Source organism: Moschus berezovskii, chromosome 16, assembly GCF_049115385.1.
Source record: "Moschus berezovskii isolate FMDL1 chromosome 16, NW_MosBer_1.0, whole genome shotgun sequence".
NCBI classification, from domain to species: Eukaryota; Metazoa; Chordata; class Mammalia; order Artiodactyla; family Moschidae; genus Moschus; species Moschus berezovskii.
In genome coordinates, this window is record NC_142475.1 from 34734829 (window position 1) to 34806917 (window position 72089).

Here is a 72089-nt window from a genome sequence, read left to right on the forward strand (position 1 = left end):
CCATCCAGCCATCTCATTCTCTGTCATCCCCTTCTCCTCCCGCCCCCAATCCCTCCTAGCATCAGAGTCTTTTCTAGTGAGTCAACTCGTCACATGAGGTGGCCAAAGTATTGCAGTTTCAGCTTTAGCATCAGTCCTTCCAATGAACACCCAGGACTGATCTCCTTTAGAATGGACTGGTTGGATCTCCTTGCAGTCCAAGGGACTCTCAGAGTCTTCTCCAACACCACAGTTCAAAAGCATCAATTCTTCGGTGATCAACTTTCTTCACAGTCCAACTCTCACATCCATACATGACCACAGGAAAAACCATAGCCTTGACTAGACGGACCTTGGTTGGCAAAGTAACGTCTCTGCTTTTTAATATGCTATCTAGGTTGGTCATAACTTTCCTTCCAAGGAGTAAGCGTCTTTTAATTTCATGGCTGCAATCAGCATCTGCAGTGATTTTGGAGCCCCAAAAAATAAAGTCTGACACTGTTTCCACTGTTTCCCCATCTATTTCCCATGAAGTGATGGGACCTGATGCCATGATCTTTGTTTTCTGAATGTTGAGCTTCAAGCCAAACTTTTCACTCTCCTCTTTCACTTTCATCAAGAGGCTTTTGAGTTCCTCTTCACTTTCTGCCATAAGGGTGGTGTCATCTGCATATCTGAGATTATTGATATTTCTCCCGGCAATCTTGATTCCAGCTTGTGCTTCTTCCAGCCCAGTGTTCCTCAGGATGTACTCTGCATATAAGTTAAATAAGCAGGGTGACAATATACAACCTTGACGTACACCTTTTCCTATTTGGAACCAGTCTGTTGTTCCATGACCAGTTATAACTGTTGCTTCCTGACCTGCATACAGGTTTCTCAAGAGGCAGGTCAGGTGGTCTGGGATTCCCATCTCTTTCAGAATGTTCCACAGTTTATTGTGATCCACACAGTCAAAGGCTTTGGCATAGTCAATGAAGCAGAAATAGATGTTTTTCTGGAACTCTCTTGCTTTTTCCATGATCCAGCGGATATTGGCAATTTGATCTCTGGTTCCTCTGCCTTTTCTAAAACCTGCTTGAACATCTGGAAGTTTACGGTTCACATATTGCTGAAGCCTGGCTTGGAGAATTTTGAACATGAATTTACTAGCGTGTGAGATGAGTGCAATTGTGCGGTAGTTTGAGCATTCTTTGGCACTGCCTTTCTTTGGGATTGGAATGAAGACTGACCTTTTCCAGTCCTGTGGCCACTGCTGAGTTTTCCAAATTTGCTGGCATATTGAGTGCAGCACTTTCACAGCATCATCTTTCAGGATTTGAAATAGCTCCACTGGAATTCCATCACCTCCACTAGCTTTGTTCGTAGTGATGCTTTCTAAGGCCCACTTGACTTCACATTCCAGGATGTCTGGCTCCAGGTGAGTGATCACGCCATCATGATTATCTTCATCGTGAAGATCCTTTTTGTACAGTTCTTCTGTGTATTCTTGCCACCTCTTCTTAATATCTTCTGCTTCTGTTAGGTCCATACCATTTCTGTCCTTTATAGAGCCCATCCTTGCATGAAATGTTCCCTTGGAATCTCTAATTTTCTTGAAGAGATCTCTTGTTTTTCCTATTCTGTTGCTTTCCTCTATTTCTTTGCATTGATCACTGAGGAAGGCTTTCTTATCTCTCCTTGCTATTCTTCGGAACTCTGCATTCAGATGCTTATATCTTTCCTTTTCTCCTTTGTTTTTCGCTTCTCTTCTTTTCACAGCTATCTGTAAGGCCTCCTCAGACAGCCATTTTGCTTTTTTGCATTTCTTTTCCATGGGGATGGTCTTGGTCCCTGTCTCCTGTACAATGTCACGAACCTCCATCCAGAGTTCATCAGGCACTCTATCTATCAGATCTAGTCCCTTAAATCTATTTCTTACTTCCACTGTATAATCATAAGGAATTTGATTTAGGTAATATCTGAATGGTCTAGTGGTTTTCCCTACTTTCTTCAATTTAAGTCTGAATTTGGCAGTAAGGTGTTCATGATCTGAGCCACAGTCAGCTCCTGGTCTTGTTTTTGCTGACTGTATAGAGTTTCTCCATCTTTGGCTGCAAAGAATATAATCAATCTGATTTTGGTGTTGACCATCTGGTGATGTCCAGATGCATTGGCTTACCATACCTTAATAGTTTTACCTCTCAGAATATGTGTTAACATTTTTAAATACAGGTATTTTCACTTTACATCATTACCCTAACTAAACAAAATTGGTTGTAAGATGATTCTCTCTAAAGCAATTGATGAAGGACCATATTTTTCAGATCAGAAGTTTTCCATATGATAAGGTGAGAGGTGGGGAAATAAATTATATCAAAATACAAATGGAATTGAGGGGCTAAGGTAAGAAAGAGAGACAAAAAAGGTGTAATTTTAAAGAGTTTTCCAGGCATCCCCTTAGATACTGAAGCAGTAGATTGGGGCAGGGTGAATGCAGCCAATACTGATATTTTTAAACAAGTATCCAATCATTCTAATATCCTAAGGAATCTGAAGATCACACTTTAGACCATTAATGGTAATGCAGAAGGCTTTCCATCCAGTACTCCATGAAAAAGTTTGAAACAAACAAAGTTTAAAAGAAATCATAGCAGACAAGGGTACTGAAAATTCTGACAAGTGAATTATTCACTTTATTCTATCTCACTTACAACTCACCTTGAAGTTATCAATGATCACAAAGCCCTTGTAATAAGTTTTTGCTAGTTTGTTTGATGGCCATACAACTCAAAAAGAAGGAGTAGAACTTTGACTTCAAGCACAAGAAAAGAATAACCATCAACCATTATCAGCTTAAGTAATTGTGAGACAACCCACCACAAACAATAGGCAAATTCATATCCAGCTTGAGCCTTTCCATCCCAAACCATGTTTGCTTATTTAAATCCTCATGCTCTCATTAATGGTATTTACAAACATCTCTTGATCCCTGCTAAATGTGTCTGAATAGCAGACTTGGATGGCAATATATGTTACACCTAGGGAAAAAAGAGACATTAAGTGCTTAAATACCCAAAACAGTTGACCAGGGCACACAGGTTCTCTAAACTTGGGTGAGGAACCATTCTTCAGTGTGAAGTGGTGATTTAATTCATGTATTTCTTAAGTATGGAATTCTAACTGAGCATTTGTGAAGCAAAGAAAACCTTTACTAATGAATCTTCAGGGACCAGTTAGCATAGTTTGTTAAATTGGAATACTAATTAGGTGTAGGCAATAGTCTAAATCAACCTAAATGCCTGTTAGTTGGACCAATTATAGGTGCCCAATAAGTGTTTGTTTAAATTCAATAATTCTGTATCCAGAGGGAATATTCTTGACATGAGTGGCTGAAGTGAAAAATATAGTCTATTAGTCATGAATAAATTGTGCACAAATGGGCATTTCAACATCACTACTGGCAGGCCAAGGTCATGTCAATGATGGTTTACACCCCATCCTTAGGTTTGCTAGGTCCTATGTGGTAAAATTTCCAAATGTCCCTAGGTTAGTTTGAAGCTTTTCTATGGAATGCGTGAGTTCATGAAAAGTAGAAGAGTTTAGGAGTGAAACAGGTTATAGACCAGCTTGCTGCTGCTGCTGCTAAGTCACTTCAGTCGTGTCCGACTCTGTGCGACCCCATAGATGGCAGCCCACCAGGCTCCCCCGTCCCTGGGATTCTCCAGGCAAGAACATAGGAATGGGTTGCCATTTCCTTCTCCAATGCATGAAAGTGAAAAGTGAAAGTGAAGTTGCTCAGTCGTGTCTGACTCTTAGCGACCCTATGGACTGCAGCCTACCTACCAGACTCCTTCGTCCATGGGATTTTCCAGGCAAGAGTACTGGAGTGGGTTGCCACTGCCTTCTCCGATAGACCAGCTTAAGCCTACTAAACTATGTAAAGACAAAGCAAATCCGGTTTCCATTGTGCTGACTTGAGAGGGGTTTTCCTTTCATTATATCTTTCCATAATCTATATTTCTCTCTTCCCTACCTTGACTGTCCACTGCTTTCCAGTCAGTGTACTCTCAAATATTGGCTTTTAGGTTCAGACTAACAACAGTGACCTGTAACCTTTGATTCAACTAGCACAGTGTCCTAACTCCACAAAACATCCCAGAATTGTTCATCTCCTAGGTGCTAGGTTTCCCAGGTGGCGCAGTGGTAAAGAATTCACCTGCCAATGGAGGAGATGGAGACGGGAGTTCTATCCCTCAGTCAAGAAGATCCCCTGGGGGAGGAAATGGCAACTCATTCCAGGATTCTAGCCTGGAAAATTTCATGGACAGAAGAGCCTGGCAAACTTAGTCCATGGGGTCTCAAAGAGTTGGACATAACTGAACAACTGAGCATGCCCAGGTACTAGAAAATGCAGAGGTGAGCACTTTCTGTGGGAACAGAAGCAAAGCTAACTCCACTCTTGAAATTACACAAGAGCTTGTGGCACCATTGGGGATGGTGGACCAGGTCAAAAGGGGCTCTGGTCTGTTTTTTCGATCATTTAAAGGAGAGGCAGTAAATCATTGTATTAGGAGAAACTACGTTGGAATCAGGAAGAACTAAATGGAACTCAGGTCAAATTCCAAAGTTGCCACTTCAGCAGCTAGAATTAGATTCAGCTGCATGTGACAAAAATGTCCCCAAATAAGAACTCATTTGAGCTGCAGCCACAATGTCTGAATTCCAGTTGGAAGGAGAAACTTGAGGCTCTCTTCTTTTTGTCCACCCCTCAAGCTTTAGTGAAGAGTAACTGGTATACAAAGAACTGCACACAATTAATGTACACAATTTGGTGAGTTTGAACACATGTACATACTCATTTTACCATCATCACAATCAAGGTAATAAATGTATTCATCACCTCCAGCAATGTCCTTGTGTCCCTTTGGGTGTGTGTGTGTGTGTGTGAAGGATACAATATGAGATTAACCCTCCTGATACATTTTTAAGTACACAATATCTTATTAACTATACCAATTATATTGTACATCACATCTCTGGAACTTTCTCATCTTGCATAACTGTAGCCTTTATCCATTAGAACAACTTCCCATAAACCTCTGTCTCTATTCCCTGGTAACCAACATTCTGTTGTCTACTTCTATACATTTGACTATTTTAGACTCCTCACATAAGATAAATCATGGCTGCATTTTATCTTCTGTGACTGGCTTAATTAACTTAGCATAACCTCTTGTAGGTCTATGCTTGTTATCACAGGGATGGAATTTGCTTCTTTTTAAAGGTTGAAATACATGCACGCACCACATTTTCTTTATCCATTCATCTGTTGATGACTATTTGGGTCATTTCTACATCTCTCTGCTATTGTGAATAATGCTGCAATGAACATGGAAATGTAGATATCTCTTTGAAATTCTCATTTCAGTTCTTCTGGATATATACTCAGAAGTGTGATTGCTACATAATATGGTAGTTTTATTTTTAAGTTTTTGAGGAACCTCCATACTCTTTTCCACAGTGGCTGTTCCAATTCACATTCCTACCACCAGTGCACAAAGGTTCCCTTTTCTCCACATTGTAGCCAATTCTTATCTCTTATCTTTGATAATAGCCATTTTAATAGGTGTGAGGTGGTATCTTCTTGTGACTTTGATTTGCATTTCCCTGATGATTTTGATTTGATTTTTCCCATGGACTCTTTGGCCATTTTTACATCTTCTTTAGAAAAATATCTATTGAGAGCCTCTGTCAAATTTTTAAATGAATTATTTGTCCTTTTGCTTTTTACTGGTATAAGTTCCTATATATTCCTTATGTGTTCCTATATATTCCTTATAAGTTCCTATATATTCCTTATGTGAATATTATGGTTTGCAAAATATTTTCTTCCATTCCACAGGTTGCCTGTTTGTTTCATTGGTTATCATGCTATTCAGATGGCTCCCTTCTTTTAGACATACTGCCAATAGCCTCACATGTCACCCATGCTTAACGCACCAGCTATGACCCAGTAAACCAGCCTTGCCAACATGCAATGAAGATTGAGACATATCTTCACCCTGATGTCTATTAAAATCAGATATTCTGTTGCAAAGGTAAGAGGCAGCATAGCTCCTGGATTGAACACATAGTTGCTGTCTCACTTCACCATTTTTTCCACAGGATGTCAGGCAAGACTTTTCCACTTAATATTCCTATTCTTTAAGTTAAGATACCTCCTTTTACAGCAGTATCCGACACTGTTCACCAAGAGTTCCTTTCTGAAATAACCCATGCTTCCTGTGGCTTCCATGATATGATATTATCTTGATTTTCCTTCAATCTCTCAGGCTATTGTCAACTTGGTTATTATGGCCTTCTTTTTCTGTTTCTGTCCTTTAGTATTCCTGTTGCCTCTGTCCTGGGACAACTTTATTCCTTACTTCTCACCTTACCTATTTCTTCTCACTGTTATGCATGTAAACACATTTATTGAATACTTATGCTTTGAACTATAAGTACTTTATATTCAGAATCTCACTTAATACTATCAACAATCCCAAAGGTTTCCCATCATGCAAAATGCTGAGCTGGATGAAGCACAAGCTGGAATCAAGATTGCCAGGAGAAATATCAATAATCTCAGATAAGCAGATAACACCATCCTTATGGCAGAAGGCAAAAAAGAACTAAAAACCTTTCTCAAAAGTGAAAAAGGAGAGTGAAAAAGTTGGCTTAAAACTCAACATCAAAAAAAAACAAAGATCATGGCATCTGGTCCCATCACTTCATGCAAATAGATGGGGAAACAATGGAAACAGTGACAGAGTTTATTTTCTTGGGCTCCAAAATCACTGCAGATGGTGACTGCAGCCATGAAATTAAAAGACGCTTGCTCCTCGGAAGAAAAGCTATGAACAACTTAGACAGCATATTAAAAAGCAGAGACATTACTTTGCCAACAAAGGTTTATCTAGTCAAAGCTATGGTTTGTCCAGTAGTCATGTAGGATGTGAGAGATGGGCTATAAAGAAAGCTGAGCACCGAAGAATTGATGCTTTTGAACTGTGGTGTTGGAGAAGAGTCTTGAAGAGTCTCTTGGACTGCAAGGAGATCCAACCTGTCAGTCCTAAAGGAAATCAGCCCTGAATATTTATTAGAAGGACTGATGCCGAAGCTGAAGCTCCAATACTTTGGCCACCTGACATGAAGAACTGACTCACTGGGAAAGACCCTGACACTGTGAAAGGGTGAAGGCAGGAGGAGAAGGAGACGACAGAGGATGAGATGGTTGGATGGCATCACCGACTGGATGGACATGAGTCTGAACAAGCTCCAGAACTTCGTGATGGACAGGAAAGTCTGGCCACAGTCCATGGGGTCTCAAAGAGTCAGACACGACTGAGAGACAGAACTGAACTGATGGTTACGCCCATGCTTTTCCATGAAAGCTGATGTGATTTGTACAGAGTTGGGCAGTGCTAACTTTGAATTTTAGTCCAGGATATCTGGTGTGTGTGAATAAAGCAAGGAGAAGTCAGAAAGAAAACAGACTGAAAATTATATATAACATAGTGCCAAAGTCAGAAAACGGAAGGAAGTGGAGGAATTGCATGCCATGAGAGACAAAAGTGTTAATTTTATATTTTCCGTGATCAGGAAAGCGTGTCAAATAAACGGACTTTTTAGCAGGAAACAACAACAAATGGGAAATTAGTATCACATCACAGTGAAGCTTGGAATATCAAAAACTCAAATTTCAGGTTTTCAGTTGCAAGTTGTTTGCGATGAAACATGTCGAACTAGCCCCTCTGAGTCTGCCTTCTAGTTGTGAAAGGATAGTAATACTACAAACTTCGTATGCTCATGACAAGGCAATAATCAGCAAGGCAATTAACACGGATTCAGAGTTCTTTTTTATTTATTTTTAATTTATTTTATTGGAGGCAAATTACCTTACATTAATATATTGGTTGGTTTTGCCATACATTGACATGAATCCGCCCTGGGTGTACATGTGTTCTCTTTCTTGAACCCCCCTCCCACCTCCCTCTTCCCCATATCCTCCCTCCATGTCATCCCTGTGCACCAGCCCCAAGCATCCTGTATCATGCGTCGAACCTGGACTGGTCACATATGATATTATACATGCTACAATGCCGTTCTCCCCAATCATCCCACCTTCACCCTCTCCCACAGAGTCCCAAAGACTGTTCTATATGCCTATGTCTCTTTTGCAGTCTCGTATACAGGGTTCAGGTTACCATCTTTCTAAATTCCATATATATGCGTTAGTATGCTGTATTGATGTTTTTCTTTCTGGCTTACTTCACTCTGTATAATTGGTTCCAATTTCATCCACCTCATTAAAACTGATTCAAATGCATTCTTTTTGATGGCTGAAAAATACTCCATTGTGTATATGTACCAAAGCTTTCTTATCCATTCATCTGCAGATGGACATCTAGGTTGCTTCCATGTCCTGGCTATTATAAACAGTGCTGCAATGAACACTGGAATACATGTGTCTCTTTCAATTCTGGTTTCCTCGGTGTGTATGCCCAGGAGTGCGATTGCTGGATCATATGGCAGTTCTATTTCCAGTTTTTTGAGGAATCTCCACACTGTTCTCCAGAGTGGCTGTACTAGTTTGCATTCCCACCAACAGTGTAAGAGGGTTCCCTTTTCTCCACACCCTCTCCAGCATTTATTGCATGTAGACTTTTGGATAGCAGCCATTCTGACTGGTGTGAAATAGTATCTCATTGTGGTTTGATTTGCAAAAAGACAGCCTGCAGAATGGGAGAAAATAATAGCAAATGAAGCAACTGTAAAGGATTAATCTCCAAAATATACAAGCAGCTCCTGCAGCTCAATTCCAGAAAACTAAGTGACCCAATCAAAAAATGGGCCAAAGAACTAAACAGACATTTCTCCAAAGAAGACATAAAGATGGCTAACAAACACATGAAAAAATGCTCAACATCCCTCATAATCGGATTCAGAGTTCTATTAAGAATTTTAACCACTGGCTGAGGCTGGGAAACAACTGTGGGAAAGCCCACCTGCCTTCCACCCTGCGCACCGCCCCCTCTGTCTGGAGTGCACCCTATGATTGGCTGCTCAACACGTCCCACCCGCCCCGCCCGCGCGTCCAGTCCAATCCTGGCCGTCCTTGAACCACAGGTTTCCCGGGACCAGCCCAGTGGGCGGGCCCTGTGACGTCTGACGACGCGCTACGTCACAGTGGCGGAAGTCGCGGCCGCTCTTTTGAAATCAAACCGCCCGAGTCTCACAAGCTTCTGTTTACGCCGCGGCCTGAGGCCGCGCCGCGTCGGGGGACGTCCCCGACACCTATCATCCAGCCCTGCTGACCTGACGCCGCTGCCACGCCATGTCCACCCCTCCGTTGGCGGCGTCGGGAATGGCGCCCGGGCCCTTCGCCGGGCCGCAGGCCCAGCAGGCGGCCCGAGAGGTCAACACGGCATCGCTCTGCCGAATCGGGCAGGAGACGGTCCAAGACATCGTGTACCGCACCATGGAGATCTTCCAGCTCCTGAGGAACATGCAGGTGGGGAGGAGGGCGGGCCCCGCTCCGGGGCGTGCGTGGAGAAAGCGAGGTGCCTCTGCGGGGGAAGGAGCAGCTGGTTTAGTCCTTACCTGGGGTCCCTCGGCGTCGACGCGGTTGCCCTGGGCAATCCACGAGTATGGAGTCGCCCGCATTTACATTCAGAAGCGTTCCCCGATAAAGTGTCTGCCCCCAAGATGTGAAGGTGATGTTTTCCAGGCCGGATTTCTGAAAAGGATGAAGCCGCATTTTCTAGATTCGGCCGGGTTCTCTAGGCTCTAGGCGAATTCGTGTATCCTTCAAGGTAGAGGTGGGCCTCACTCCGCCACGCTCTTTGGGTTATTTCAATCTCATATTTTTCCACAGAATACTCTGTGATGGTTCAAGGAGCTGAATTCAGATTCTGCTAGCCATTTTTGCTAAACAGCTTTATTTTGGTATAACTGACTCCCAATACAGTGCATTTGTTCAAAGTTTTGACACATGTGTACTTGTGAAACCAACGTCCATCACCCCACAGTTCCCTCTGTGGCGAAGTGAGCACATTCTCGTGCCCCTTTTAAATCTTTACTTCTGTCTCTCCATCCACAGGCAATCTCTCTTTTGCTTTCTGGCATCATAGCTGGTTGGCATTTTCTAGAGTTTCATATACATGAAATCATACACTATGATAGGGGGCGGAGCGGGGGCGGATCTGGCTTCTTTCACTCAACAAATATCAATGGGTCATTCCTTTTCATTGCTGAACAGTATTCTATTGTATGAATATATCACAATTAGTGTATCTGTTGATGGCCATTTGGTTTGTAGCCACTTTGGAGCTATTATAAATAATAATTCTGAGTGTTCAGCTACAAATGTTTGTGTGAACATGTGTTTCATTTCTCTTGAGTAGGTAGATGCCTAGGCATGGAATTGCTGGGTTATGAGGGAGATGATTGATTACCATTTTAAGAAACTTTTCCAAAAGTTTCCTCATCCTTGCCAGTACTTGTTGTCTGTCTTTTTCCTTTTTTTTTTTTGGAATTGTATGTCTTTTTGTTTCATCAGTACTTTCCCCCAGTCTGTGGCATGTGTTTTTATTTTCTTCACATTGTCTTTTGAAGAACAGATATTTTAAATTTTGATGGAATCCAATTTATTGATTTGTCCTTTTACAGATTTTCGGTTTTGGTGCCATACCTAAGAAATCTTTGCCTAACCCAAAGATTTCTTGTTTTCTTTTGAAGTTTTATAGTCTTAGGTTTTACATTTAGGTCTATGATCCACATGGAGTTATTTTTAAAATAATGATAGATATGGATCTGTTTGGGGTTTTTTTTGGGTTTGGATATCATGTCATTCCAGCACCATTTTGCTAACCCATTTTTAAGGCTTATCTTACTACTGTGTGATGTGGATATCATTCTTGTTTTACAGATGAGGATTCTATGGCTCTGAGAGATGAAGTGACAGAGGAGATAGTCAGTGTAGGGTAAATTTGAGACCGGGTCCTCAGACTCTTAGAACTTTCAAACTCTTATTAAAGCTGGTGCACTAAAGATTGTTTTATTGCCTTTTTAAATAAAATGGTTGGGGTGTTTTTCTCTTGATTCTAGAAGTACAGCACAACTGTACGGAAATATTTTAAGACCCTGTTAATAAGCCACTGTGAGATAAAAAGGGAATCCAAGAGGAGATAAGAAATCTTTGGCAATTGTTTTAAAAATTTATTGATTAAAATGTAAGATGATTAAAATACAGATTAAATGATCTCTCAGAATTTAGCAAATATTTATTTTTAAGCTGCTGTATTGGACTAGTAGAGCTAATAGCTAACATTTATCAAATACTTTCCTTAGGTACATTGTTATAAGAACAGTTCTAAGAAGTATTTTTATCTCTATTTTACAATTAAGGAAACTGAGACTTAAAGAGAGAATTTACTCAACATCATATATGACTGGTAGCTTTTTCTACTAACCTCTTTATTATACTAACTTGCTATCAACAGTTTGTATTAACAGAGATATAATACACATCCATGACTGACAGTGAAAGAACTGAACTCTTTCATAAGATACAATCAATAACTAGATTACATGTGGACATGTATTTAATTTGTAAGGACTACAATAATTATTTCTTTGTGCTTGTGAATTCTGTGTTTTAACTCACTAAGACCCTTTGGGCCATATCATAATTGGTTGTAAGTTAAGCAACAGTGTGCTCCTTAATTTATAGAAAGCTGGGAGGAGAAGTGGTACAAATAAGACTACATATAAACTATTTGTTAATACATTTTTAAGTTCAAAAATTTTAAATTATCTTCTACATTATTAATCCAGAAGGATAACATGCCATAAATACCAACTTCTGAGGTTATTTCTGAGCATTGGTTTTAGAGAAGTCCTTCTTTATTAGTTGTCCTTTAGCCTCTTGAGAATCTGATGAAAACTACGGACTCTCTTCTGAGAAGACTGCACATATAAAGAAACATTCTGACTAAAATTTCATGGGGCTAACAGATGTCTCCCCCCAAATCACTAGATCCTAGGTTGATTGCCTGCATGAAAAAGTATTGCTTTGGTTCTATTTGTTATGCTTTAAATCTTACCTTTTTTAAAAAATATAAAATATATTCTGAATTCAGAAATAAAAAGGGACATCATAGTGAACATTCTTCCTCCTCTGCTACCTGTCTAACTTCTCTCCAGAGTTCAGTTCAGTTCAGTCACTCAGTCATGTCCGATTCTTTGCGACCCCATGGACTGCAGCACGTCAGGCTTCCCTGTCCATCACCAACTCCTGAAGCTTGCTCAAACTCATGTCCATCGAGTGATGCCATCCATGGTGATGTCATCCAACCATCTCATCCTCTGTCATCCCCTTCTCCTCCCGCCTTCCGTCTTTCCCAGCATCAGGGGAATGAGTGAGTCAGTTCTAGTGAGTCAATTCTTCGCATCACGTGACCAAAATATTGGAGTTTCAGCTTCAGCATCAGTCCTTCCAATGAATATTCAGGACTGATTTCCTTTAGGATGGACTGGTTGGATCTCCTTGCAGATGATCCTTGGATCATGTTTATTATATACATACAAAACATACTCTTACACATGTGCAATATACTAAATAAAGATAGAAATGTGAGTATCTTCTAGTCTTTATTAAATACAAAATATAGGCAAAGTATGTAGTACCTACAATGTAGGTACAAAAAATGTAGTACCATAATAAAGGTATAGCATGCTTCTGTATGTAAAGTGTAATTATTATAATTCTTATTGTCACCCAAACAAGAAAGCAGTGACCCTTTGAAAATTTTTTCTTATTTTTTAATGTTTTGAAAGTTTATAAATTGAAAGATCATGAGAAATCCCACATAGTATTGTGGGGGGTGAACTCTCAATGCTTCTGTCCTTTAAACTGTTTTCACTAATTCAGTCTTTGATACTTTAACCCTTTTCTTTGAGATATTATCTTCAGAATGTTTTAATGCTTGAAAATTTCCAAAAATTCTAATATTATAAAAATAATTTCAAAGAATTTTAAAAGATCAATCTCCTTAACTTATAAACCATAACATTATAGGAAATTTAGAATGAGATAAAAGAAGAAAATCAATTATTAAGCCTATCTTCCTATTACATCTTTTATCAACTATTACACCTTTTAATAACTATATATGTATAACTATGTATATGCCTTTGGTCTTTTTTTTTTCCCCCTCCGTGTTTATGGTTTTACCTACTTGGAACAACAGTGGCTCTTATTTTCTTTCTTCTCTGAACACTGTGTCAGGCTTTTTTTGATTCCTACCTCAGCTGTTTAGAAAGGAAAAAAAGGATGAAGTGAGGTTAAGAAAAGACTGGATTGATCTTCTAGCTATTAGACATTAGTTGGAGTTTTGATTTTAAGTCATTTTATAATCCCTAAGATAAGTGTATGAATTAGTGAGTTTAATGAAATTACTATATATACTAGAAACCATGGTACAAATTTTGTTAATTCTAGTTTTAGGATAATTTCACAGATCAAATTGTGGGAATAAAATATTGTAAAGATGTACACAGAGAGGAAGATTTTGTAAGTTTCAGCACTGCACAAAATGTGCATTTAGTTGTAAGTAAGTAGTAGTCAGTTTTTCCATTTATCTGTGATTTTTGTCATTTCAGTATGTATTTTGGCTTCTTTTGGTAAAATTCCTGAATTAAAAATATATAAGCATCCAAGACAGAGTTATGATCATAGCAGTTACTTGCAATAATTTATTAATAATGTTCAATTACAGATTGATTTGCTACTATATATCGCCTGCTATTGATTTCTTTTTAAAGTAAAACTTTTGGTGACAGCTTTATGTTTTAATGCATGCCTAGAGCGTCTTAATTATAATAGTTAAGGTACCTTGAGATTATTTTTGCAACAATGGCAGCATACTCTACTTTTTCTTCTACTGAAAAGTCCTGATCTTCATTATTTTCCTTTTCTTCTTCTTTTTCTTTAAATTGTATTTTGAGTTGTTTGAATTCAACTCCTGGTTGAGTTCAGCACCTTGCTGCTTTTACATTATCATAAGTGATATTAAAATTGTGTATTCTTTTTAGTTATAATACAAAGCTGTGGTATAAATATAATCAGAAGTTAGAGGCAGAAAGCATTTCAACTGATCAGAAAGGCTTAACGCAAAGTCTTGCAGAACTGCTTGACAGTATGCTGCTGCTGCTAAGTCACTTCAGTCGTGTCCGACTCTGTGTGACCCCATAGACGGAAGCCCACCAGGCTCCCCCGTCCCTGGGATTCTCCAGGCAAGAACACTGGAGTGGGTTGCCATTTCCTTCTCCAATGTGAAAGTGAAAAGTGAAAGTGAAGTCGCTCAGTCGTGTCCGACCCTTAGCGACCCCACGGACTGCAGCCTACCAGGCTCCTCCATCCATGGGATTTTCTAGGCAATAGTACTGGAGTGGCTTGCCATTGCCTTCTCTGGTGACAGCACGCTAAGGAGCTAATTAATAAGTAAGCATGTATTACTGTTAAATTCTTAAAGTTGCACTTGATTCATTGTGAGGAACAGCTTGCTTTTATGCATTGCTCAAAGATTGTTTCTGTTCATTAGCTTTGCTTAAAGAAAACCTTGATTTTCATTACTTTATGCTTTTGGTTTTTTGTCCGAGAAGCTGCCAAATGGTGTCACTTACCATACTGGAACATACCAAGACCGGTTAGCAAAACTACAGGATCATCTTCGCCAACTTTCTATTCTCTTCAGGAAGCTGAGATTGGTCTATGATAAATGCAATGAAAACTGCGGAGGGATGGATCCCATTCCAGTAGAGGCAAGTTTTAATGGTTGAGGGAGGGTAAATGTAAGAGTCTTAGGACATTTGTAATTTTTTCCCTTTTTCTTTTCTATTTTCACAGTATTTGCAGATTTTGATCATACGGTGTCACTTTTGACTAGAAAAGATGAAATTGTGAGATATATTGTGTGTGTGTATATCTATAGTACTGTCTTTTCATTTTGATAATTTCTTGCAGACTTTAGCATCCAGGATGATAGTGAATTTTAACTTTTGTTGTTGGGGGAGATTATTGGAGATTATCTGTGGCAAATTTTATTATTGCTGTCAGTGTCTCAATTAAATCAGTGCATGATGTCTGAGACATTTTAATAGTATTGTAAAATACTTTTACAGTGGTTTTCATGTAAGTTCTTTACAGATAAAAGGTTATAACCATTTTCATCATTATTAGATTATCTTAGTAGAATCAATCTAGTTTTTAAATACATTTCTTTAAGTTTAATCTTGGATCATAGGTATATTTTAGTTAATCAGGTATATGGTTATTTTTATAAGTGGTCCTTTCCTGTTGACAAGTGATAATCTCTGCCACCAGAAGTAGCTGGTGGCAGGGAGTGGGGTTAGATGTTCTCTCACTATATATAAAGACAGTTTCATGTCATCAGTTCAGTTCAGTTCAGTTCAGTCGCTCAGTCGTGTCCGACTCTCCGCGACCCCATGAATCACAGCACACCAGGCCTCCCTGTCCATCACCAACTCCCGGAGCTCACTCAGACTCAAGTCCACAGAGTCGGTGATGCCATCCAGCTGTCTCATCCTCGGTCGTCCCCTTCTCCTCCCGCCCCCAACCCTTCCCAGCATCAGAGTCTTTTCCAGTGAGTCAGCTCGTCACATGAGGTGGCCAAAGTATTGCAGTCTCAGCTTTAGCATCAGTCCTTCCAATGAACACCCAGGATCGATTTCCCTTAGAATGGACTGGTTGGATCTCCTTGCGGTACAAGGAACTCTCAAGAGTCTTCTCCAACACCACAGTTCAAAAGCATCAATTCTTTGGCGATCAGCTTTCTTCACAGTCCAACTCTCACATCCATACATGACCACGGGAAAAACCATAGCCTTGACTAGACGGACCTGGGTTGGCAAAGTAATGTCTTTGCTTTTTAATATATTATCAAGGTTGGTCATAACTTTCCTTCCAAGGAGCAAGCGTCTTTTAATTTCATGGCTGCAATCACCATCTGCAATGATTTTGGAGCCCAAAAAAATAAAGTCTGACACTGTTTCCACTGTTTTTCCATCTATTTGCCATGAAGTGATGGGACCCGATGCCATGATCTTTGTTTTCTGAATGTTGAGCTTCAAGCCAACCTTTTCACTCTCCTCTTTCACTTTGATCAAGAGGCTTTTGAGTTCCTCTTCACTTTCTGCCATAAGGGTGGTGTCATCTGCATATCTGAGGTTATTGATATTTCTCCCAGCAATCTTGATTCCAGCTTGTGCTTCTTCCAGCGCAGCGTTCCTCATGATGTACTCTGCAAATAAGTTAAATAAGCAAGGTGACAATATACAGCCTTGACACACTCCTTTTCCTATTTGGAACCAGTCTGTTGTTCCATGTACAGTTCTGACTGTTGCTTCCTGACCTGCATACAGGTTTCTCAAGAGGCAGGTCAGGTGGTCTGGTATTCCTATCTCTTTCAGAATTCTCCACAGTTTACTGTGATCCACACAGTCAAAGGCTTTGGCATAGTCAGTGAAGCAGAAATAGATGCTCTTCTGGAACTCTCTTGCTTTCTCCATGATCCAGCGGATGTTGGCAATTTGATCTCTGGTGCCTCTGCCTTTGGGGACTGGAATGCAAAAGTAGGAAGTCAAGAAACACCTGGAGTAACAGGCATATTTGGCCTTGGAGCACAGAATGAAGCAGGGCAAAGGCTAATAGAGTTTTGTCAAGAGAACGCACTGGTCATAGCAAACACCCTCTTCCAACAACACAAGAGAAGACTCTACACATGGACATCACCAGATGGTCAACACCGAAATCAGATTGATTATATTCTTTGCAGCCAAAGATGGAGAAGCTGTAGACAGTTAGCAAAAACAAGACCAGGAGCTGACTGTGGCTCAGATCATGAACTCCTTATTGCCAAATTCAGACTTAAATTGAAGAAAGTAGGGAAAACCACTAGAGCATTCAGATATGACCTAAATCAAATTCCTTATGATTATACAGTGGAAGTGAGGAATAGATTTAAGGGACTAGATCTGATAGATATAGAGTGCCTGATGAACTGTGGACGGAGGTTCGTGACATTGTACAGGAGACAGGGACCAAGACCATCCCCATGGAAAAGAAATGCAAAAAAGCGAAATGGCTGTCTGAGGAGGCCTTACAAATAGCTGTGAAAAGAAGAGAGGTGAAAGGCAAAGGAGAAAAGGAAAGATATAAGCATCTGAATGCAGAGTTCCAAAGAATAGCAAGGAGAGAGAAGAAAGCCTTCCTCAGTGATCAGTGCAAAGAAATAGAGGAAAACAACAGAATAGGAAAAACAAGAGATCTCTTCAAGAAAATTAGAGATTCCAAGGGAACTTTTCATGCAAAGATGGGCTCGATAAAGAACAGAAATGGTATGGACCTAACAGAAGCAGAAGATATTAAGAAGAGGTGGCAAGAATACACAGAAGAACTGTACAAAAAAGATCTTCATGACCCAGATAATCACGATAACGTGATCACTGACCTAGAGCCAGACATCTTGGAATGTGAAGTCAAGTGGGCCTTAGAAAGCATCACTACGAACAAAGCTAGTGGAGGTGATGGAATTCCAGTTGAGCTATTTCAAATCTTGAAAGATGATGCTGTGAAAGTGCTGCACTCAATATGCCAGCAAATTTGGAAAACTCAACAGTGGCCACAGGACTGGAAAAGGTCAGTTTTCATGTCATCAGTGCTTTCTTATTTGAGTGATCAGCATGTATGGGGTGAACAGAGAAAGAGTAAACTGCAATACAGCCTGAAAAAAAGTGGTCAGAGATGTGGAGGGTCAGAAATATGGTGGACTCTGACAGAGGCTGCAGAAGTGTCAAGGAAAATAAGAAATGAAAACTGTCCAGCAAATTTTGCTAGAGGAAAACTGTTGGTATATTTGGTTGGAGCTTTGGTGGAAAGATAGCGACAGAAGTCAGATCACAGCGAGCTGAAGATTAAACAGGAAGTAAGGAACTGAAGCCAATACATAGATATCCATCTTTCAAGAAGCTTAGACTAAAAACAAAAGAAGAAAGCAGTACGTGGTAGGAGAGATAGAGTTGAGAGTTTGGGTTTTTCTCCCCCCGCCCCCCTTCCAAATGGGAGAACTTGTTAAGATGAAAATGGAAGAAAACAGTCAGATGAGGTCAGGGGAAATAAATAATAAGTCAGGAGGGCAGAGGAATCAGTGTACAGGAATGAAGACTAAATGTATTTGAGATGAAGGACCACTGTCTGCATTTGGAGAGAGGAAAGGAAGAAAGTAGTTGTGGATGTAGGCAAATTTATATTTGTCCCAAGAATTACAGAAGTTTGGCCAGATTGATTACTGGTTATACTAGTTACTTAGCTCTGTCCTGTTCCTGCATTGGTAATATAAGATGGAAGAGACAAGTTTCTGGTGACTCTACAAGGAGTTTCATCAAACAAATGTCATCACAAATCCATACATACTTAATTATAATTCTGCTGGAAGTTTCATTGCTATATAAACTTTTTCTCTTACAAAAAAACTTTCTCCCAAATATAAGACATCTAGAAATCTATATAGACACTTCGATACAAGTAAATCACAATTATATAATATATGTCCATGAAGTTCCTTTCTTTCTAGTACAGATGAAGGAAAGCCTATTCTAGCTGAAAAAAGTTCTTAAGGGTAGGACTTGTATCCTATTTGGCATTATTTTTGCAGTGTCTCCTCACCCAGCGTCTGCCATGTAAATATTTGCTGATTGAGTAGGATATTACTTAATCACATGTGACAACTAATTTTGCTAAAAGGACTGTTTTACAAAAGAAACCCAAAAAGCAAATGTACAGAACTCATTGAAATGATACATACTTCTAATGCTTTTATTTTAGGCCATCACTTGAATTAAAATGTAGTTTTGTACTGTTAAGATAAAAGTATAAAAATTGATCTTAATTGGATGTATTATCTATGCCAGTATAATTGGAAATTGTGTGTCATATGTTTGACTTTTAACTTGTGTCTGTCACTCTCAGCAACTTATTCCATATGTGGAAGAAGATGGCTCAAAAGATGACCGGGCTGGCCCACCTCGTTTTGCTAGTGAAGAGAGGCGAGAAATTGCTGAAGTCAATAAAGTGAGTTGCTAGTCTGTATGTCTTACATTTCTGAATTATTGATAAAAATTACAAGGGAGTCTATGTAACTCAAAAACATAATTTGAATGACAGAATTACCTGAAATTGTTTCTGTGGCAAATTTAACCTACTTAGAGTACAACCCAAAACTCAGAGGTAAACAGAAATGCTATCTGGTAAGTCAGAAGATCACAGAATTCAGGCAATAAAGCTCTTAGGAAGGCATCATAGGCGCTCTGTCACAACCCATTTACATTTTCTTTTCTAGGCAGAACTGTAGCTCTCTAGGTTACAGCATCTTTGGAGCAGCAAATGATAATACTTTACAAGTAGGAGATGGGAATGTCTCACCAGCAGAGTAAGAAACTGAGAGTTATCAAAGCACTACGCCATCCCACCCTTCACCCCACAAAAGTTCCTAACTTGAGTTTATTGCTGAGTACTTTCAGAAGTTCAGAAGATAATGTTAAGATCATTCTCTATTGAAACGTAGGGAAATAAGGGATGTTGTCAGTCCATTCTGGGATAGAGGCATGGCTAATAAATAGCACACACAAAATAAAACTACCAGGCTTGGTGCTTTACTTACAAATAAGTGCCCCCACCTCCTGCCTCACTCCTGAAATTCTTAATGCTAGTTAATAGAATTCATCAGGACATTAATTAATCTACCACAGCCAAAGAGGGTTTTCTGAGGTAGAGGAGGATGACTTAGTTTACTTATATAAGGTCTGTAGGCTAAATTGAAAATTTTTTTTCTCCCTCAGATCTAAAAGACATTTGATAGACTTCAAATGTTTCTGACTCAAAGAGTGCTTAAAATTAGTAATGTGATAAGTCTTTAAAAAAAAAAAACTTTTTATTTCAGATATGTAGCCAACATTTTTAATAGAAATGAAATATAGAACTAGTCATATTGCTACTGCTGCTGCTAAGTCACTTCAGTTGTGTCCGACTCTGTGTGACTCCATAGACGGTAGCCCATCAGGCTCCTCCATCCCTGGGATTCTCCAGGCAAGAACACTGGAGTGGGTTGCCATTTCCTTCTCCAATGCATGTATTCATGCTAAGTCGCTTCAGCTGTGTCCGACTCTGTGTGACCCCATGGACAGCAGCCCACCAGGCTTCTCTGTCCACGGGATTCTCCAGGCAAGAATACTGGAGTGGGTTGCCATTTCCTTGTCCAGTCATAATAAAAATAGGCAGAAATTAAGATGCCTTATACAACTGTGTGTGTATGATGCTATTTTAGAAATTATAGCCAGTGAAACAAACTTTATGAAACAGAAGTTATTATATACAAATTTGTTGTTGGTTGAGGTAGTACATAACATTATAGCTTAAGCTTATTAAGCTCAAAGTAGCTCACTGATTAACAAGTAGAGGCAATAAGTATTTGATGAAAGAGCTTAAAGATCTATACCATTTTCCTATAATGTCATAAACCAGTTAGATTATAAGATCCTATTGACAATTACAACAACAAATATTAAGTAGTTAGGATTTCCATAATACATGAGACTAAAGTTAATATATATAAAAGGATTGTTTTTTGGTAAAACTTTTTATGTTATATTGGAGTATAGCTGATTAACAATGTTATGATAGTTTCAGGTGAATAGCAAAGGGACTCAGCCATACTTACACGTGTATCCATTGTCCTCCAAACTGCCCTCCCATTCTGGCTGCCACATACCATTAAGCAGAATTCCATGTGCTGTACAGTAGGTCCTTTTTGTTATCCATTTTAAATATAGAAGTGTATACATGTCCAACCCAAACTCCCTAACTATCCCTTCCCAAGAAAAATCCCAAATAAAGAAACTAACCTTACACCTAAAACGACGAGAGAAAGATCAGATAAAACCTAAAGTAAGTAGAAGGAAAGAAATCATAAAGATCAGAGCAGAAATAAATAGAGACAAAGAAAACAATTGCAAAGATGAATGAAACTAAAAGTTGGTTCTTTGAAAAGGTAAACAGAATTCATAAACCCTTAGCCAGACTCATAAAGAAATTTTGAACGGTTGAAAAAACATATAACATTCTTACATGGGCAAAAACTACTCTAAAAATGCCAGTGTTGATTATTTCATAGTTTTTTATTTATTTTTTAATTGAAGGATAATTGCTTTAAAGAATAGTGTTAGTAACACTCCAAGTACAAATGTGAATTCTCTTGAAATTGCACAAAATAGTAAGATTTTAGTGTGATACCAATCAAAAAACAAATAAAAAATTGGAACTTTTTTCTTTGAGAGTATACCCAAATACACATAATAAAAAAAAATTCCAGTAAGAGTAATAAAACAAACAGACTCTTTGTTTCAAAAATTAAAATGTTAGATGAAACATATTATAAAAACAATAATTAAGTGTGAAATACTGACATAAGAACAGACAGATTCAGTTCAGTTCAGTCGCTTAGTCGTGTCTGACTCTTTGTGACCCTGTGGACTCCAGCATGGCAGGCCTCCCTGTCCATCACTCAAACCCATGTCCATTGAGTCGGTGATGCCATCCAACCCTCTTATCCTCTGTCGTCCCCTTCTCCTCCTGCCTTCAATCTTTCCCAGCATCAGAGTCTTTTCCAGTGATTCAGGTTCTGCATCAGGTGGCCAAAGTATTGGGAGTTTCAGCTTCAACATCAGTCCTTCCAGTGAACACCCAGGACTAATCTCCTTTAGGATGGACTGGTTGGATCTCTTTGCAGTCCAAGGGACTCTTCAAGAATCTTCTCCAGCACCACAGTTCAAAAGCATCAATTCTTCGGTGCTCAGCTTTCTTTATAGTCCAACTCTCACATCCGTACATGACCACTGGAAAAACCATAGCCTTGACTAGATGGACCTTTGTTGGCAAAGTAACGTCTCTGCTTTTTAATATGCTATCTAGGTTGGTCATAACTTTTCTTCCAAGGAGTAAGTGTCTTTTAATTTAATGGCTGCAGTCACCATCTGCTGTGATTTTGGAGCCCCAAAAAATAAAGTCTGCCACTGTTTTCTTTGTTTCCCCATCTATTTGCCATGACCTTAGTTTTCTGAATGTTGAGTTTTAAGCCAAGTTTTTCACTCTCCTCTTTCACTTTCATCAAGAAGCTCTCTAGTTCTTCTTTGCTTTCTGCCATAAGGGAAGTGTTATCCACATATCTGACGTTATTGATATTTCTCCCGGCTATCTTGATTCCAGCTTGTGCTTCCTCCAGCCCGGCATCTCTCATGATGTACTCTGCATATAAGTTTGGAACCAGTCGGTTGTTCCATGTCCAGTTCTAACTGTTGCTTCCTGACCTGCATACAGATTTCTTAAGAGGCAGGTCAGGTGGTCTGGTATTCCCATCTCTTTCAGAATTTTCCACTGTTTGTGGTAATCCTCACAGTCAAAGGCTTTGGCATAGTCAATAAAGCAAAACTATTTTTCTGGAACTCTTGCTTTTTCGATAATCCAACAGATGCTGGTAATTTGATCTTTGGTTCCTCTGCCTTTTCTAAATCCAGCTTGAACATCTGGAAGTTCACAGTTCACGTATTATTGAAGCCTGGCTTGGAGAATTTTGAGCATGACTTTGCTAGTGTGTGAGATGAGTGCAATTGTGAGGTAGTTTGAGCATTCTTTGGCATTGCCTTTCTTTGGGATTGGAATGAAAACTGACCTCTTCCAGTCCTGTGGCTGAATTTTCCAAATTTGCTGGCATATTGAGTGCAGCACTTTCACAGCATCATCTTTCAGGATTTGAAATAGCTCAACTGGAATTCCATCACCTCCACTAGCTTTGTTCGTAGTGATGCTTTCTAAGGCCCACTTGACTTCGCATTCCAGGATGTCTGGCTCTAGGTGGGTGATCACACCATCGTGGTTATCTGGGTCGTGAAGATCTCTTTTGTATGGTTCTTCTGTGTATTCTTGCCACCTCTTCTTAATATCTTCTGCTTCTGTTAGGTCCATACCATTTATATCCTTTATTGAGCACATCTCTGCATGAAATGTTCCCTTGGTATCTCTAAATTTCTTGAAGGGATCAGTAGTCTTTCCCATTCTATTGTTTTCCTCTATTTCTTTGCATTGATCACTAAGGAAGGCTTTCTTATCTCTCCTTGCTATTCTTTGGAACTCTGCATTCAAATGGGTATATCTTTCCTTTTCTCCTTTGCTTTTCACTTCTCTTCTTTTCACAGCTATTTGTAAGGCCTCCTCAGACAGCCATTTTCCTTTTTTGCATTTCTTTTTCTTGGGGTTGGTCTTGATCCCTGTCTCCTGTACAGTGTCACGAACCTCCATCCATAGTTCAGAAAGAAGGAAGAGACACCTAAAGCAAAAACACCATCCAGTTGTAGATGTGAATGGTGATAGAAGCAAAGTCCAATGCTGTAAAGAGCAATATTGCAAAAGGAACCTGGAATGTTAGGTCCATGAATCAAGGCAAATTGGAAGTGGTCAACAGGAGATGGCAACAGTGAACGTCGACATTTTAGGAATCAACAAACTAAAATGGACTGGAATGGGTGAATTTAACTCAGATGACCATTATATCTACTACTGTGGGCAAGAATCCCTTAGAAGAAATGGAGTAGCCATCACAGTCATCAAGAGTACGAAATGCAATACTTGGATGCAATTTCAAAAATGACAGAATGATCTCTGTTCGTTTCCAAGGCAAACCATTCAATATCAGTGTAATCCAAGTCTATGCCCTAACCAGTAATGCTGAAGAAGCTGAAGTTGAACGGTTCTATGATGACCTACAAGACCATCTAGAACTAACACCCCAAAAAATCTCCTTTTCATTATGGGGGACTGGAATGCAAAAGTGAGAAGTCAAGAAATACTTGGACCAACAGGCAAATTTGGCCTTGGAGTACAGAGCAAAGCAGGGCAAAGGCTAATAGAGTTTTGCCAAGAGAACGGACTAGTCATAGCAAATACCCTCTTCCAGCAACACAAGAGAAGACTCCACACAATGACATCATCAGATGGTCAATACTGAAATCAGATTGATTACATTCTTTGCAGCCAAAGTTGTAGAAGCTCTATACAGTCAGCAAAAACAAGACCAGGAGTGGACTGTGACTCAGATCTTGAACTCCTTATTGCCAAATTCAGACTTAAATTGAAGAAAGTAGGGAAGACCACTAGACCATTCAGGTATGACCTAAATCAAATCCCTTACGATTATACAGATTGAAATAACATTCAAAAAAATTGTTTTACTATTATATTAATATATGAGAATTTAATATGACATAAGAAGGGATTATGTGGAAAATTAGTCTTTAAAAATAGACACTTTAGGGTAAATTTAGCTAATTTTTACATTACACCATGTGTCAAAATGAATTTCAGAGTTGAGAATAAGACTTGTAAAACAAAACATTAGAAAACTAAAAGAAAAATATGTATCAAAACTCAGGAAAAAAAAAGAAAAAGATTTTTCTAAAATAACATTTAAGAAAATTTTTATGAGGTGAACTATACATTAAGAATATTTTCAGCAAATTTGACAGTAATAAGCATAAAGAATTTACAGTAGGGATTAGGAGAAACTTTTAAGTTAGATCTTGAAGAATAGTGGTGTTTGGTAGTCCAGAGAGATGAGACATCCGTATATTAAGAAGTGTTTTATGTTTCTGTTGATAATCTTATGTATTAATTCACAATGGATGTGTTCTATTATTTTTCTCTGTAGTAAGGATGTTAGTTATAAAATGAAATGTATATGTAAATAAAACACCATTGTGATGATAACTTGGATTTCAGAATGCTACATGTGACTTAAATATAGTTTGTTCTCTAACCTAAAAGATATTATGATATTTTGGTGGGGTGGGGGAGAGAAAAGCTTCAGAATGAGATCATTTCTCTAAAGATGTTTCATTTCACTTCCTGTTTTTCTAACTTTTTCCCTTTTTTAATATGGTTTTGAAATAGCCTATTCTTGATTTTTTTAAAACCTTTCAAATAATCAGAATATAGTAATTCCTTGACAGTGTGTAATCAAAAAACTCTTACTAGCTGGAATTTTGTGAATTTTAAGATAAGGATATAATTGATACAAAGCATTTGATATGTAAAAGTATTTCTCCACGTGAGGATGTTGGTCTCTTTATGGTCTCTGTCTAGGACCCACCTACCTCTTTCCTTCCCCCAATTCTTTCAGTGTGGTTATGTCATAATTGGGATTCAGTAAATATTCTGTGTTCATATTATTATGGCACATAGATACTGTTTATTGCTAAACTACATAAGAAACCAGAGTTATATTTCCTTGAACAATTTTTGTTTTCCTAGAATTAATAGTTCTATAATTTTGAAAAATTTTGATTAGTTCTGTATGCATCTGTGGGAGCAGCTCAGTACTGTTTCCAACTGTCCAGCATCAAATTATCAGATGACTTATAGGTTCGTTCCCCCCATTCCACTCCCACCACCCCTGCCCCCAGAGTCCTCCATCTTGCTGGAACCATCTTGCTAGGTCTGAATTGAATGCTCACTAAGCCTGGTATTCAACTACTGTCCTGGGTCCTTTCCTTCACCTCTTCAGTTAATTTTACTATCTCCTCAGTCTCCCATCTTCCTTTTTCTTGGTTTATTTCCTCCCTTGTTTGTAAGGTTCATACATCAGTGACTTCTTCAGGAGAGATGCAGGGACTTAAGTTTTTAGTCTTTGTGTATCTGTCCAGTTGATTGTTTGGCTGGATATAAAATTATATGTTGTAAATTAATTTCCCTCTGAAATTAGAAGGTGTTTTTCCATAATCTTCTCATATGGCATTTGGTAGATTTTAAAGAGCCTAGTTATAAATATTTTTAGGCTTTGTGAGACATGGTGGTCCTTGTTCTGATGTAAAAACCATCCTTAGTTCACGGGCCTTACAAAAACAGGTCACGTGCCATAGTTTGTCAACCCCTGTCTATTATGTTTTGTTGTCTTTGTATATGGAGGATCAAAGATCTGTGGAGCACTGGATGCTTAAACATGAGCCATTTCTATTTGGGAGTGAGGCATTAAGACACTAATCATAGGCTTTGTGAGTTGACTTTCATCATAGCAAGATTGGAAACAAGCTGGCTTTTTTCTTTGGGGAACCCCCAAGGATCATTTGCCGAGACTTTTTTCTTTAGAGCTATTCAGAATCTTTCAGAGTCCTACACAGAGGAATAGCCTCTTGTCTTCTTGCCTTCTGCTGTGCTGGTGGCACTGAATCTCCAAATCTCAGCTATTCAGTTCATAAGAAACAAACCTTCTGGTTCCCTGTAAACGGGGAGTGGGTACGCAACTCTGGAGAGGGGACTCAGTCCCGTGCTGTTGAGAAGTAGGAGTGAGCAGCCTAGGCTCTCGCTTGTTTCTGTAGCTCTTCCCCTCCAGCTTCCGTCCCCAGGCCTCACAGCAGACTTGGTTGTGGCACTTGCCTCCAGTTCTCCTTGGAGGATCAGCCATTTTCAGTGTCATTCTTCTGGGTGGTACAGTGGTTTCCTCCCATGTCATTTACCATTCCTCTCATTTACTATTCCCCTTCTATGCCCCACCTTTAAATGTGCCATCTGGCATCTACTATTGTCTCCTTTCTGATCATTTTTCTCCACGTGAATTTATAGCATTTTCATTCCCCTCTGGCCATTTTATTACGGTTTGAGAAAAAAAAGAAACATGTGTTTAGTCCACGGTGTTTATCTGTGGTAAGTTTATTTCAATACACAAAATAGTATTCTGAAGGTTTATCTATTTTTGGAATAAAAGCCCATATTTTAAATTCTGTTTCCATTTCTACTTCAGGCATTTGAGAACGCTTTTTGATTTTGATTAAAACATTTGAATCTGTTGAATTTGCTGTTGTATGTGCTTCTGGCTTTGGGGTAAAACTTGTTTCAGTTAACATGGTATTGAACTGAAGATTATTACAAAAAGAAAAGAATCCATTAAATGTTTTAAATTAAACAGATTTAAAGCTTAGCCCTATATTTCCATTGGAAAAAAATTTAAAGAGAATTTAGAGAGAAAATATCTTCTCTTGAGTGGCAGGAGAAATGTTCATTTGATTGGCCTCATGGCTCTTTCTTACTTTCTGGAAATTGTTAGTCTAATTTGAGGGAAGACTGAAGAACTAAGTGATAAACAGTTCAGTTCAGTTCAGTTGAGTCGCTCAGTCGTGTCCGACTCTCTGCGACCCCACGAATCACAGCACGCCAGGCCTCCCTGTCCATCACCAACTTCCAGAGTTCACTCAAACTCATGTCCACAGAGTCGGTGATGCCATCCAGCCATCTCATTCTCAGTCGTCCCCTTCTCCTCCCGCCCCCAACCTTTCATAGCATCAGAGTCTTTTCCAGTGAGTAAACTCGTCGCATGAGGTGGCCAAAGTATTGCAGTTTCAGCTTTAGCATCAGTCCTTCCAATGAACACCCAGGATTGATCTCCTTTAGAATGGACTGGTTGGATCTCCTTGCAGTCCAAGGGACTCTCAAGAGTCTTCTCCAACACCAGTTCAAAAGCATCAATTCTTCAGCGATCAGCTTTCTTCACAGTCCAACTCTCACATCCATACATGACCACGGGAAAAACCATAGCCTTGACTAGACGGACCTTGGTTGGCAAAGTAATGTCTCTGCTTTTTAATATATTATCAAGGTTGGTCATAACTTTTCTTCCAAGGAGTAAGCGTCTTTTAATTTCCTGGCTGCAATCAGCATCTGCAGTGATTTTGGAGCCCCCAAAAATAAAGTCTGACACTGTTTCCACTGTTTTTCCATCTATTTCCCATGAAGTGATGGGACCAGATGCCATGATCTTTGTTTTCTGAATGTTGAGCTTCAAGCCAACCTTTTCACTCTCCTCTTTCACTTTCATCAAGAGGCTTTTGAGTTCCTCTTCACTTTCTGCCATAAGGGTAGTGTCATCTGCGTATCTGAGGTTATTGATATTTCTCCCGGCAATCTTGATTCCAGCTTGTGCTTCTTCCAGCCCAGCGTTCCTCATGATGTACTCTGCATATAAGTTAAATAAGCAAGTGACAATATACAGCCTTGTCGTACTCCTTTTCCTATTTGGAACCAGTCTGTTGTTCCATGTACAGTTCTGACTGTTGCTTCCTGACCTGCATACAGGTTTCTCAAGAGGCAGGTCAGGTGGTCTGGTGTTCCCATCTCTTTCAGAATGTTCCAGTTTATTGTGATCCACACAGTCAAAGGCTTTGGCATAGTCAATGAAGCAGAAATAGATATTTTTCTATTTAAATAGATATTTTAGAAAGCATCACTACGAACAAAGCTAGTGGAGGTGATGGAATTCCAGTTGAGCTATTTCAAATCCTGAAAGATGATGCTGTGAAAGTGCTGCACTCAATATGCCAGCAAATTTGGAAAACTCAGCAGTGGCCACAGGACTGGAAAAGGTCAGTCTTCATTCCAATCCCAAAGAAAAGCAATGCCAAAGAATGCTCAAGTGATAAACAGAGACCAAAAAAAAAAGAGAGAGAGGCTTACTTCTCTCTGAATGACACTCTCTAGGTCCATCCTGGAGAAGGCAGTGGCAAGCCACTCCCTCTTGTCTGGAGAATCCCATGGACAGAGGAGCCTGGTGGGCTGCAGTCCATGGGGTCGCTAGGAGTCGGACACGACTGAGTGACTTCACTTTCACTTTTCACTTTCACACATTGGAGGAGGAAATGGCAACCCACTCCAGTGTTCTTGCCTGGAGAATCCCAGGGATGGGGCAGCCTGATGGGCTTCCGTCTATGGGGTCACACAGAGTTGGACACGACTGAAGTGACTTAGCAGCAGCAGCAGGTCCATCCTAAAAAGTTTAAAGTTTGAAAAAATATTATATATTTGTATATATATGTATATATGTGTGTATATATATATATATTTTTTTTTTTTTTTAAAGGGGAGAGGCCTAAGATTTGGTTAACTCAAATTAAAATTCCTCTTAAAAAGGCAAAAGAATAAAGTTAACAGCTAAAAACCAAAGTGGATTTTTTGACCCAAAGAGGTTTTTAACTCATTCCTTAAATGTGAATTAAACATAATACATATCCTGTTAACCAAGTTATCTTATGTATAACTAGTGCTACTAATTATTTTTTTCCTTTCCTCTACTTCTTCAAATTTTGTACCTCCCTTCTGGAATATAAGATTGAAATATAATTGAAAAATTATAAAACACTGAGTAAACCCATGATCAATTGATATATTTTTCTGCCTTTATGACGCACATACCTGAGTGTTTCTGTGAAAAATGTTTATTTTAAATAACCACCTTCAGATGATAAAATGTTGGTCTAATCTAATTACGGGCTTCAAGAATCTGCCTGCCAATGTAGGAGATGTGGGTTCAGTCCCTGGGTTGAGAAGATCCCCTGGAGAAGGAAATGGCAGCCCACTCTAGTATTCTTGCCTAGGGAATCCCATGGACAGGCTATAGTCTATGGGGTCGCAAAAGAGTCAGACATGACTGAGTGACTAAACGACAATTTAATTACATGATTACAAAGATGCTATTAAAAGTCAAAATTAATTGGTTTGATTTTTCAACTACAGTTGCCCCTTAAACAACACAGGTTTGGATAGTGCAGGTCCACTTACATGCAGATTTTTTTCAATAAAATACTACAGTACTACACAATCTGCAGCTGACTGAATCTGCGGATGCATGACCAAGAATACAGAGGAGAGACTGCTTTGATCAATTGTCACAGCCTTTGGATGAATATTACATTACATAGTATTACTTAGCATAAACATTTTTTTAAGTACTCTACTTACACATTCACCTGTTAATGTAACAAATTAGGCACAGCTGATGGATTTTGATAATAGCAGCTGTCAACCTCTGTTAAAATCAATCAGTGGCAAGATTGTATATATTAAATCCTGTATCATGGCATGAAAATTTATTTACAGTTTAACCACTAATAAGCACAGCTGTCAGCTTTGGTGTTGATATTTTCATGATGTGTTTTGGCCCCAGGTATTTTTTAGTTGTATGCTAATTTTTTTTAATTTAAAACTTAGTGATCTCTTTGAGACAGACTATCCTAATGCCTTATACAATGGCATTCTTTAAATAAAAATTTTTTACTGTTCCCTAGAGTTGACTGTTACCTTGAAAATATCCTGCCTTTTTTTAGTTCTCTTTATTTTTTGAGTTAATGAAACTAAATTTTTAAATATAATTTGTATTTCTAAGTGAGTATTCTTGAAAGTAGCATTTATTCCATTGATGAAACCATTTTGGGAGCCATCTGTAACCTGTGTTTTAATACTGATTTGAAAGTCTCTTTTTAACCACTCATTAATATAATTTTATTACTTCTAGTTACTTCTTAATGTATACTGAAAATGTGATCACTCAGCTTCTTTCACCAAACTTGGCCTTTCAAGAAGTTAAATACCAATTGGAATTTCTTCCTCCTCCCTTTTGGCTTCTTTCCTCCTGTTACCTCTCTGACTCTAGATAGAATATGAGCAATTTATTTAATCTCAGTTTGCTCTTTAATAAATCAAAATTAAGATTTCTAGGTCTCTTTATAATGAACATGTACGACTTGATCTAGAGGTATTTTAATTTAGTGTCTTTAAAATTACCTAACTAAATATATTACTTCCAAACGTAATATTTCCAAGAGGTCACTTAACAGTAATGATTACTATAATAACTAGTGAACACTCTGAAATCTCTGTTTTGATCTTGTTTTATCTACACAGACATTTACTACATACGATTTGAAGAAAAGATGTTTAATAAGAAGTTTATAATCTGTGGCCTGTTAGAGAGCTAGATCTGGAGATAATAGACACATGCCATGTGCACTCAGGGCATCCAGTAAATCTCAGTTATGAAGAAGATTCTATCAGGGCTGTGGCATCCTGTCTTCAGTTTTCAGAATTAGAAGTAGATTGCACTTCATGCTTAGAGAAATTAGTGACTTCTGCCCCATGTTTGAAAGATCAATTGCATTTTTATTATACTTTATATTCTCTATTGATAGTTTATGTTCTGTGCCTACCAGTAACATTTGTTGAATGCTTACGTCTACCCACTCCAGTATTCTTGTGTGGAGAATCACATGGACAGAGGAGCCTGGTGGGCTATTGTCTATGGGTTCTCAGAGTCCGACACAACTGAGCAACTAACACTTTGACTTTTCACTCACTTTCACTTACTTGTATGCTAGGCGCACTGCTAACACTTGACGTGAATCAGATCTTTTACTCTCCATAACAACCCTTATGAAATAGGTTCAGTTATTATCCCCATTTTTGTGTTATGGAAGCTGATGCACAGAGAGATTAAGTAATATTTACTTAGTGAAGGAGCTGAGCATAAACTCAGGGAACCCAGGCTTTAGGGCTTGTGTTCTTAACCATTAAGCTACACTGCCTTGTGGAAACCTATATGTTTAGGTTTTATAATTGAATATTTAGCTAATTTTCTTTGGTGGTTTGAGTGGAGGAGGAAAAGGAGGTAGGGGCTGGAGCCATAGGCTCTGTAGGCTGAATTAGAATTTATCATGTCTTTCAGTGGATGTTTGCGAGACCTTCTGCCTTAAGGAAGTGCGTGCTTAGTCCCTCAGTCCTGTCCGACTCTTTGGGACCCCATGGACTATAGCCCACCAAGCTCCTCTGTCCATGGAATTTTCCAGGCAAGAATACTGGAGTGGGTTGCCATTTCCTACTCCTACTCTGCTTTAAGGAAGTGTTTAGCTTAATTTCTGTCTGGTTCATTAGAATTCTGACTTAATGACATTTTAATCTTTTGTCTTCATGGTCTGTATTTCATGAAACATTTTTTGATAAATTCTTTTGTTTCTACAGAAACTCAAACAGAAGAATCAACAGCTGAAGCAAATTATGGATCAATTACGAAATCTCATCTGGGATATAAATGCCATGTTAGCAATGAGGAACTAAACTGATATTTAAATTTCCGTCTCTACACATGTTACACCATTTTTTTTCCCCTCAAGTATTTTTTCCCTTTGAAGAAGATTATCGGCTTTCAGTCTAGTCACTAGAATTAAAGTTTCTATTTTTTACACTGTGGTTTTACATTAAAGTATTCATTGGTGGTTTTTTTAAAAGCTATTGATTCTGTGAAAGACTATTGTATATTGTAATACATTTTGATGAGATTTGTTTTTGGTTACTCTTCATGAATTGAATAATTGTTTTTTAAAAGCAAAAATAATTAACTTTTGTAAATAAATTTGTAAATTTGATCACTGATTGTTTTGTTCATTTCATTACCCATTTAGGAGAAAATTAAAGGTTAAAACATTCTTCCAGATGAAAATATCAAGTTCAGTCTGTCTGTGGTACACATTAAACATAAAGGTTACCATTTGAGCTCAATTTAAAAATTTTAGTTTGAGTCCCAATAAAGTCCCGGACTGCAAGGAGATCCAACCAGTCAATCCTAAAGGAAATCAGTCCTGAATATTCATTGGAAGGACTAATGTTGAAGCTGAAACTCCAATATTTTGGCCACCTGATGCGAAGAGCTGACTCATTTGAAAAGACCCTGATGCTGGGAAAGATTGAGGGCAGGAGGAGAAGGGGACGACAAAGGATGAGAGGGTTGGATGGCATCACTGACTCAATGGACATTAGTTTGAGTAAACTCTGGGAGTTGGTGATGGACAGGGAAGCCTGGCGTGCTGCAGTCCATGGGGTCACAAAGAGTCGGACGTGACTGAGTGACTGAACTGAACTGAAAGAATGAAAGAACAGTTAGCTTATCTATTGCTGTAAGTAGATGAAAATTAAGATTTCTTTTATTGTGGTTCTTAATTGGCATGCTCTGTCTCTAAAAGGAGAGAAAATTTTGTTGAAACGCCAACTGTGTGTTTATTAGCTACCTGCTTTAGGCCAGGAAGCAATCCCCTATCTGATTTTTCAAGTAAACCCTAAAGTAACCTGAAGCAAATTTTGGAAACAGTGAATTCTTAAGAGTTTAAATGACAAATCCTTTTTGTAGCTTGGTAGTTGGTCTACAGTAATAAGTCCTTTATAGGTCTGCCTACAAGGAGCTGGACTCCCAGATTATAAATAGTGCATCCTCAAATAAGAGAGTCAGATTTTCCTCAGGAAGGACTTTTTCCAGCCTGATCCAGTAGCTCCTAACCCCTGGCCCTGGTCCTGACTCAATAAATACTGCTCTTTGACTTGGTAATATATGGAATCTCTGGAGGGTACCAAATTCCTCTGGGGAGGGCCCTGGGTGGTTGAGGATGAGGGTAAAGAAGATGCTTACTTTTTAGTGTACCCTTAGGTACCCATGGGATTCTTCAGCATTTGCAAATACTGCCTGTTCATGTTAAGTTATGCAGATGCCCACCTTTAACAAGTGGCGGAAGCACAAGACAAGCCAAAGCATGGAGACATCTTTAGACCTAACTGTACGTTCATCACAAGTTCACCTGAGCAAGCACAGTGTTAATCAGATGGGGAGCTGACCCTGCCCGCAGTGGAAAGCACGGCAGTTATAAAGCAGAAGGTAAAAGTATAGGTGTGCTGTGTGTGCTTAGTCAGTCATGTCTGACTCTTTGCAGCCCCACAGATTGTAGCCCACCAGGCTCCTCTGTCCATGGAATTTTCCAGGCAAGAATGCTGGAGGAGGTTGCCATTTTCTCCTCTGGGGGATCTTTCTGACCCAGGGATCAAACCTGTGTCTCCTACATTGGCAGGTGTATTCTTTACCACTAGTGCCACCTGGGAAGCCCAAAGGTATATGAGGTTATGACAAGAAGACAGTTATTCAATCTGCCCCAGCAGTCTGCAGTATCTATCATCAGGTGGACATGTAAGGGTTTTTCTTACAGGTTTTCACTGTATGTTCTTTGCATAGTAGATTGCAGATTAATACTGGGAATTTAGTGTTTTGATACTGAAAACTTGTAAAACAGTTATAAAAAATCTTTTAACCCGGTGGGGTTTTCTGTTTTGTTTTTAAATCATACTCAACTCCTTAGATCATTCAAGGTGTTACAAACTTAGCTCTTGAAGGGAATATGGAAACTGCATCTTTGGGGGCTTGATTCTATAGCTAGCCTCTGTGGAGCAAGAATCAATGCAGCTACTCAGCTACAGAGCAGGAGTCCCAAATTCTGAGAACCTTGAATTCTCTGCTCTCAAAGTCATCAAAACTAGTCACTCAGTCGTCTACTTGAGACTGGTTATATGTTGAGCTAAGTTGTTTCAGTCATGTCCAATTCTGCGACCCCATGGACTGCAGCCCACCAGGCTCCTCTATCCATGGGATTCTCCAGGCAAGCATGCTGCAGTGGGTTGCCATGCCCTTCTCCATGGGATCTTCCTGAGCCAAGAATAAAACCCATGTCTCTTATGTCTCCTGCATTGGCAGGCAGGTTCTTTGCCACTAGTGCCACCTGGGAAGCCCTGCTTATGTGTCGAGGGTTATTCAAAACACAGACTCCCCTAACAAAGTTTCAGCTCTTTCTTGAGGCAGAGCGTGCCAGGAGACTGAAGAGCCAGAAGGGCAATTGAGTCATGATTTGTGGCCTTAAGCAAGTAAATCTCAGTTTTCTTGTCTGTACAATGATAAGTGGGATTAATTGATCTTATATTCTGTGTTAGAATTTTAGTTGCAAATATTCGAAACCCAATTCAAAATGGCTTCAGCCAAAAAGGGAACTTACTAGTTCATGTAGCAAGAAATGATGCTGGAGAAGTGCTCATAGCAGCATAGAAAAGCTGCAGAAACCAAGGCTTCAAAAAATAGAACCAAGAATCAATGCCCTAGGATTCTCTTTGCTTTCCCCTAATTTCCGCTCTCTCTCTGCTTCATCCTCTCCTACTGTAGACAGGCTTTCTCCATATGTTGAGAAAGACAGCCTCCCACTGGCTTATTACATCTTTTCCATGCCCTGACCCCAGAGTCTGGGCCCCTTCTCCCACTCTATGTTAAGAACTAGAGTGGACTCTGATGAGCACAGCTTGGGTCATGTAGCCAACCTTTTGACCAACTGTTATGTACATGGGTAATATGATTAGATCACCCAGGTTATAAGCCCATCTCTCTGGCTAGGAATTGGGTGTGAAAATCATGGAAAAGTTTCTGAGCTCGGAACACATACTAAGGGGAAAAGAACCAATCAGAAAAATTTGTAAGTAAAACCTAACAACAATGGCAACCACAGTCCACTGCTGTTCTTCCTTGGTTCTAATACTATCTCAGATAACATAAGTTATTCAACGCTCAAAAACCTAACAAAACTTTAGTGAAAACTAAATGCATCACTGACGGTCGTGAGAAAATTGTTAATTTTTTTCTTGATTTGTAGTCGTCTGTGTTGACATTTTTCTTTGCAGTCTTTTGTTTTGTTTTGCAAGTTTTTCAGTAAATTGCAGTGTGATCTTATCAGGTCTCGGTTAGCGTTGCATGGGTTAAAACAGAAATAGAAAAGAGCTAAGAAAAAAATAAAATGAAAGCTCCAGCATCCTGGTAATGAAATTATCTTTAAAATGATTTGGAAACCTAAGGCCCTCATCACTCAGGCATTAGATCCTTTGGCACCGTTACAAGCCAAAATGTGTTAACTTGACATTTTGATGTAGTTCCAGTTTGAGTAATTCATTTTCTTTTCCTTCAATTCCCAAGGAAGTTTAAGCTAGATAGAGGAGTCTTTCAGCCTTAAACTGTGTACTTTGTCCTAAAGCTCAAAGACTTTGTTATCCTGAGTATTCTTAAATTTGTGCAACATAACTGGATGCCTTAAAATTTTTCCTATTCCTTTAAAACATTTGTGGTCCAAGGACTGTTTTTTTAAAGACTAAATTGAAAGGTATTCCAGATGTATATATATTTTTAACATGGAAGCAGTCTTGATTCTTTCGTATCTTTTTTTAAAACTTGAAGCAGAGTTAATATATTTAAGTTAATATCTTTATCTTTTTACTTAGGGTTGAATTGTACACTAATGCATTTATATCACTAAATGTATGAATGTACTGATGATTCATTCATGCCTGCCTTTTTTGGGGAAAATTCTTACTGTTGTCAATATGTAATTTGCATTCCCCAAACAGTTCAAAACTTAAAGGGGAAAAGTAAACCTATATTTTCTCTGTACTTTGAGGTCTTACTCTTCTATGACACAGGATCACAAGATCACCAAGTGGCATGAGCCTAAGGTTGTCCAGAACTACCTTGACTTGTTTTAACTTATTCAGATGCCTTTTTGAAGCAGTACCTCGTCAAGCTCAGCGAACACAGGAATCAAGTGGGGTCCACTTAAAAATGCTGATTTTGGACTTAGCACAAGTTTACTGAATCAGAATCTCTAAGGTAGGGTCTAAATATATGCATATTTAATGACAAGTTATCCAAGTGCACTGGAAAAACATTTTTTTTTCTATGCAGTTCAGTGATAGTCATGAGTATTTTAACATAAAAAATTCTTAAAAATAGCAATATTGATATAAAATAAAATGTTTCATGCCATATTTAGAGTTCTAGCCTTTTAAGTATTTAAAAATAATGCCCTACATGGGTAGTTCTCAACCTTGGCTTGAACGTTAGAATCAACTGGAAAAATGTTAAAACTCCTGTGCAGAAGCCATGTCCCAGGCCAATTCAATCAGGATGGCTTGAGTGGGATCCAGGCAGCAATGTATTTTAAAGCTCCCGAGTGATTCCAACCTTCAGCCAAGGTAAGAGGCATTGCTGTATGTAAATTTATGAGCATGGAAATAATCTGGAAGGATTGATTTTTCCAGTAACAGTTAAATATTTGGAGCAAAGAACTTCAAGAGGACAAAACCCTAAAACTCACCTATATATACCAAGGTATATTTTTTAATTTTGTATAGAAGCATAATTGCATTACAGAATTTTGTTGTTTTCTGTCAAACCTCAACATGAATCAGTCATAGGTATACATATATCCTCTCGCTTTTGAACTCTCCCATCCCCCTCCCCATTCCACCCCTCTAGGTTGATCCACAGCCCCTGTTTGAGTTTCCTTACCATACAGCAAATTACCCTTGGCTATCTCTTTTACACAAGGTAATGTAAGTTTCCATGTTACTCTTTCCATACATCTCACCCTCTCCTTCCCTCTCCCCAAGTCCATAAGTCTATTCGCTGTGTCTGTTTCTCCATTGCTGCCCTGTAAGCAAATTCTTCAGTACCATTTTTCTAGATTATGTATGCGTTAGAATATGATATTTATCTTTCTCTTTTTGACTTACTTCACTCTATATAATAGGTTCTAGGTTGGAAACCAAGGTATTTTTGACTGTACACTCTCACGTGTCAGGGGCAAAGAGTCCTCAGTCTTCTCAGTCACGATCAAACTGACCAGGGAAAAACTGAAGAGAGAATGCCATCCAGTCAACAACGTTCAGAGGCAAAGGAAGAGCAGACTGATGCATGATCTTCTGTCCTTACAGGTCATGATCATTTCAAGACATTAGAGAGGCTGAGTGAAAACAAAAGGAAGATGACACTTCTTCCTGTTCCTCGTTTCACGCTGAAAATGGCCATGTCTTAAGACTGATAAAATAACTAACCCGGATTTATAATTTATTCATTTAACAGCCATTTGGAGACCACCTACAGATTCTGGGCACCAGGTTCAGCTCAGTTCAGTTCAGTCGCTCAGTCGTGTCCGACTCTCCGCGACCCCATGAATCACAGCACACCAGGCCTCCCTGTCCATCACCAACTCCCGGAGTTCACTCAAACTCATGTCCACAGAGTCGGTGATGCCATCCAGCCATCTCATTCTCTGTCGTCCCCTTCTCCTCCCGCCCCCAACCTTTCCCAGCATCAGAGTCTTTTCCAGTGAGTCAACTTGTCGCATGAGGTGGCCAAAGTATTGCAGTTTCAGCTTTAGCATCAGTCCTTCCAATGAACACCCAGGATTGATCTCCTTTAGAATGGACTGGTTGGATCTCCTTGCAGTACAAGGGACTCTCAAGACCAGGTTAGGAGGTGGATCTACCAAGAGAGAAAGGACCCTTTGCTCAAAGGTTACAGAATACAAGCTATAAGAGAGCTGTCCATATACACAAACTCCAGGCTTCTCAGATGACTTCTTCTTTACAAATTAGAGGCTCGCCAACCATCCCAAAGAATCAATGGCCCGGTTTTATAGTATAGGGAGTTAGATTTTCTTGGTGCCTATAGAGCAGATATGGAGAAGGAAATGGCAAGCCACTCCAGTACTCTTGCCTGGAAAATCCCATGGATGGAGGAGCCTGGTAGGCTGCAGTCCATGGGGTCGCTAAGGGTCGGACACGACTGAGCGACCTCACTTTCATTTTCACACATTGGAGAAGGAAATGGCAGCCCACTCCAGTGTTCTTGCCTGGAGAATCCCAGGGATGGGGGACCCTGGTGGGCTTCCGTCTATGGGGTCACACAGAGTCGGATACGACTGAAGTGACTTAGCAGCAGCAGCAGCATAGAGCAGATAACAGAGCTCAAGCTAGAGGTCTCCTTCACAGGGACTCCACAGGAAAAGAGTATCTCTGTGGTTAAAAAATTACTATCTATGCCCAGACTTGTAACAACCTAAAGATATAAGAAGGCAATGCCTTCAAAATGTTCCACTCCAGAAACAAGAATGTAGCACAGCTTTAATTGCAATCAGGTGAGGGAAATAGTTTTCCAAACAGCTTTGGGAGGGAGAAGAAAAGTCATTTGTGAAAGCTCAGTACTTAAAATCTACAGATGGCATTGCTAACAAATAAATCAATTAAAGAATGCAAGGTGTTAACGGAAACATAAATGTAAATTAACAGCATACAAACCTGAAGCTAGGTATGAAGTAAGTATTTGAACCACTGGCACTAAAATTTTAAATTGAATTCTCTGATGAAATAGAAAACTGGTGTAATTGCCTGCACAAAGGGTGGTTTGAGCATTACAGTTGGTGGGGGAGAGAAAAATAAATGTGCTTCTATGTTTTGAATAGACAGTAAAAGCAAGATGGATGAAAGAAAAGGACCTGCCAAGGTGCTAACAGTAGTCCAGGTGAGAAATAACTAAAGCATAAAACAGAGTTGTAGCATGTTTATTACCTTGCTCATTTTGATGGATTCCTAAATGTTGCTTGCTCTTGTCAATCCACGCAAGGTTGGAGAAATACAGTCTGTTGGCCTTGTGAGGTCAGAGAGTTTGGGGCATTTCCTGGGCCTGTTAGCTTCTGTTTTGCACATGTATTTTTTTTCCCTGAATCTCTGAAAGATTTTTGTACAAACACTGGGCTATTTACTTGTTTACAAGACACTGTATTTGTGGGGAAGAGGATAGGAGAAGATGGTGAAGACTCGCATGCTTCTAGATTGTGAGAGTAATATCTCAGCTCTTAGAGAACTCTCACCCTAGGAGACTGAGTGCTGAATAGTTGGCAAGGGTGTGAGTCTTAAAGACAAACTCCCTATTTCCAGCTTTGCTGCTTACCTGCTGTTCCTTTGGGCTTCCCTGATGGCTCAGCACGTGAAGAATCTGTATGCAATGCAGGAGACTCAGGAGACACGGGTTCAATACCTGGGTTGGGAAGGTCCCCTGGAGGAGGAAAATGACAAGCCTCTCCAGTATTCTTGCCTGGAAAATTCCATGGACAAAGGAGCCTGGTGGGCTACAGTCCAAAGGGTCGCAAAAGAGTCAGATGCAACTGAGTGACTGATGCATGCACAGCTGTTTGGGCAAATTTTTCAGCTTGCTTATGACTTGGTTTTCCTCTCTGTACAAGGGACAAATAGTATGTTATATGGATCTTACTTTTTAACAATGTGAAAGATGAAAAGTTTATGTTTCAGTTCAGTTCAGTCGTTCAGTCATGTCCAACTCTGCGAAACCGTGGACTGCAGCACGCCAGGCTTCCCTGTTCATCACCAACTCCCAAAGCTTGCTCAAACTCATGTCCATCGAGTCAGTAATGCCATCCAACCATTTCATTTTCTGTCATCCCATTCTCCTCTTGCATTTAATCTTTCCTATCATCAGGGTCTTTTCCAATGAGTCAGTTTTTCACATCCAGCGGCCAAAGTATTGGAGCTTCAACTTCAGCATCAGTCCTTTCAATGAATATTCAGGACTGATTTCCTTTAGGATTTACTGGTTTGATCTCTCTGCAGTCCAAGGGACTCTCAAGAGTCTTCTCCAACATCACAGATCAAAAGCATCAACTCTTCAGTGCTCAGCTTTCTTTATGGTCCAACTCTCGCATCCATACGTGACCACTGGAAAAACCACAGCTTTGACCAGTTGGACCTCTGTCGGCAAAGTAATGTCTCTACTTTTTAATATGCTGTCTAGATTGGTCATAGCTTTTCATCCAAGGAGCAAGCATCTTTTAATTTCATGGCTGCAGTCACCATCTGCAGTGATTTTGGAGTCACTGTTTCCACTGTTTCCCCATCTATTTGTTATGAAGTGATGGGACCAGATGCCATGATCTTTGTTTTTTGAAAACTGGAAAATTTATATTTACAAAAGCTAAATACTTTAAATCTACCACTGCTTCACTTAACAATCCACTTGGCCATTTACAAGGATAAGATGAAATAAGGGTGTAGTCTTGGGTCTCCACAGAGAAGGGAAAGGAATACCTAGATGTCAGATATCCTTATCTCTATGTGGAGTTCAGTTCAAAATAAAGGTTGCAATTCATCATCATTTATTTCCCCCTCTCTGCAGCCAGTTCTTCTTCCAACTGCTTCCGACAAAGCAGCACTCAAGTTTCCTCACACTGAGGAAATTTCAAAGCTCAAGTAGATGCATTGCCATTGTCATTTTCTCTGTCAGCAAATCCCTAACTCTTCCCCTGGTGCATACTAAGCCACTTCAGTCAGGTCTGACTCTGTGCAACCCTACAGACTGCAGCCTGCCAGGCTCCTCTGTCCATGAGGATTCTCCAGGCAAGAATACTGGAGTGGATTGCCAAGACCTCCTCCAGGGGATCTTCCTGACCCAGGGATCGAACCCTTCCCTCTTAGGTCTCCTACGTTGGCAGGCAGGTTTTTTACCATCAGCGCCACCTGGGAAGCCCAACTCTCCCCCTACCCTGAGCTTTTTCGATTCCACCTGTTTCTATCACTTCTGTCCCGTCAGTCTTCGATCCCTGGCTGTTATATTCTAAAGGCTAACCTTCCTGGGACAGACCTAGATAGCTGACAGCTCCCTTTTGGAAGGCTCTACTTCCAGCCTTTCTATGTCACATGCTGGTGAATCCAGCATTGGCTTATCCTCTTCCTCAACCCAGATGTCCTGCACATTCTTCTTCTGTCTGGTTAAATCCTTAAATTGTTAATTCCTTAATTCTTAAATCCTTAATTCTTCAAGGCTCTTCTGAACCCACTGCCAGCCCTAACAGTGTTCACACTGATTTCCACCATCTCTGAACTCAGTGGACTTCTAGGTCAATCATGCCCTATCTTCTGCTCTTACGTTGCGGCTTCATGTGTATACTTTGTCTGCCTGGGGAGATGGAAAGCTCTCTGGGGATTGGATTAATTTTCCCTCTTTCTCTATCCAACAGAGTACTATGACCATCATAGATATTCAATTAGTAGTGGTCAAGTTTGAGGGTTTGATTCCTGGACTGGGAAGATCCTCTGGAGAAGAGAATGGCTACCAACTCCAGTATTCTTGCCTGGAAAATCTCATGGACAGAAGAGCCTGGTAGGCTACAGTCCATGGGGTTGGACACAACTGAGTGACTAACACTTTCACTTTTATTTGAATCAAAGTTCATTTTGGTTCATAAGTTTTTACTGATTAGGAAATGACCTTTCAACCTTGCATATTGCCTTAAAAAGTTATTTCTCTTTTTTCATTATACTTGATGCAAGAAACAATACTTTTGAGGTCAAAGTAATTCACATATTAATGAGTAAATTTATACATTAATGAATGCATTATCATTGATTGGCACCCACAAAATTAAAGATAAAAAAAAATCTTAGAATAAGTTTCCATACTACGACATCAAGAGAAGTTCAAACTCACTTATGGAAGGCACTCTGTGAACAGATAATATAGGTGTAATACTTTACATACATAATATAGAGGGTAATACTTTACATATATTAAGTCCTTAAGTCATTCAGTTCAGTTCAGTCGCTCAGTTCTGTCTGATTCTTTGCGACCCCATGGACTGTAGCATGCCAGGCCTCCCTGTCCATCACCAACTCCTGGAGTTTACTCAAACTCATGTCCATCGAGTCAGTGATGCCATCCAAGCATCTTGTGCTCTGTCATCCCCTTCTCCTCCTGCCTTCAATCTTTGCCAGCATCAGGGTCTTTTCCAGTGAGTCAGTTCTTTGCATCAGGTGGCCAAAGTATTGGAGTTTCAGCTTCAGCATCAGTCCTTCCAATGAATATTCAAGACTGATTTCCTTTAGGATTGACAGGTTGGATCTCCTTGCAGTCCAAGGGACTCCCAAGAGTTTTCTCCAACACCACAGTTCAAAGGCATCAATTCTTCAGCGCTCAGCTTTCTTTATAGTCCAATTCTCATATCCATACATGACTACTGGAAAAACCATAGCCTTAACTAGACGGACCGTTGTTGGCAAAGTAATGTCTTTGTTTTTTAATATGCTGTCTAGGTTGGTCATAGCGTTTCTTCCAAGGAACAAGCATCTTTTAATTTCATGGCTGCAATCACCATCTGCAGTGATTTTGGAGCCCCCCAAAACAAAATCTGTCACTGTTTCCCCAGCTATTTGCCATGAAGTTATGGGACCAGATGCCATGATCTTAGTGTTCTGAATGTTGAGATTTAAGCCAACTTTTTCACTCTCCTCTTTCACTTTCATCAAGAGGCTCTTTAGTTCTTCTTCACTTTCTGCCATAAGGGTGGTATCATCTGCATATCTGAGGTTATTGATATTTCTCCCAGAAATCTTGATTCCAGTTTGTGCTTCATCCAGCCCAGCATTTCTCATGATGTACTCTGCATATAAGCAGGGTGACAATATACAACCTTGACATACATACTCCTTTCCCGATTTGGAACCAGTCTGTTGTTCTGTATCCAGTTCCAACTGTTGCTTCCTGACCTGCATACAGGTTTCTCAGGAGGCAGGTCAGGTGGTCTGGTATTCCCAGCTCTTTAAGAATTTTCCACAGTTTGTTGTGATCCACACAGTCAAAGGCTTTGGCACAGTCAAGGAAATGGCAACCCACTCCAGTATTCTTGCCTCAAGAATCCCAAGGACAGACAAGCCTAGAGGACTGCAGTCCATGGGGCCGCAGTCAGACACAACTGAACAATTGAGCACACATGCACATGAGACACATAATATTCCCTTTTAATAGATCAGGAACCTTAAGCACATACTAGAAAGGAGGTGAGTACTGACAGCAATGACTATATTTTCCTTGGAGGATGAATCATAGAGAATCAATGAAAATGATAGATTTTGTGTGCCAGGCCCGTGTAATAACTCATTTAATCTGCACAACTTCATGAAATAGGAACTATTGATTCTCCAACTTTATAAACCAAGCAATGGAAGCCCAGGGAAGTTAAAACACTTGCCCTAGGCCGTGCCGCTAGAAAGTACCTGAACTGGATTCAAATCTCAATCTGCCTCTGAGGTCCTCATTCTTAACCATGATATAAGACGAAAGATGCAAAAACAGGTAAAACATAGACTGATATGTGCAGTGTTATAATCAGAATGCCTCTGGAAGACCTCGACCTTAGCAATCAGTTGAACCCTTACAGACAGACAGACACACAAACACTCGGTGTGATGATATCTGTACAGCACTTAGCACAGGCCTGGTTCACACAAGTGCTTAGTAAATGTCAAGCATTCCTGCTGCAGCCACTGTCTTCGCTTAGCTCAAGTGGAAGGACCAGCATTAAGAACTGACTCGCTAGAACATGAGAATGGAATCTGGCTAGCTTTCACAGAAGATGTATTACTCTATATCTTATTTTCCCCTTCTGCAGTGAGAAGGACTATTTGAACAGGCAGGTCATGGAAAGGTAAAAGAAAGCCTTATCAAAAAAATAGAACTAACATTTCCCTTTTTATGTCCTGCTCCCAGGTATCCTTTGCACTTTCTTCCTCCTGTTTTCCTGTCTTTTCCTGTCTCTAGCTACATCCTTGCTCAGAAGCTACCAGGCATATTCAAGGCATTTCATTGTAAGGAGAATCCAAATGCATCTAGCAAATGAGTGCAATTCTTGGCAGAGCACAGCTCTTCACTCTGCAAGGTCTGTCAGCTAGAAATCAGTGAGACCTGTGTTCCAAGGACTCTGGGTGGTGTTTGATATGCTATTTTAAGCCAAGACTGGCCACAGAATTTAAAAAAAAAAAAAAACTGAGTGAGAAAGGGTTTTACCTCCTCCTTACCCCCTAGTAGAGGGTGGACTGCCTTCAGCAGCATTTTTGTACTGAAAGTGACAAACAGAATGGTGGTGTGGGTACAGACGTGGGTCAGTTGTTTACCCTTGTGACCACGTGGTTGACTAGGACCTGGGGCTTGCTGTAGAGGCCCCATGTCACAGGGAGTATGACAGGGAGTATCACACTGCATATCCTGGGCCGGGGAAGAGATCAGAAGTCAAAGTACAGTTTCTACTGAACGTGTATCATGTTCCATCATGAAGCTGAGAAGTTGTAAGACTTGAACCATCTATACTGAGCATCTGCCTTCAGGAGTTCACACTAGTTATGAAAGATGCGTTTTGAGCCATGTTCTGGTTCTGGATTTGGTGAGAGCAACCATATGGGGCTTCCCTCGTGGCTCAGATGGTAAAGAATCTGCCTGCAATGCGGGAGACCTGGGTTTGATCCCTGGGTGGGGAAGATCCCTTGGAGAAGGGTATGACAACCCACTCCAGTAGTCTTGCCTGGAGAATTCCATGGACAGCAGGCTATAGTCCATGGGGTCACAATGAGCAGGACACGCCTGAACAACTAATACACACACACAACCATATGACCTCAATCTGCAAGGAAAATATGGGCATGGGGCCCAGGGCTGCCTCCCTTGGAAGCTGGTCTGATTCATCACCAGCCTATGCCAGACCAGCCCACAGCCACTGTTACCAAACATGTGGGTCTCTGCATCTTGAAGTGTAGTGTGCTGCAAAAAAAAGTGGATGCAAGGAACATACAAGAAGTGGTCTACTCCACCCTTCTTGAAAATTTCCAGTGAGAAAGGGCCATTTTATGTACTTCCTTGAGGAGGAAGAAAGACACAGGAGTACTTTCATCAGGTACTTCAGGAGCTGATCCTCGGCTGCTTTCTGGCCCTTCGGAATTGGAAGAGACTGATGCCTTTTGAATTCCACCTGAAGACACAGAAGAGGCTGCAAGAGCCATTGTTGGCCTGACAATGGAAGATGATTTTCATAGACAAGTTGATTGCTTTCTAAGAAGCAGAAAAATAAAGCCAATTTCAGCAACCACCCAGGAGTCTGTGAGAGCAGCTACTTCTGAAAGGACAAAGAGATGGGTAACAAAAGAGAGGAAGCTTCACCAGGGAACGTATTTCCTCCATCTGGGAGGAAGACTGCGTTTCACAGTGTTTGCATAGTAGATCAAAGAGCATCCTGTCCAAGGTTCTGGTAAAGTCTGGTCTGCTGAAGCTTATACAAACTCGGAAAATGTTAGGAGGAAAACCGATATGATGAGGCTTAAACCAGCCTAGACAGCTGTAGAAAGAGTTCTTAAATGGGTAGCTATTGTATATATCCAGACTGTTTTCTGAGCCTTTAAACTCAACTGTGATAATCTCCCTTCCTTCCCAGAAAAAGGAGAAATAGTCTGCTCCCCAACTAAGCAGTGAAAATGACAGTTGGAGAAAAAACATAAATGTGGATGTGCATATTTATCTCTCTAATTGCTAAGTTGTGTCTGACTCCTGCAACCCCATGGACCATAGTCTGCCAGGCTCCTCTGTCCATGGGGTTCTCTAGGCAAGAATATTGGAATGGGCTGTCATTTTCTTCTCCAGAGTAATAACATAAACCAATGTAAAGCCAAAAAAAAAAAAAATCATTGTATGTTCACTCGATACATGAGAAGGTTCATCAAATAGCTGTGGCAATATTCACATTTGGGCAAATACAGTGCATCACACTCCCAGTTTTTCTTTGCGTTAGCTAAAATGTGCTGAGTTTATCTATTCTGAGATGGCATTTTGCCAGGTGACTTTGTACCAAATTATTTAGTTACCCCCAATTCTCCTAGGTGGTGTTGACCTCACTTTTTAGATGAGAAATTTTAGGTTCAGAGAGATTACGTAACTTGTGTATCACTTAGGATGGTTTGAGTAACAAGCAACAGAACATCTAACAATGGCTTAAACAAAAACACTTCCAGTTACCCTCCAGAACAAGGAGTCTGGGTCCCAAGGTTGGGTCAGCAGATGAACAATGACATCAAGGACCCCGGCTGTATTCATCCTTCCTCCCTTCCACCCCCGACATGTTGGCTTTCAGTCTTTAGGCTTCTTGCCTCATGGTGGTGCTGCGATGGCTGCTATAGTTCCAGACACTACACGTTTACGCCACCAGACCACAGGCAAGACAGACGGGATTTAGGACTTCTTTGGTCACAGCACAATTTTTCATCAGGGAAGAAAATTTTACCCTGAATTCCCTAACACAGCGTGTGTGTGTTTGTGTGTGCTCTTTGCTACCCCATGGACTATAGCCTGCCAGCCTTCTCTGTCTATGGGATTTTTCAGGCAAGAATACTAGCGCCAGATGCCATTTTCTTCTCCAGGGAATCTTCCTGACCCAAGGATCAAACCCCCAACTCCTGCACTGGCAGGCAGGTTCTTTATCACTGAACCACCAGGGAAGCCCCACTTCCTAACATTCAGTCAGGTCAGTTCAGTTCAGTCGCTCAGTCATGTCCGACTCTCCGCGACCCCATGAATCACAGGACGCCAGGCCTCCCTGTCCATCACCAACTCCCGGAGTTCACTCAAACTCATGTCCATCGAATCGGTGATGCCATCCAGCCATCTCATTCTCTGTCGTCCCCTTCTCCTCCCGCCCTCAACCTTTCCCAGCATCAGAGACTTTTCCAGTGAGTCAACTCGTCGCATGAGGTGGCCAAAGTATTGCAGTTTCAGCTTTAGCATCAGTCCTTCCAATGAACACCCAGGATTGATCTCCTTTAGGATGGACTGGTTGGATCTCCTTGCAGTCCAAGGGACTCTCAAGAGTCTTCTCCAACACCACACTTCAAAAGCATCAATTCTTTGGCGATCAGCTTTCTTCACAGTCCAACTCTCACATCCATACATGACCACGGGAAAAACCATAGCCTTGACTAGACAGACCGTGGTTGGCAAAGTAATGTCTCTGCTTTTTAATATGCTATCTTGGTTGGTCATAACTTTCCTTCCAAGGAGTAAGGGTCTTTTAATTTCCTGCCTGCAATCAGCATCCACAGTGATTTTGGAGCCCCCAAAAATAATACTTCTCTCTAAATCTATTTGGCAGGAATGAATGGCATGACCACCTGAAGCCATAGAGATACTGGGCAAGTGGGTATCTAACATTTTAGCCATTGTCATCAGAGGCTGGCTTTGCCAGGAAGGAAGCAGAAAATAGAAACTGGGCCAACATCCACAGTGTCTGCATGCTTACAAAGGTTAGAGTTTGACAGAGCTGGCTCTCATTTCAAGAAGCTCGGACCTCTTTTCCCATGGCATGCAGAAACACAAGGAAGGAAAGTCCTTTCCCAGATGGGAGCAGTCCACAACTTTGAGCATCAGTGCTCTGCTCTTAAACAAATGAAAGGTGGTCAAGAAGACCACTACTGCTGTGGACCTCGGATTCTCCCTCCAGAGTGTGGGTTATTCCACTCCCTCTCCTGAGTGTCACTTGAATTTGAGATTTATAGGAAGCCACAGAGATCAGCTTTCTTTACGGTCCAATTCTCACGTCGATACATGACTACTGGAAAAACCATAGCTTTGACGAGATGGACCTTTGTCAGCAAAGTGTCTCTGCTTTTTAATATGCTGTCTAGGTTGTTCATAGCTTTTCTTCCAAGGAGCAAGCATCTTTTAATTTCATGGCTGCAATCACCATCTTCAGTGATTTTGGAGCCCAAGAAAATAAAGTCTGTCACTGTTTCCATTGTTTTCCCATCTATTTGCCAAGAAGTGATGGGACCAGATGCCATGATCTTTGTTTTTTGAATGTTGAGTTTTAAGCCAGTTTTTTCACTCTTCTCTTTCACTTTCATCAAGAGGTTCTTCAGTTCCTCTTTGCTTTCTGCCATAAGGGTGGTGTCATCTCCATATCTGAAGTTATTGACATTTCTGCCGGCAATATTGGTTCCATCTTGTGCTTCATCCAGCCCAGCATTTCACATGATGATATAAGTTAAATAAACAGGGTGACAATATACAGCCTTTCCCTATTTGGAACCAGTCCATTGTTCCATGTCCGGTTCTAACTGTTGCTTCTTGACTTGCATACACAGATTTCTCAGGAGGCAGGTAAGGTGGTCTGGTATTCCCATCTCTTTAAGAATTTTCCACAGTTTGTTGTGATCCGCAACAGTTTGTTTTTATCCTTAGTTAAAGAAAATCGGTTCTGCTCATCTTCAGGTTGTTCTCAGAGATAGTTACTCTATATGCATTAACAGTTTTAGTTTTGGTGTGTCTGAAGGAGGAAGTGAGCATAGGGTTCTCCCATTCTATCATATTGATCTGATCATGCTAAGCTTTTAAGTGTCTTCCAGTCTTATGCCCACTGGGATATATAGAGCTTTTCCAACTCTGTTCTGCTGTTGAGCTTGTTGGCTTCTGCCTGAGTGGTCCAGATACATGCTCATACCGTACTGCATGTATTTTCTTGTACATTATTAGTGAATTCTACCAATGGCATACTGAAAATTATATGCAATAATCATAAAATAGCTTGGAATTATTTGTAACATATTGACTTATATGAACATATAAGTAGATAAATAATGTGGATTTAACATTTTTATTTGCACAGTTCTCAGTCCCCAAGAGCTCCAAGAAACACAGTATTGTGTATAGATATTTTGTGTATATAAACGACACACACACAGACACAATCCTGTCTGGGTATTCCATGATGAAAGAAAGAGAGAAGGCACAATCCTTATTCTCAGAAGTTTATAATTAAGAAGCAAAAAGGACAAACATACACAGACAATGCAGAAACAGACTTGGGTTTAAATTCTGGCTCTGAAACTTGTTCCTTGACATCAGGCACACTGAATGATCTCACTGTGCCTCAATTTCTCACTCGAGAATTAGGGCAGTAATCTGTTGTTGTTGAGTCACTCAGTCATGTCTGACTTTTTGTGACCCCATGGACTGCAGCATGCCAGGCTTCCCTGTCCTTCACTATCCCCAAGAATTTGCTCAAACCCGTATCCATTGAGTCGGTGATGCCATCCAGACATCTAATCCTCTGTCACCCCCTTCTCCTTTTGCCTTCAATCTTTCCCAGCATCAAGGTCTTTTCCAACGAGCTGTCTCTTCACATCAGGCAGCCAAAGGATGGAGCTTCAGCATCAGTCCTTCCAATGAATATTCAGGGTTGATTTCCTTGAAGACTGACTAGTTTGATTTTCTTGCTGTCTAAGGGACTCTCAAGAGTCTTCTCCAACACCACAGTTCAAAAGCATCAATTCTTCAGTGCTCAGTGTTCTTTATGGTCCAACTCTCACATCCATACATGACTACTGGAAAAACCATAGCTTTGACTATATGGACAGTAATCCTTTCCCACATAATTGGTGAGAAATTTGAAGAAAAATTAAGTGAAGAAAAATTAACTACCACAATGCTTAACACCCAGAAAAACTCAAATACGTTCACTCCATTATTGTCCAGGCATCAAAAGAGAGAGACCTATTGTTTCACTAACAAGAATGGTTTTCTTGGCTCCAAAAGCCCGTGCTAATCTTTCAAAGATGCTTTAGGAACACTAAAGTGGTACATATAAAAAAAGGGACATCAGGCAGAAGCCCTAACCACAGTGGATGCCCCTGGTCCTCCCAAATCTAATATGACCTTTATAGGCAACTGATTTATTATGTCTGTGACAGGCAATCGATTTATCATGTTTGCAGCCATCTCTTGCAAAGCAGATTTCAGAGCCAGCTTTTGTTCTTGATCTCCGTTTTCAGTCACCCACACAAGCAGGGAACTGCCCTTTGATTTTGGTCTCTAGGCAAAAGAAATCTTTCTTCCCATTCCAATTACTCTCTTCCTGAGAAGAACACTGTGGAACTGGCTGACCAAATACCAGGACAATTTTTCTCACATTTGGAGGTCTTTACCTCCATTTCCTCTGGTGCTAACTAGGGTATGGCTTTTCAACCCCTTTGGAGTACAAGCTTTGAGGCTTTGGTTAGTGTTCAAGGAAAGGGAGCAAAATGACTTAACCTGCTTTGACTCTAGGCTGACATTCTCAAAGCAGTCCATGGACCAGCATCAGCTGTCTCACCTGGGAGCCTGTTAGAAACACATACTCTCTCTGGCCACATTCCAGAGCCAATTAAACCAGAATCTGCTCTTTAACCAGATCCACCGGTGACTCACACAGACATTTTGGGAAGCCCAGCCCAGGTGTGTATATCAACTTCATTAAGGTAAAGGAGCCTTCCACCTAGTCCAACCTAGCTATCTGAAGCACTACACTGGGATTTAATGCAAATTTCTATGTGGTTTCACTATATGGTATATATATATATATACACCATATATAAGAAGAGTATCTTCCCAACCCAGGGATTGAACCCAGGTCTCCTGCATTGCAGGCAGATTCTTCACTGTCTAAGTCACCAGGGAAGCCCATATATACCATTTAAATGGTGTGTGTGTGTGTGTGTGTGTGTGTGTATGTGTGTATATATACATATATATGGTACATGAATACACATATATGATATGTGTGTATATATATATGTGGTTTATATACATGAATATTGAATATGGTGTGTATATATATATGTGTGTTTTTTTTTTTTCTTTATGAAGCCTTATCACTGTTCCCTGCACTTCCATTTCCCTCTAGTGCTGCTCTGTGAGGAGCTGTCTGTGGTCAGCTGGAGCCAGCTGGCACAGACTCATGAAAGCAAGCTCTTCATGTTCCCTCCCAATTTCTCATTCCGTGATGACATGTTGGTGGCAAGACACTGGCCATGGTGGGAGTATCTCTACAACAGAACTAGGGAGACACTACAAATCGGAGCATTATTCCCCCTATAGAACTGGCTTACTGCGCAACACGTGTACGTGGTCTAAGTCAGGTGCTCTCTTGATGGCATGATACTATCACTCAAGCATCTCAACCCTATTGTCCTTTTCAACACACCTCCATTCTTTTCGCAGTAGATAAGTGCTTTTCTTTTTACTCTATGCTCAGTAGAAACGAAGAATAATCAGATACCACCTAGCATTATCTCACTGAAATGCTATTGCTCTAAAATTTTAATATACATACAAGTGATCTGGAGTATCTGTGACATTTTTTCTCATGGCTTCAGTCCCTGTTATTTAGCAGATTTGTAGTTGCAGGAGTCTGCATCTATCTACTCCTGTAGACCTAGAAGTCTGCATTTCAAAAATGCACTCCAGGTTATTTTAATACAGGGGATCTTTAGACAACATCTTGAAAATAATTCCCTTCTGAGGCACATCCCCAGGGAAGCTGCTCACTACATTTATATGGTTCTGAGCCCTCCCACCTTTTCCCAACTGCTCCCCGCATGCCTCGTATCTCTCTAGAGAAATAAAACTCTGCCAAACACCTCAACTCTGAACTCAGTTATATACCCTCCAATTGCAAAGCTTAGTAACCTGTTCACATAGCAGTGGATGGTTAAGTAGTGTGAAACCCTTGGATTCACCATCAGAAAACTGAGACCCTGTTAAAAAACTGCAGGTAACGGGCTTTCCAAGGGGTATCACCTCCAACTGAAACTAGAGCCTCTGGCTCAGGTCTCCCAAGCATGTGGTTATTATACTAATGCATTTGGAAAATCACATGTTCTCTAATAATAACCCATGGAAGGAATGCACACAGAGAAATACAGAAAGAAGAAATAACTTGCAACAGCCCTTTTAAGGAGTTAGTGACTGAGTACACTCAGTTGTTATTAGCTGATAGAATTATATTTAGTCTACTGGACCTCACTGAATAAAAATCAGGGAATTCTCCAATAAAATGTATATTCCAGGCTCTTGAAAAAGTCAGAAGGTCTGACAACGCTGAGCCCACATTTCAGTGCAGCAACCATCCAGATTGGAGCAGTGGCAGCTGTATTTGAAAGAGGCATGCATTCTCCAGTTCTTAGTGGTCCCCCGTGACCCTTACTTTCCGTTTCCCTTACTGACCTTGTCTATGGAAGCCTGTGAGTTCGCACCCTCAGCTAAGCTTTATTTCTATCCCTGCTTCTCTTCCCCTCTTCTTTTCTAGCTCCTCGCAGAAGGATCCCAGCATAAAATCCTTGGGAATTCTCCTTGCTTTCTGTTGCAAACTGGCCTAAGCCAACCTCATGCTTCACAATTAATGGACTCTTTTGGTATCAATAACTAAAACTCCAAGGTAGGTGAAGTCTGTAACAGAATGTGCATGAATGCCTGGGATCCCATTAAAATACTGATTTTGATTCAGTAGGTCTGGGGTAGGTCTGATTCTGTAGTTCTAACAAACTCCCAGGGAAAAACTATACTGCTGATTGCATCCATTACACTTTGAGCAGCAACGTGTAAACTGCTTACAGAAACGTGTACGTTTCTGCGCCTAAAACTTTGCTCCCAGGTTCTATTAGAAACAGGCCTTAAACTAAAGCTGGCAAAGAGACAAAAGAGGCATACAACCTGCTCTATAACCTGGATGAACTCCCAGAACTTTGTCCTTTTATTCTGACCATGCCATTCCATAAATGAAAGCTGCAGTGTTCTGGAAGCAGAGATTCTGTTAATTTTAGAGGATGAATCAGGCAATCGCAGAAACAACTGCCAGACGAAGGGTAGTTTTAGAATCAAGCTGCGGGCCACTCTGTGAAGAGTTCAGACCGCTGAGTTCCCTGGATTGCTATGCTCTATGCAAATACAAGAGGGGTTTCCACAATATTTATGAGATTTCTAGAATCCACGTATTTTGAATGCCAGTAATTTTATCAATGTAAACATACTACTATCTGAACCTCTGCCATCAACTGGAGATAAAGAAAGCTCAGTAGGACTTCTTTAGGGGCACACTGCGTAAGAATCTGCCTGCCAACGCAGAGAAAATGGGTTTGATCCCTGGTCCGGGAAGATTCCACATGCCTTGGAGCAACTAAGCCTGGATGCCACTGGGCACCACAACTAACTGAGCCCACAGTCCCTAGAGCCCGTGCTCTGCAACATGAGAAGCCCCCACAGTGAGAAGTCCATGCACCCCAACGAAGAGTAGCCCCCATTTGTTGCAACAAGAGAAAGCCCATGTGAAGCACTGAAGACCTAGTGCAACCAAACATGAACAAATATATAATTTAAAAAAAAGAGAGAGCTGGACATTTACAGCAACCAGCCCTGCAGTGACTCAATCCTGTAACGAGTATCCCAAATAGGGCGATTCACAGCACCTGTTTTTATCACTGCCCTTGTACAGACTACACAGCACGCTCTTAGTAAGAAATACGCGCTCCAAACTAGATTCTGCCCATAATTGGAAGCAGGAGGGATTAATTCTGCATTTGAGAGACACCACTGGGAAGGAGGCAGGGGGAGAACAACCCCCTCGAGTAAGACGCAGACCTTTCCTCGCCTCCTCCCAAGCATGCGCTGCAGGTTCCCTCAGCCAAAGCCCCTTTACCCCCCACTTACTCATTTTTCCAATTTACTTCTATCTGGGCCCTCTTCCCACCATGTCTTCAGCACAGCATACTCTCATGTCGCCTCGTGAGAAACAGAAAGTAAGAGGCAGAAGCAGTGCTAGAGATGGCTGACACCAGTGGGTTTTCAATCTTAGCCTTGAAAAGCCATTTGCAGACCGAATACTGCCCTGCAGTGCAAACACACAGTTCACGGAAGAAAGCGGGCGGGATGTAAGGAAAACTGAAACACAACCTATTCCCACTCTGGCCATCCCCTCAGACAGTTGTCCTTGATGGGTTTCCAGAGGACACTATTTTTTAACACTAACCTGGGCTTCCCTGGTGGCTCAGTGGTAAAGAGCCTACCAGCCAATGCAGGAGACCCAGGTCGAGTCCCTAATGGGAGAGGATCCCACAGCCCGCCCCAAAGCAACTAAACTTGTGCGCCGCAATTATTGAGCCTATGCTCTAGAGCCTGGGAGCCACAACTACTGAAGCCAGCGAGCCCCAGAGCCCGTGTTCTGCAATGAGAGAAGCCACCATAATGAGACACCACGCACCCCAACAGAGTAGCCCTCACTCACCGCAACTAGAGAAAAAGTCTGTGCAGCAACGAAGACCCAGCATGCTGCTGCCCCTGCTGCCGCCAAGTCGCTTCAGTCTTGTCCGACTCCGTGCAACCCCATAGATGGCAGCCCACCAGGCTCCCCCGTCCCTGGGATTCTCCAGGAAAGAACACTGGAGTGGGTTGCCATTTCCTTCTCCAATGCATGAAAGTGAAAGTGAAGTCACTCAGTTGTGTCCGACCTGTAGTGACCCCATGGACAGCAGCCTACCAGGCTCCTCCATCCATGGGATTCTCCAGGCAAGAGTACTGGAGTGGGGTAGACCCAGCATGCTGCTGCTGCTAAGTCACTTCAGTCGTGTCCGACTGTGTGTGACCCCATAGATGGAAGCCCACCAGGCTCCCCCGTCCCTGGGATTCTCCAGGCAAGAACACTGGAGTGGGTTGCCATTTCCTTCTCCAATGTGTGAAAGTGAAAACTGAAAGTGAAGTCGCTCAGTCGTGTCCGACCCTTAGCGACCCCATGGACTGCAGCCTACCAGGCTCCTCCATCCATGGGATTTTCTAGGCAAGAGTACTGGAGTGGCTTGCCATTGCCTTCTCTGAGACCCAGCATAGCCAACAATAATTAATTTAATAACACCAACCTGATATGAAGGGATTCTTCCATCACCCGTTTTGCAGACAAGGAAGCTGACTTGTTGAAGGGGTAAGCAGTTTTCTGAAGTTCTAGTGTGAGATGGGGCAGAACCCAAACTCTCCTTCTGCCAAGGGTCAGGTCACAGGGCCAGGCTATAAGCGAGCGAGGAGCAAGTGTACACTCTTGTCCGGAGGCTGATGAAGCATGCTGGAGCTTAGTGGGATAACACGAGTCAGAGTCCCAACCTGGTTGTCCATCTCCCGACTCCTCCTCCCAGCCAGGGGATTCATTCCACTATCTTTAAATAACGGGTCAGTTTTTCTGGGTTTCAGATCCATCTCCACATATCCAGATGAAAATGTTTCGTTCTGCAGTCCGCGGTGTCACCTAAAAACCAAAATAAGGCTTTTTCAGTCTTATCGATGCCATTCAGCCAGCAAGACACACCGTAGCTTGTCATGACCAAGACGACGTGGCTGCTCCCTACCCCAAAGGTGGAATGGTTTCTGACTTTCCTCCTGTGAGTCAGTGCTCTTTTCATCTGTGTCAGATGCACCCCATTAGCTGATATTGTATCAACCTGCTCATCTCATTCCCCTAAAGCTTCCATTGTTCTCTTGGTCTCCATCTCTCTCACTCGTGCAAAAGGAGGTTTTCCTGATGCACACATTTATACCTTGGTGTTCACTGCTGCTACTGCTGCTAAGTCGCTTCAGTCGTGTCCGACTCTGTGCGACCCCATAGATGGCAGCTCACCAGGTACGGTACTGCTTATAATCAAGGGTAAATTCTCCCCATGATAAGACGGTGAAGCACTTCGGGAAATCACTCATGCTTATGTTCTGGACACTGTGGGTATGTCTCTCTCAGGGTTTTCTGTGGCTCTTCTTCACCCTGTTCTCCTCCCATCTTCTCCCTCCTTCCTCCTCTTTCACACCTCCCCTCTCTTGCCCCTGCCTCCACCCACCTTCCTTCTGGGCCAGGGGTTGTTAAGAAGGTATATTCATTAGCCTTTGTATCATCTAACACTGACCCTGTCTACATTCCACTCACCACCATACATACCACCATTTTATTTGCCAAAATCACATGGGTCTATAGCCTGTGGATGTGAGAGTTGGACTGTGAAGAAAGCTGATCACTAAAGAATTTATGCTTTTGAACTGTGGTGTTGGAGAAGACTCTTGAGAGTCCCTTGTACCGCAAGGAGATCCAACCAGTCCATTCTAAAGGAGATCAATCCTGGGTGTTCATTGGAAGGACTGATGCTAAAGCTGAAACTGCAGTACTTTGGCCACCTCATGCAACGAGTTGACTCACTGGAAAAGACTCTGATGCTGGGAAAGGTTGGGGGCGGGAGAAGAAGGGGACGACCAAGAATGAGATGGCTGGATGGCATCACCGACTCTGTGGACATGAGTTTGAGTGAACTCCGGGAGTTGGTGATGGACAGGGAGGCCTAGCATGCTGTGATTCATGGGGTCATGGAGAGTCGGACACGACTGAGCGACTGAACTGAACTGAACTGATAGCCTGCTCTTTGGAAACAGTAACAGTAGTGACCAGATGAAGATTAATGAGGCAATAAGGAAAAAGAAACCACAACAAGGGAGAAATCTAAATAAAAGAAGGAAGGAGAAGAGAAAAAAAGGAAGAAAGGAATTAAAGAAAAGTAACTAAACTATAAGCATATATCTCTAATAATATGAGTAATTAGCCTTAAGGAACTCTTCATTATGCACTGTTCTGTGTGTGTGTGTGTGTGTATTTACAGTGAGATCCTACAAGTATCCTATTATTTTCCCTTATTTCATGCATGAGGAAATCTAGGTATATTCAAGCCCAATCAGTAAATATAGAGCCAGGATTCAGTGCCAAGGTCTAAGTACAGGCAGTCTGATTCCAAAGTCTGGCCTCTGAAGACCCAGTGCCTGTGTTTCGGGATTGAGAATGATTATAGTAGAAAAGTCCAGGAATCAGGACTGCACACACCGGTGGCTCAAAGATTCAGAAGGGTCCAAGGGCATTATAATACCAGGGATTTCTCCACATCAAGGCCACAGTATGGGGAGGATTCTGAGCCATTAAAAGCAAAGCTATTCCTAATCAGCAATCCAGAGACCACAGTTTTGCAACAAGAAGAGCAACGAGAAGGAAAAAGCCAGAGCAAGGCTTGTGTTAACCTCCTGAGATCATTAAATCAATGGTTTGCTTTATATGAATGTATGAATGAATTAGACTCGCTAGCTGTGCTGTGCTCAGTTGTGTCCGATTCTTTGCAACTTCATGGACTGTAGCCCGCCAGGCTCCTCTGTCCGTGGGATTTCCCAGGCAAGAAAACTGGAGTGGGTAACCATTTCCTTCTCCTGTGGATCTTCAGGATCCAGGGATTGAACCCGAGTCTCCTTTATTGGCAGGTAAATTCTTTACCATTAAGCCATCTCTAGTTTGAAATGCCTGCCTATTTTAGGAGGCTGAAGCCAATTTGTTTTCTTTTTTAAAAAAAAAATCACTTCACAAACTCTGGAGGTTGTTTCATTGCAACTGCTGTCTTACCGCTGTATTTCAGTCACTGGTTACTCACAAGTGGATTATCCACTTTGTGGACTGCTTCTGGAAAGTTTTTAAACCAGTGTGACTTTTTCAGGCCAATCACTGCTCCTGAGAAATCTGCATGCAGGTCAGGAAGCAACAGTTAGATCTGGACATGGAACAACAGACTGGTTCCAAATAGGGAAAGGAGTACGTCAAGGTGGTATATTGTCACTCTGCTTATTTAACTTGTATGCAGAGGACATCATGAGGAACACTGGGCTGGAAGAAGCACAAGATGGAATCAAGATTGCCAGGAGAAATATCAATAATCTCAGATATGCAGATGACACCACCCTTATGGCAGAAAGCAGAAAAGAACTAAAGAGCCTCTTGATGAAAGTGAAAGAGGAGAGTGAAAAGTTTGGGTTAAAACTCAACATTTAGAAAACTAAGATCATGGCATCTGGTCCCATCACTTCATGTCAAATAGATGGGGAAACAGTGGAAACAGTGACAGATTTTATTTTTGGGGGGGTTCCAAAATCACTGCAGGTGGTGACTGCAGCCATGAAATTAAAAAACACTTGCTCCTTGGAAGAAAAATTATGACCAATCTAGACAGCATATTAAAAAGCAAAAACATTACTTTACCAACAAAGGTCCATCTAGTCAAAGCTATGGTTTTTCCAGTAGTCACATATGGATGTGAGAGTTGGACTATAAAGAAACCTGAGTGCCGAAGAATTGATGCCTTTGAACTGTGGTGTTGGAGAAAACTCTTGAGAGTCCCTTGGACTGCAAGGAGATCCAACCAGTCAATCCTAAAGGAAATCGGTCCTGAATATTCATTGGAAGGCCTGATGCTGAAGCGGAAACTCCAATACTTTGGCCACCTCATGTGAAGAACTGACTCATTTGAAAAGACCCTGATGCTGGGAAAGATTGAAGGCAGGAGGAGAAGGGGACGACAGAGAATGAGATGGTTGGATGGCATCACTGACTCAATGGACATGAGTTTGAGTAAACTCCAGGAGTTGGTGAGGGACAGGGAGGCCTGGCATGCTGCAGTCCATGGGGTTGCAAAGAGTCAGACATGATGGAGTGACTGAACTGAACTGAACATGGAGCTGTCCAGTTTCCCCAGCACCATTTATTGAAGAGGCTGTCTTTGTCCCATTGTATATTCTTGCCTCCTTTGTCAAAAATAAGGTACCCATAGGTGCATGGGTTTATTTCTGGGCTTTCTATCTTGTTCCATTGGTCTATATTTCTGTTTATGTGTCAGTACCATACTGTCTTGATGACTGTAGCTTTGTAGTATAATCTGAAGTCAGGAAGGTTGATATCTCCAGCTCCATTCTTCTTCCTCAAGACTGCTTTGGCTATTCGGGGTCTTTTGTGTTTCCATAGGAATTGTGAAATTTTTCTCCTAGTTCTGTGAAAAATGCCATTGGTAATTTGATAGGGATCACACTGAATCTGTTGATTGCATTTGGTAGTACAGTCATTTTCACAATATTGATTCTTCCTACCCAGGAACATGGACTATCTCTCCATCTGTTTATGTCACCTTTGATTTCTTTCATCAATATCTTATAAGTTTCTGTGTACAGTTCTTTTGTCTCCTTAGGTAAGTTTATTCCTAGATATTTTATTCTTTTTGTTGCAATGGTGAATGGGATTGATTCCTTAATTTCTCTTTCTGATTTTTCACTGTTAGTATATAGAAATGCAAGTGATTTCTATGCACTGATTTTGCATCCTCTGACTTTGCTAAATTCACTGATCAGCTCGAGTAATTTTCTGATAGTATCTTTAGGGTTTTTTATGTACAGTATCATGTCATCTGCTAACAGTGAGAGGTTTACTTCTTCTTTTCTGATCTGGATTCCTTTTCTTTTTCTTCTCTGATTGCTGTGGCTAAGACTTCCAGCGCTATGTTGAATAACAGAGGTGAAAGTGGGCACCCTTGTCTTGTTCCTTATCTTAGGGGGAATGCTTTCAGTTTATCACCATTAAGAATAATGTTTGCTGTAGGCTTATCATAAATGGCCTTTACTATGTTGAGGTAGGTTCCTTCTATGCCCATTTTCTGAAGAGCTTTAATCATAAACAGGTGCTGAATTTCATCAAAGGCTTTTTCTGCATCCATTGAGACTGCTGCTGCTTCTGAGTCACTTCAGTCGTGTCCGACTCTGTGTGACCCCATAGACGGAAGCCCACCAGACTCCCCCATCCCTGGGATTCTCCAGGCAAGAACACTGGAGTGGGTTGCCATTTCCTTCTCCAATCCATTGAGACTATGATATGGTTTTTATCTTAGCCTTCTTTTCATAAGAGAACATGGCCTGTAATGAAGAACAAAGGCTTTCTGAGGGCCTCATACTTTCTTGGGAAGCATGTCCTTAGGAAAAGTTGATCTAACCTTGCCCCTCAATATTCTCAACTATTCAAGAAGACTTTCACCCAAAGTCTCCAAAATATTCATAAATGAATAAGTTAATAACATTTATTCTCTGACACCCAATGAAATCTATATTCAATGCCCAACTTCTGATAGGTCCAGTTTCTATAACCTTGCTAGGCTTCATTGGCAGGTCTCTGTTGAACCATTTCCTCCAACGCAGAAATCCTCATTCAGATCTGTGACACTTGACTTCAATGGAACAATCAATATTATGAAAATGACTATACTACCCAAAGTAATCTATAGATTCAGTGCAATCCCTATCAAATTACCAATGGCATTTTTCACAGAACTAGGACAAAAACAATTAGGGCTTCCCTGGTGGCTCAGTGGTAGAGAATCCACCTGCCAATTCAGGAGACACAGGTTCAATCCCTGGTTCAGGAAGATCCCACATGCCAAGAAGCAACTAATCCTGTGCACCATAACTACCGAGCCTGAGCTCTAGAGCCTGGGAGCTGCAGCTACTGAGCCCAAGAGTTGCAACTACTAAAGCCCACATGCCCTAAAGCCCATGCTCCACAGCGAGAGAAGTCACCACAATGAGAAGCCTGAGCACTGCAATGAAGAGTAGCCCTGCTCTCCAAAACGAGAGAAAAGCCCATGAAGCAATGAAGACTCAGCACAGACAAAATAAAATAATAATTTTTTTTTCAATTTTACAATTCATATGAAAACACAGAAGACCCCAATTAGCCAAACCACTCTTCAGAAAGAAAAACAGAACTGGAGGAATCAAGCTCCTTGGCTTAAGACTATACTACAAAGTTACAGCAATCAAGACATTTATGGTCTTGATTATCTTACCAACATAAAATTTGGTAACATGTTTACCAGCATAAAAATAGAAATATAGATCAATGGAACAGGATAGAAATCTCTTAGATAAACACACACACCTATGGATATCTTATATTTGCCAAAAGAGGTAAAAATATACAATGGAGAAAAAACAGCCTCTTCAATAAGAGGTGCTGGGAAAACTGGACAGCTACATGTAAAAGAATGAAATTAAAACACTTCCTAACACCATACACAAAAATAATTTCAAAATGGATGAAGGACCTTATTATGTATGGCCAGACACTATAAAACTTTTAGAGGAAAACTAGGGCAAAACACTCTGACATAAATTGCAGCAAGATCCTTTTTGACCCACCTCCTAGAGTAATGAAAATAAAAACAAAAATACACTTTAGTCAGATAATATCCAGTCACCCAATTGCCTCCTTAGACAAAGTACAATTTCTTTTTTTTTTTCTTTTTTTAATTTATTGGAGGCTGAAGTGACTTAGCAGCAGCAGCAGCAATTATTTTACAATATTATATTGGTTGGTTTTGCCATACTTTGACATGAATCTGCCCCGGGTGTACATGAGTTCCCCTTCCTGAACCCCCCTCCCACCTCCCTCCTCCCCTTATCTTCCCTCTGCGTCATCCCCACACAGCAGCCCTGAGCATCCTGTAACATGCATTGACCCTGAACTGGCGATTCATTTCACATATGATAATATACATGTTTCAATGCCATTCTCCCAAATCATCCCACCCTCATCTCTCACGTTCTCACTGATCTTTCAAATACGACCAGGACTACTATTATTAAAGATGGCTAACACTCATTGGGTCACACATTCTTCTAATCATCTTCCATTTAATTAACAACTCCTTTAATCCTCACAACAACCCCATGAAGCAGTGACTGTTATTAACACCCAGCAGTCAAAGGAGAAGGACTCATCATCCTGAATCATTCAAGCTCTTCTTTTGCTGAAGTTTCTCTGCAACCTTTGGCTGCTGGCTTTGGCATCCATGAGGGCCTTTGAAATTAGCAAGGGAAGTGGGGGAATGGGGGGTGCCCAGGTTCACAGGGAAAAAATGCTAGGCCTCCTTCTAAATTCCCTTTAAGAAGAGGCTGCCCAGCTGCTGCTCAGGGCTCCCGTGTCCTTTCAGCACTGACAGAGGCAGCAGCTGTTTCTCACTGGCCTTGCATAAATCTAAATCTGCTGCAGAACACTGCGGGCCTCCCTCCTGCTACACTGGAATCTTCTCTCCCTGGTGAGATGCCTTAAAGACTGAAATGTCCTTCTGTTCTGGAATGTCAACAAAAGAGGCTGCCTGCTTCGATTTTCTTGTTCTTTTTCCCAAACACTCTGAGGAGACTGGATACATCAGCCTCACCTGCAGGTGGGGGTTTGGGGTGGGGCGGTGAAGGAGAATGCTTCCAGTAGACATCTGGGTGCATTGGAGGTACCAATGGTCCAGGAGATGACGTCTTTCTACAAAGAAGATAAAAATGCACTGCCAGGGAGCTGTTCTCAGCTTTGTTAGCTGGCTCTGTGCTCTTATTACTTGGGGATGAATTTTCAGGCTCAAGTGAGAGAAAAGGGGCCGGCTGTTGTTATCCATTCGTACAGAGCCCTGGGGACCCAGTCTTAGCGAGCCTGGCCTAATGAGGCTGCAAGATGACCTACCCTTTATGTTTACTCCCTCAAGACAGCACAAGTTGCTGCTATCCTGCCAGTTAAGGCAACTCTCTCCAGTTACATTACTTTTGCAGCAAGAAGGGTCAGAAAATTTTCAAAAGTGACATAAATTTCACCTTTAGCACTGTTCAAGGGGACTGATTTTTCTTTCTTTAAAAAAAAAAAAAATGTTTTCAGTGGTTTGGAAGTTTGTTAATCTCAGCAGTTTCCAAGTCAAGCTGAGAAGAGTTCACCTGTTTGGTCACTACACTCAACAGCTGTAAATATGCACCCTGCTTAATAAAGCAGTGGGTCTCTCCTCACAGCAGCACAGATGTCAGACTCTGGTGAAGGAAGTCTCTTCCTGTGAACTCAAACTGCAGTGCCAGCATTGATTTATCTTATCTCCTTAGAAATCAAGGACCAGTAGCAACTTCGAGCTCTTTAGATTTAAGTATCTCTTCTTTTGATCTTCCCTAGGTTCTTTGCTAGAGGTTGATATCTACTAACACTTCAGTGTACCAGAGGAGGCTGCTATTTAAAGGAATCCTCACAAACACTTCAAAAAATGAAGGAATTCTTGCTGATGCCAAAAAATCTCTTCATAATTTGTTTGCTTTGTTACTTTGGATTTAATTCAATAAATCTTTGACATTACTGAGATATAATCAGAGATCTTCAAGAATTTCCAAATGTAAAAGAGTCATTATAACATACTCTTTGCTTCTGGCCCCAATAAAATTTACCAAAATATAACTAAATAGTTTAAGTGACACCTTCTTTTAATATAGCATATTCTACTTTTTAATTTATTCCAGACTTCTATGTTGTAGGTAAGAACCAGTTATCAATTGCATAGGTCTATCCAATGCTTGAGTGTATGCTCAGTCACTTCAGTCATGTCTGACTCTTTGCAACCGCATGGACTGTAGTCCACCAGGCTCCTCAGTCCATGGGATTTCCCAGGCAAGAATACTGGATTGGGTTGGTTTCCTCTTCCAGGTGATCTTCCCTGACCCAGGGATGGAACCTGCGGCCACTACAGCTCCTGTTTTGAAGGCAGATTCTTTACCACTGAGCCACCAGGGAAGCCCAGACCTATTCAATACCTTTTAAAAATTTTTATCCATGTTCTTAATTTTTTAATGAATTTTTATTTTAATCAAAGCAATATATAAACATTGTTGAAAAGCCAAATTGTAGAAAAGGGCTTATAAAAGAGAAGAGCTGTTCTGCTTCTCAATAGCAACTACTTTTGATTCACTCAGCTGTTTTTTCTAGACTGCTGCTGCTGCTGCTGCTGCTAAGTCACTTCAGTCGTGTCCGACTCTGTGTGACCCCATAGACAGAAGCCCACCAGGCTCCCCCTTCCCTGGGATTCTCCAGGCAAGAACACTGGAGTGGGTTGCCATTTCCTTCTCTAGAGTATACCTCCTTAATTTCAATATGTACTGACTTTATCTTTTCATGCATCAATTTGAGACACTGACTACTTACATTCCAGTAGATAAAGGTCAGCTGCAGTCCTCGAAGACACTGACACACAAAGTTTCACTTATATGTCTGTCCTTCAAAAGTATTTCTGTCCACATTTTTTGGTTAAGTCAGACTGTGTGTTTATATGTTATGATTACAAGAATATTGCTCTCTGTTAAGCAAAGTTTCCTTTCTTATATAACTTTTTATTTTTCCTGGAGTTTATGTTGTCTTTTTAAATTAATTTTCTTATGTATCAATCAGTAACTCTTCCCTTCACCCCTCCCCGAACAGACACACACACACAATTCTCCATAAAGTCAAATGAATTTGATTGCACACTTGGTTTGCATGAGGGTTTATCAGGGGCTTTCCAGGTGATGCTAGTGGTAAAGAACCCATCTGCCAATCCAGGAGACATAAGTCACATGGGTTCAGTCCCTGGGCCGGGAAGATCCCCTGGAGGAGATCACGGCAACCCACTCCAGTATTCTTGCCTGGAGAATCCCCATGGACAGAGAAGCCTGGAAGGCTACAGTCCATAGGGTCATAAAGAGTTGGAGATGACCAAAGTGACTCAGCACACATGCAGGTTTGGTCAGCTCCAACCCTTTCCCAGACCCCTCATCTTCCTGCCCAAATCTGAGCAGTTGTCTTCTAGGCCAGCTCTCTTGACATTATGGGACCTCTCTTCATCTCGTCTTTATACTCAAAGGTCTGTTTCTTGATTTCACATTTTGAGCTTTCCTCGTTTACTACCTTGTTTAGTAAGAGCATATCTTCCAGTACCTCTCTACATAACAGAGCCTGAGAGGTAAATTTCTGAGTCCTTGCATATCTGAAAATATTTCTAATGCTACTCTCTCATTTGATCAAGACCTAGAAGGACTTGGAATGTGAAGGTGAAGACATGCTTCCTCAAGAATGTTTGTGATATCCTTTTGTTGTCTTCTGGTCCAACTTCATTCTGATTTTAGGATCTTCTCTGTATATCAGATATCTGAAATTTTATCATACTGTATTTGGTGTAGCTTTTCTTTTATTCACTGTGTTAGGCATTGAATGAGCCAATTTAATCTGGTAATTGATGTTTTTTCAGTGCTGGGCAAATTTTTGGTATTACTGCTTAATTTCTCCCTTTTCTTCTGGAATTTCTACATGTCGAAATTTTTAATATTATATTGGATTTCTAATTTTCTTATTTTTTTTGAATTTTCTTTGTATTGCCTCTTTATTGTCTTCTAGAATAGTTCCTCAATTTTATTTTCAAAACTTTTATTTAAATTTTTAATTTTAGCAACCATGTTCTTCTTTTCATTGATTGTTCCTGTCCCAAAGCAGGGGAGCAATGTATCATTACACCTCCCTGAGGTCCATGTGTGTGTGTTTTCTTCCAGCATTTCTTTTTCCACTCATGTCACTCTCATCTCAGTTCCTTTCTTTTGTTTGTTATTTTGGCCTCAGTCTTTCATACTGAAGATTTTCCTCAAATATCAGGCAATATTTGGAGGAGGTACTAAAATTTCAATTTTGTGAGTAAGTGGGGCTTGTTGACTGGCAGTCTTTACATAGGGTGACTGAGCAGTGAACTGAACGTAAGCATTTCAGGATCTTTAAGTACCAATAGCTGCAAGTCTCTTCTCGATAGCTGTTTAGGCTCTTTGCTGGCAAATCCTTGCATCTCTTACTTGCTATACGCCAGTCTGTGGAGATGTGAGGACTGGGCCCCTCAGTTCCGCAGGCTTTCACTTAGTTCCCCCACCCCCATTTTCAACCTCACCCTCGCCCACTTTTTCTGCTATATATGGTTCCATTTTGTGGTTCAGTTCCATCACAGGTTCTGATCCTGAGATTAAGTTTTTCCAAGAAATAAACTTGCGTGTGAATATGGATGTGTGTGGGTATATGTATGTGTTGGGGCAGGTAGGGGGAGAAAACACCTGACTTTGAGGACTGGAAAAAGACCTGGGAATCCGGATGCATAGTACAATGTCTCCTGCAGCCAGTCCGCGCCTCTGTCCTGCTTCCAGATGCTGGCCGTCTAACTCATGCAGTACCTGCATCTGCAGGCGCCCAGCACATAACTCCCTCTACTTTGCTCAGTCACTGCTCCTTCATCCACTCCCATTTCCCAAGTAACTGTTACCCTCTTTTGCCTCCTATTGCCTCTTGTTTTGTTCTCTTGGTTCTCACTGGTTTCCACTTTATAAATTTCCTTCCTCAGTCTCAGTGACTCTTCAAGCAGGAGAGAAGATACACACTTACATGTTATCATCCACATTTAACCTGAAGTCCTCTTGACTGCTCCACATTGTTTCCAATCCAGCAAACAGTATACATTTCAGGACTTCTTGTTTTCAACAAAGGTATCGAGTCTTGATTCTATCTTAAGAGCTGCTGTTCTTCTACAACAAAACTCCACTATCACGTGCTTGCTGGGTTGGCAGTTAAGTTCACTCAGCAGATAAATAACTCACACTTTGCCGGAAAAAATTCAAATACGTGTCTCAGGAAAAGGGCAGAGCATCGTATCAGGAATCTTTAGGGGTTTTCTGAGTGGTGAACACCTCTGAGGCGAATCCCCAAATACCATTCTGTAGACCCAGTTCAGAGATGGAGGCAGGAGAAGGAACTCAATTCTATTTGTTTTCTCTACATCAAGTGAGATGGCATTTGATGATAAGTGTGAAATACACTGAGTCTTCAAAATACCAGTGTGTGTGGAGGGGAGACAAGCTTGTTAAGGGCTTGTAATACATTCACATTCACACACACACAAATGCATATATTTGTCCTAGGTCATGGTAAGTGAAGGGTACATAGGAAGCTGGATTTTGTTCCCAGTACTTCTGGGGTGGGGGGTGGCTCCCAGGTGGTGCTAGTGATAAAGAACCCACCCAACAATGCAAGAGACGCAAGAGACACAGGTTCAGTGCCTGGGTTGGGAAGATCCCCTGGAGGAGGGCATGGCAACCCACTCCAGTATTGTTGCCTGGAGGATCCCATGAACAGAAGAGCCTGGCAGGCTACAGTCCATGGGTCACAAAGAGTTGGACAGGACTGAAGTGACTGAGCAGGCATGCACGCACTTCTGAGAGGGAGGTTCCCTTTAAAAGACAAGGCACTTATTATCTACCCAGAGGCCTGTCAGTTCTGTCTCTGCGGCTCTTAACCATGCCTCTAGACATCTTTCCTGACTGCTGTCCACCTGGAAGGTGTCCTTGCCAACTGGGACTACATTTGCTTTCAACACCTTCTTCCTCTGCCAAACAAGGACGCAGCTGCAATCAATAACAGACTGCTTCCAACTTCTGATGCGATGCAGGCTTCCAGATGACGAGGGGCTTCAAAACCAAGTGCCATGAAGAATATTTAGAGCCCTTTAGTGGAGGAGAAAGCCCATGTGCTGCTCAACTCTCAGAGACCTCCTATCTCTTCCAACTCTTTCTCTGGCTGCATTCCAGGATCATGGCTACACCTGGAGCCAAGGGCAGCCAGGAGAAGCGGCAGAGAACCGCAAACAGGAGCCTATGCCATCAGTGGGATGTTTAGAAAAATCACTTTGACTGCTGCTTCAGAGGATCCTATCCCTTTTGTAATAAATCTTGTCTATTTAGTCTAGTGAATAGTCTTGCAGAAAGAAATTGGAATGGTTAAGTTTTTAAATTAATTTTGCTATTTGTGGCTGCATGAGTCTTCCCTGTGGCACGTGGGCCTTTCTCTAGTGGCAGCAAGTGGAGGCTACTCTGTAGTTCTGGTGTGTGGGCTTCTCACTGTGGCGGCTTCTCTTATCGTGGAACACAGGTTCTAGAACTTGGGCTTAGTAGTTGTGGCCCAGGGGCTTAACTGCTCCACAGCACGTGGGATCTTTTCGGACCAGGGATTGAACCTGTTGTCACCAACATTGAAAGGCAGACGCTGAACCACTGGAAAGCCTAGGAAGCCTGGATTGTTCTTTTTTGGGGGTGGGGGGGGCAGAAATTGTTCTTTTTATTTGCAGGTATCAAAGTGGGAGACAATGAATCTAGTCCAGTGCTGACATTAAGAAGAACTTTCAACTGAACGCCAAGAGTTGAGATGGAAGCTCATGGAAGCCAGGAGCTGGGGGAGAAACGGAGAGACCTTGTCATTCATTCAAATGGCCAATATCAGTTCTGTTTTATAGAACATTCATCATAAAAAGCTTCACAGAAAAGTTTTTTTTTTTCTCTGTCTCCAATCTTGGTGAAAGATGTCTTTTTTTAACAATAGTTTCAGTTGCCAGGCATTCAAATGGGATGAATTATTATGGCACTACTGCGTTACCGGTTCAGACTGAGCCAACAGCAGCATTCCGCACACAGAACGCAGCACCCTGAACTCTCTGTACTGCGAACAAGCAGGGAATCTGTTCCTTTGTTTGTCAACATTAGGTCACTCTGAGGTGCAGTACCAAGGGCTCCATTGTAAACCATGATTAGTAGCTCCTGAGACAGCCTGGAAATTAACTGGTCAATTAGACAAACAGCCTGGATGTACATCTAATTGATAATGAATACATTTTGATACTATATCTGCTTAGCAGATTATCTACAAATTGCTTTATGCATTGGATGGCTCCAAATTGTTACATGGACATCTGTTTTTGTTGGCCACAAACATGTCATTTACAATGGCAATTTTATCATGAACTGAAATCATGGCTTCGCTCACCTTATTAGTCTGTAAACTTCTAACTTTCTGATAAATATCTGGGGCATTGTGTGAGGGTGTAAGAGAGATTTCTGGGGTGGAAGATTTCTTATGAAATGTGTCCTTCTATTGGCTCACCCAGATGAATGTGGCTGTTCTTGCTGTACATATATATGGTGGTGATGGTTTAGTCGCTAAATCGTGTCCAATTCTTTGCGATCCTATGAACTGTGGTCCACCAGGCTCCTCTGTCTACGGGATTTCCCAGGTAAGAATACTGAAGTGATTTGCCATTTCCTTTTCCAGGGGATCTTCCCGACCCAGGGATCGAACCTGCATCTCCTGCTTGGCAGGCAGATACTTTACCACTGAGCCACCTGGTAAATATATATACTTTGCCTAAATGACTCATTTAAAACTGACCCTGAAGTAGCAGAGAATTCCTGTCCTCATCTGTGTGCCTAGGCTCTGACAATTTAAAGCTAATTCAAGTTTTCCTGGTGAAGCTATCATGTGTTTGTGCAGCAGTCTTGAGATCCCAGAGAAGATCATCAGATAAATCCATATTAACAACATTCTACAAAATATCTGCTCACAACTCCTCAAAAACTGTCAAGGTCAACAAAAACAAGGGAAGTCTGAGAAACTGTCATAGTCTAGAAGAGTCTTAGGAGATGTGATAACTAAATGAAATGTGGTATTTGGGGTGGGATGCTGAGACAGAAAAAAGGTTTTAGGCAAACACTCAAGAAACAAAAATAAGTTATGAAAACTTACTGAATAATAATGTGCCCATACTGGTTCGTTTGCTATGGTAAGTGTATCATACTATGTAAATATATGAAGCTAACGCAGGATGTTAACAGCAGGGGAAACTGGGTGCAAGATATAAAGGAACTCTCTGTCCTATCTTTACAATTTGCTTAACTCTAAAAGTATTCTAAAACAAGTTTTAAAAAGAGATCTCATAAAGAGGGAGTCCTTTTGAAAGGGACACTCATCTCCAGGTGAAAACTGTGAGTCTCTGATCTTTGTGCTGTTGTTGAGAGTACACACCTGGTCTTAAATCACTTTGCACAAGTTACTTAATTCCTCGGAAGCTCCGTCTCCTTATCTGTCGAATAGGAGAAACCATGTTGACCAAACAGACACCTCCAGAGAATCTTTGAGACAAGGTTCAGAAATGCTACCACAGTGCCTGCAAGTAGAATGTGTCCCCAGAAACGTCACAGGACCCTCTGGGGCCTTCCTGGGACAGACCCCTCCCCAATACTCTCTGCTGTCAGTCCTCTCTGAAGGACCTAGACAACAGTGTGTGATGCACATATCCTGAGTCGTTTTATTGATGCTAAAACCACCACCAACAGAAGAAATTAACTACTTGATGATCATGTAGCCCCCAGACCAGCTGGTGCCTAAGGAGGCTGCTGCTGCTAAGTTGCTTCAGTCGTGTCCGACTCTGTGCGGCCCCATAGATAGCAGCCACCAGGCTCCGCCGTCCCTGGGACTCTCCAGGCAAGAACACTGGGGTGGGTAGACATTTCCTTCTCCAATGCATGAAAGTGAAAAGTGAAAGTGAAGTCAGTCGTATCCGACTCTTAGCAACTCCATGGACTGCAGCCTACCAGGCTCCTCTGTCCATGGGATTTTTCCAGGCAAGAGTACTGGAGTGGGGTGCCATTGCCTAAGGATAGATAACATTAACTCCTGTGACACAGCCCTGTTATCTCACCATCAACCAATCAGAGAACTGCGCACAAGCTGCTCACACACCCCGGGACCCTGCTCCCTCACTTTGCTTTTAAAAATGCTTTGCTGAAACCCATCAGAGAATTCAGCCTTTTTGAGGACTCTCTGTCCTGAACTCCTTGCTTGGTGCAGTGCAATAAATATTGCAATGTCCTTCACCCAGAGTCAGTAGACTGGCTTTACTGCTCAGGTGAGGAGACCCAAGTTTGGTTCCATAACAGAAACGCAGCTGTTGTTATAAGTAATAATAAAAGAAGCTTGGATTTTCCTGTTGAGCAGCCACAGGCTTCCAGTTGAAGATCTTAAAAAATAGAGTTCCGTTTTCTTGCCAACAGAGCTTCAGGGTTACAAGAAGCTGTTGGAAGGATGAGCCCGTATATAAATGAGGATGGCAGGAGGGAGTCTGTGAATGGAGGGCATTTGTGGAAATCAGAAGCCTCTGCTAAAATGAAGTGAAGGAAATGGCTTAGAAGCTCCATATAGATTAGTCACAGATTATTACTTGACTTAAATTCACTGACACATCTCTATGGCAAGTCAGGGTGGTGGGAGCAGAAGGCAGAGATAAGAAGTGGGTAAACAAAGCTGCCTTGTCTGTTCTTCAAGCATGTCCTTGTCTGCGATGGTCTACTCACCGTGCCATGGCCATCGACATGCTTGTAACTGTGATGGGTCATTGATTTTCGCATTCAGTTTGATGCTTGCCTGGTGATTTGTAATTTGAAAATCTATTCTACTCAGAAGGAAGCTACAAATGACTGTCAAACATAACAAATCTTGAACTCTAACTACCCAGAAAACAACAGCCTCTGAAATTGATGACCTGATGGTCAAAGGCATTTTGTCTTCTGTTTTCAAAGCGCCAAGAAACATCACCTCCTTTAAAGGGAGAGTAGATGGATCTTTAATTTTCCTAATCAACTGACAAACATAAGTTCTTCTCAAAACCCTCTGTCTGCCTTTTCTAAAGGTCTTAGGAAGGACAGGGGCTTCCCTGGTGGCTCAGATGGTAAAGAATCTGCCTGCAATGCAGGAGACCTGGGTTTGATCCCTGGGTCGGGAAGATCCCCTGGAGGGAGAAATGGCAACCTACTCCAGTATTCTCGTGTGGAGAATTCCATGGACAGAGGAGCCTGGTAGACTACAGTCCATGAGGTCACAAAGAGTCAGGCATGACTGAGTGACTAACACTTTCACTTTCATTAGGAAAGACAAAATTATTTTAATGTATCTGGTATAAGATGATTACTTATGTGGGTTACACCTCACATTTGCAGACTTACTGCACATTTGAATGCTCTGCTGTGTCAATAACATATGAAAATCAGTTGTCAGAATCAATATTTCAAAGAGTAAGTCAAAGCCAGTAGGTATCTAACAACTACTTCCTTCATTTTTCTTTTTTTTTAATTTATTTTAATTGGAGGCTAATTACAATATTGTAGTGGTTCTGCCATACATTGACATGGATCAGCCATGGGTGTACATGTGTTCCCCATTCTGAACCCCCCTCCCCATCCCATCCCTCTGGGTCATCCCAGTGCACCAGCCCTGAGCACTCT

At 41.1% G+C, this 72089-nt stretch overlaps 1 protein-coding gene across 1 annotated transcript; it reads left to right on the forward strand.

Moving 5' to 3' along the window:
• The first annotated feature begins 9185 nt into the window (after positions 1–9185).
• On the forward strand, positions 9186–32367 carry MED30 (mediator complex subunit 30). The gene is made up of 4 exons (XM_055432464.2): positions 9186–9514; positions 14668–14826; positions 19052–19153; positions 31964–32367. The coding sequence occupies exons 1-4, from the start codon at positions 9338–9340 to the stop codon at positions 32057–32059; spliced, it is 534 nt and encodes a 177-aa protein (XP_055288439.1). The 5' UTR covers positions 9186–9337; the 3' UTR covers positions 32060–32367.
• Positions 32368–72089: the final 39722 nt, after the last annotated feature.

What these genes read in the sequence shown, in the direction of transcription:
- MED30 (XM_055432464.2), top strand. Translation starts at nt 9,338, where the DNA reads ATGTCCACCCCTCCGTTGGCGGCGTCGGGAATGGCGCCCGGGCCCTTC. An exon ending in AGCTCCTGAGGAACATGCAG is followed by an intron (nt 9,515 to 14,667) that starts GTGGGGAGGAGG and finishes TTGTCCGAGAAG; the next exon opens with CTGCCAAATGGTGTCACTTA. An exon ending in TGGATCCCATTCCAGTAGAG is followed by an intron (nt 14,827 to 19,051) that starts GCAAGTTTTAAT and finishes TGTCACTCTCAG; the next exon opens with CAACTTATTCCATATGTGGA.